At 41.5% G+C, this 72089-nt stretch overlaps 2 protein-coding genes across 2 annotated transcripts in view; both read right to left on the bottom strand.

Annotated features, from left to right (window-relative positions):
• KIAA0408 (KIAA0408 ortholog) overlaps positions 1-7288 on the bottom strand; it is an 8311-nt gene extending 1023 nt beyond the window's left edge. The window contains exons 1-4 of the mRNA XM_009956254.2: positions 7089-7288; positions 3994-4335; positions 3569-3648; positions 1054-2428 (exon numbers count right to left, since the gene is read on the bottom strand). Of these exons, the coding sequence (XP_009954556.2) occupies positions 1054-2428; positions 3569-3648; positions 3994-4335; positions 7089-7223 (1932 nt within the window). The 5' untranslated portion in view covers positions 7224-7288. The remainder of the gene's footprint in view (positions 1-1053; positions 2429-3568; positions 3649-3993; positions 4336-7088) is intronic.
• An 11599-nt stretch (positions 7289-18887) lies between these two features.
• Positions 18888-50023, bottom strand: MTCL3 (MTCL family member 3). Its single transcript, XM_086461239.1, has 6 exons — positions 49031-50023; positions 48458-48682; positions 44845-45003; positions 22096-22167; positions 20281-21456; positions 18888-18998 (listed from the first exon to the last, which is right to left on the bottom strand). The coding sequence occupies exons 1-6, from the start codon at positions 49961-49963 to the stop codon at positions 18888-18890; spliced, it is 2676 nt and encodes an 891-aa protein (XP_086317365.1). The 5' UTR covers positions 49964-50023.
• Positions 50024-72089: the final 22066 nt, after the last annotated feature.

Genomic DNA, 72089 nt, shown 5'->3' with positions numbered 1-72089 from the left:
TGGATGAAAAAGAAATCAGAATTTTCATGGTTTTTTCTTTCTGTGCTATAGTAAAGATGTGTCTGCTAAGCAAGATGATGCATCACTGCAAGGCTGTCAGAAAGACATGCAGAAGAAAATCTGCATGGTCAGATTCTCAGCTGTTTAAATCCACATAGCTCCACTGAATTTGTGACAGCTTAAAGCATACCAGTTGACAGTCTGAACCCATTTAAGTTTCTCAGCTCCAAACACATTCGCCTTCTGTTTTCTGAGACGCTAAGGGACATATCTCTTTCTGTTTGTCGGACAAGGAGCTCTTCAGGAAAAATTATTTTTCTTTCTTTGTGGCCTTTTAGAGAACCTGCAACTTGCAGTGTATTTTCAAAACCATCTGTTTCTCTTTTCATTAAGAAAGAAAGTTGGCAAAGGCAATATTTCTAAACCTATGCAAATAAAATTCAGCCAAATATAAATTAATTAGTCATGCCATACTCTTCTTTTTCTGTGAGCCTATACTTGAACATATAGGAGAAGCCTGGAACTGAGACATGGGTAAGAGGAGGTCACTTTGTTACTGGAAACTTTATGGAGCTACAATACCCTCTTTTCATGGGCAGTTCCAAGGAAATTCTGAACCAAGCAGCACCCTGGATGTTGAAGAATGCTATCTAAGCCCTCTAGGATTTTGACATGGCCAAGTGTGCTTAAGCCTTTTGGGAAGGCTTAAGAAATAACTCGTCAGCTAAAGGAAGGAGGGAGGGAGTTAAAACCCAATTGCAGTTCTTGCTAGCTCAACCCTTGAATAACTGCACTGCAGTTAAAATCTAGCTTTACACAACAGCAGCAGAGTTCAGAATCTGGCACATGTCTTCACTGGCCATTCTTACATGCTTCTGCCTCCCACAACTCTATTATCTTCAGAGGAAATACTGCTGATTCATCCAGATCCTGGCCTATAGTGCCTATTTTAATATGATTATTTATAATATCGCATTAGCTTGCCTCATTTTAGAATCTGAAGCTTTGTATGAAACCGAATTACTTTGTTCTTGCCATTCTTATGAACCTTACCTCTGGTAACTTCTGTCTCTCTTTTCCTTGCTTGAATTGCTGCCCAATATGCCTGGCTGAATTCCTCGGAAATTCTTGCTTTCCTTGCTCAATCTGGAGCATTTCTAAATACTGACTCAATGTCTCACAACCCCCATCGGTGAATTCAGAATTTGCCCGTGTCCACTTATCTTTGCAGCACTTTGCATTACCCGGAGAACTCACTGTTGATTTTTCATAGTTTTTCAAAAGCTTTTCAACAACACCATAGTTCGACCTTGAGTCAGCTGAGCGCGGGCGACCGGATAAATTACTTGGTCTCCAGTCATGCTCGTGAAGCATGTGCCTATAACCACCAGTATTTGGAAGCCCATTTATTTGCTTTTGTTGCCCTGCCGTTCTGACAGCTTTGCCGGGGTTGCTAGTTTCTTGCTCCTTTGCTGCAGAGAATTTGGGATTTGAAACACAAGACGTATTTGCAGTTTCTGTCCTGCTAATAGCAGACTCACACAGCGGGCTGCAGGGCTTGTGATCTTCTGATGATGTTCGAGGCACCTGGTTTTCTTGAAAAGCATTGTTACGTTTATCTGTGTGAAATACAGTCCGGTTAAACTCATCGATCTTTGCTGCTAAAGTTTCATTTCTTTGGGTCTTTCCCGAAGTATACCTAGAGTCTTCGAAAAGATCATTGTGCAGCGTAGCAGGGGCATAAAAGTCATTACTGTAATAAGGGCTGCTGTGAGACTTGGAATTTTGTTTCTGGTGCATGTTGTTGCTTTGGGCCATATTTCCATCTGAGCAACTCTTTTGGGCTGACAGTGGGGAAGGTTCACTTTTATTGTCTCTTCCAAGTTTGCCCACATCATATGCCCATGTGTTGTGGCAGAAACTTGTTGGTACATTGCACTCATTTTTGGTTACAGGTGTTGCAGCAGTTACCATCACAGGACCTCTCGCAGCCTGCCCTTCATTTGCACAGCCTGCTGCAGTTTCGTTCTGGTTTATAGGTGAAGGATTCATCGGTTTCCTTCCACTCCTGCAGTCCTGAGCCTTGCAATTGCTTTTGATGCCTGGATCTCTTATTGGTGCTTCAGAAAGCTGTACAACTGCAGAAAGTGAGTTTGTTAGGTGCCGAGAAGTGCTCCGTGGAGGAACTGGTGGAGCTTCTTTCTTTTGCCAAGGTCTGAAGTCTGTCCCTCTGTCACCAGTAAGACCACCGTAAGACGTGTCCTTCACAGCCATGGTGGAGCTCACCAGATTCTTCCTATTATTATGTTCCTCTGTTTCAAAAGTAACTGAAGTCTGTGATTCATTGCTGGACACATGGTTCATCTCCGGCAGAATAACTGTGTTTTGGGTTTCCTCAAATTCCCCCAGGAAAGGAAGTGACTTCATTCTGGAAATAAAAGGAGAGGTGTTTTAAGGATGAGCAATAAGAGTATTCGCCCAGGGGACCTCAGCATGGATTCATTCTTCTTATAAGCAGGTGTTTTGACACTGGCTGCTCAAAAAGATTTGGGAGCAGTTTTGCTGCAGCTGATACACCCAGCACATTTGAAACATACATGAAGAATTAGAAGAAAGCTCAACAAAGGCAATCTTGTATTCCTTTCCCTTGCCACTAAAATTATTTTTCTGAGTTTTTGTAGATGATTGCCTGTTTTCTTACCTATCCTACAGTAAGCTATGATACTATTTGCGTTAAAGATACAAACACCCAGCTACAATATTAAATCAGCAACAGACAACCAACTTATTGCATGGGGGAGTGTAAGAAGTCACTCTGCTCTTTGGGAGCATCTGAGAAGAGCTTGACGTGATGCAGAGTTCCATGTGGTCTCAACATCGCTGAGACATACCCTTTCTCAACCTCTTTCATGGTGTGCACCCCATCACACCACGGCTTCAGTCTTACCTTTTGAGAATTTCTGCACAGCTCAAGAGGAAGACTGGTGTTTATCTTGCTAAAGGAGACCATGAACATTGAGTTTTTAACAGATGGTGGAATATTCATTTGCCATACTTTCCAGAGTCTAGCTTACTGTCTTTCCTTTAGTACAAAAGTATGTTGTTCTTCCTTCTCTTGCCTTCCTTGCAGTCTTGGATTGCCAGTCCCTGACACATCCCCCACACTTAAGGCTAGATCTGAGCTTAATGTATGAAACTCCCAGCCTAACAAACCCATACAGTGTTCTATAGAACTGCGTGGAAATGGGACCAGGGCACACAGAAGTATCTGCTAGCTTTCCCAATTGTCTATATAGCCATTAGAAACAAGTACAATTAAATCTCGTATAAATACTAATTTCATTTTGTAGGTTCTATAGATAAGCTCCTTTTTGCTAGTAAAATGTGCCCTTGTATCATGTTTCAGTATATGTCATTTGAATGTTTTATGTTGAACACTGAAACACTAGGAGAGGAACTGCCCAACTCCTAACAAATTCAACAGCAAACCCCCCTTCAAAGTGAACAGGAGCACAGTCTCATTATCCATTTTCTTCCTCTAATATAAAGAGTCCAAATATGTTTTTACCTTCTGTGGTTGGACTTCTTTCGAATTTCCTCTTGATAGCTGCATAATTCTTCACTGACTCTGGCAAGTTCTTTAAGAGCCTTTATAAATATAAAACCAGTCCTTTAATATAAGCCTTTTAAATGGTACCTCCACAATTATTTGGAAACTTGTGGTAAATTGCATTTAAGACTCACAGCAGAGGAAAGTAGCACAAGGAAAGATAAAAAAATGCCCTAGGTTATGAACAGAGATAAAAAGCATGCTGTTAACACATTTAAAGAGTGAAAAGAAACTCATCAATAGCAAATCAAGAAGCAAGTAGAGACAGTACCTTGCTGGAAAGCTAAAATCAGGGAGATCAGGTCTTTAGGTTAACCTGGCAGGCCAAAGCCCTCAGTATTTTGCTCAACCTTGTAACTGAAACATGCTCATACTTTACTTACTACATTGAGATCGCCAATATAATTCTTGGCATTTTTCTTGGAAGTTTTGATGCTGAGGCTGTCTTCATGTTCCTCACGGTTCTCAAAGGCCAGATTGTCCATTAACAGAGTATTGTTTCTGCTCTTGGCTCTGGTTTCTTTACATTCATGTCCTGTTTTACTGAGCAAACTTCCTTTTTCCATCCTGTCATTTGCCACATTTTGTTGATAGTTCAGCTCCACTGTGTCACTCTCTTCTGAAGTAGGGGAATGCACGGACAGCTGCAGCATCTTGCTCTGAATGGCCTTATTATCATGGACATTCATATTGCTCTCCCTTCTAAGTTTTACCTCCTGGTAAAGCTGAAAAAACAACAGAACCTTCTAACAAATCATGGTATTGTGATGAACTTAATGGTAAAAGAACATATTCATCTTCTGTTTTGAATGATGCTTCATTCAGTAGCGCCAAGTAAAAAGATTTCATCACATGTTAGTAGAAAAATGTTGGGTCACACAGTGTGATAGTTCACAGACCATTATTGTCACAGGATGAGGAAAGTGCTGTGGCCATTCACAAACTCTTTGCCATGGTTTTAATGTATGGCTTCCACCCATAGGGTGGGATTTGAAGAGATGTCACAAGGTCAATGGCCCTGCCTTGAACAGAAGCTGTATGGTTCCAGGTAATATCAGCGCACTATGTGGTAGACACAGCCCTGATCTGATGGATGGGGAATGTGAGGGAGGGAGAGGGCTCTGGCTATGTTACAGGCTGTTAAAGTATATTAGTTTAAGGAATGGAAGTGAATTCTCATCACATACAGCGCCATCTGCTCTGGAGCAGACTCTTCTGGTTCTCAGGCAAAGGGAATTCTTCCCTATGACTGGAGTGATAAATCAGTATTGCAGAATGGTATTATTTGGCAATGTGCTGTCACCCTCTTCTTTCATGCTATCTGCTGAGATCCAGTGGCTTCATTAGTAAATGTTAATCCCGATCACCCAGCACATTCAAACTAGGGAACTGTGATAAATTATAAATTAGAAAAAATCGCAACATCATAAAAACCTCTTCTGCTTACAGTATCATTTCCCGTGCCAAGAATCCCACAGCTCTATAAACATTCATTCTTAACTTGCCCTTATGAAGAAAGTGCAGAGCAGGCACCCCTGAACAGCCATCTGCCTGCTCTCTCACAGTGCACAAGGCCATTACAACAGCTTTTGGAAGGACAGTGAAAAAGAATAACAACATGAAGAACATATGGCCGTTTCATGGGTAGTGCTGTGGATTAGAAGTATTCTCATGTTCAGAGACTTGACACTTGACCTCATCCTAGGCTTTCAGAATTCACTCCCAAAGCCCAACTGCTCATGGAACCTGAGGGCTGAACTTTGTCATTTCCAGGAAATGAGTGCCTTACATAGACTGAGCATAGCAGTAAGAAGGAAGACTACCACCTTGTAGCTCAGCAATATCTTCTCCTAAACCACATAAGTCTTCCTGGCGTAATCCAGGAATTAAGTTAGGTTTTGGTGGGCTGGAGAAAAATGCCAAATAAAAATACAAGCTGCTAAGTAGAACAAGTTTTATTGAGGAAATCCCTCTACAGATGACAGTATTTCTCCCCTTTTTTCCAGCCATGTGACTTTTGACAAAGAAAGGTCAGGCAACTGAAATCAAAGGCAGCTTTAGACAAAGCTTAAGAGGAGACCTTAGGATATCAATAACCTTGGGGTATCATCTGCAGTTTTGTCTGGTCCTGCAGTACCCAGTGATTTGCTTCATTTTCTTCCCCTCAGGCCCATTCCATACCTTATCATTCCATTCTTTATCTCTTTTTCTGTCTCTGTCACGCTTTCCTAATGCTAATAAAGAACATGGAAAAAACATGGTCTTGACTGCCGTTGTTAGGATTACTAATAGCCAGAATACCTTTTCGCAACACATTACTATCATTCCAAAATAGCTCATATACCTAATAAACTGAAATTCAACTACACACAGAGATTACATTACTGATTTTTGAAGCACTCTCACCTTGGCAGTGAAATTAGGTGAGACTGCACAGAAATGTCCTAACAAAAAAGACAAAATGTGGCAAAGACTATCATATCAAAATCTGCAAGAATTGCAGGTAAAACGTAAGAGAGCTGACATTATGGAGTTGTGCTGCAGGCTGGTTTAAAGGGCAGTGTATAGCTGCAATTCATTTAGCTCTGATAATTTTCCTTCTCATACTTTCATGTGAGCAATCTCTGCCATACATTCCTGTGCTGCTCAGCCACAGGACGGTGTTGGCAGAGAGCAAGCAAACTGCATGTGTATATTAGAATGAAAAATGTGGAAAGCTCAGTGGTGAAAAAACTTGCTTCTATATGTTGCCAAGGCAGATTCAATTTATGCATTGCAGAGTGCCAGAGGGTTCTGCTGCAGGGACAATTTTGAAATAGAATAATAATAAATAATTACCTTAACTATTTCTGGAAGGAGATGCATTAGAAGTGTCAGGGAGTGAGTGTTTGTTAGTATGTGTAAACACAAGAGGTGTCAGGACATACATGCTATTTACTGTACCTGTTTTCTCTACTAAATGCCATCCCTAAATCGAGAGGTTCTAGATAGAACAATTCTGTATCACGCAGTGTCTCATGTATGACATTCTTTTTAATATTTGCCCCAGAAGACCTGTACCATCTAATTCCTTTTTGCCAGAGAATTATGATACCTAGGTTTTGTTACTAAATAGGTATTTTCCTAAACCCCATATATGCAGCCATTCAGCGTGTACTTGAAAAAGGATGTATGATATGAGCAGTGTGGCTCATGCCCAGCAGAACTGGCAGCAGTATATAACAGCCAACAATACCATAGCAAACTTCACACAAAGTGACATTTAACCTCCTGCTTCATATTCATGACTATTAAAAGAGCAATTGCAAATACTGCTTAACCCCAGGCTTTGCCTCCTACCATCAGCTATTAGAAACTTCCAGTGACACATAAGAAATATAACTCAGGATATAACTCAGAAAAAAAAAAAAACGAAGTGAGCCCTAGTCACTTCATTCCAAGTGGAAATGTTAGTGCTCAGGTTTTTGTTTAAAAGTACCTCTTCTATTTTCTTCTGCATGACCTTCCATTGACATTCCCATTCTTTCCTTTCATTGTCAAATCTCTCCAGCAATTCCATCTTCTCTTTATTCCAGTTCCTTTCAGTATTCTCCAGTTGTTTACTCAGGTCCATGGTTACAGTCTGTGTAACAGCAAGAAGATAGCTCTGCTTTTTTTCTTTCTTCCCTGAATGTTTCCTGGAAGTTTATCAGAATAAGTCTCACTTGCGTTTGATTCTAGCTTTCAGGGGAAAAAACAACCAAGCAAAAACCCAAAATAATTAACTGAAGCGTGCTTGCAGGAGACAGCATCACACAATTGCATGATATATAACTGGAGTGTGACTAAATATGCAGAAACCAAGTCTTACAGGACACAAACCCAAGGGCAAAGAGGCCTGATCTGGAAAGGGGAGGAGAGACACGCATCCATCCAGCACCACAGAATTCAGGAACGTCTGTCACAGCAGGCTCTGTACCATGGCCACTTTGCATCTTTCCTATTACTCTTCACTATAAACCTGTTTTCAATGAAATTCCAGTCTGCATGATATTGAATGGCACTTCAGGACCCTGGGATCCTGCAACGCCTGCCCTTGAGGGTGAAAGCTATTTTTACGTTTGTTCAAAAGACAACTGCAAGTGTAAAGGTATCATGTTTTTCCTGCACTCCTTTCTCACATGCATGTAGCACGACAAAGACCGTGACATTCTTTTGGCAACTGAAGACTGTAAACTTGATACATGCAGAAAATTCTCATGGCTATATGAAAGCTTTAGAATACATGAAGGAAAAGGGGACAGGAAAGCTAATAACAGGTAACAAACATACATGTACAGTAGAAAGCATCATTCTGCTATATAAAGCACTATAGGTCACTATGAAGAGTTAACGTGTTTTGTATTTACAAATCTAAACCTATAAATGTTAGTTCCAGGATCGGCATAAGGAAAGCGAGAAAATATAGCACTAACTCAAATCTAGTTCAAAACCTTGCTCAGAATATTTAACTAATTTGTGCTTCAGTTTGTCCTTCTCCTTCTTAAGTCTTTAGTATCTTAGTATCTGTGAATGCAAAATTATTAATTGAGCCACGAAAAATGTATATTTTAAGGGAAATATTTTGGATCTGCTTGTCTGACTTTGGAGCAAAACACTTACAGATTTTATTGGCCTGGTGTTCCTCTTGCTTTCTTATGCTTTACAATAGAAACTCCACTACCATCAGCACATTTACTATGCCAGCAAGGCTGAAATAACACTTATTCGTTCAGTTATGATGGCTCCTGTGGTATAATGACTGTGACACACACATTGAAACTTGAGTTTGTTAACTTTGGCCCTCAAAGCCAGCTGTTGTGTTACTTAGGTGGACATGGAATCTAGTTCTAGTCACAAAATGCCTCTGCATATCTTTGGTCTCCTCCAGAAACCAAGCTTATGGACAGGCAAAAGAATTATTGGAGAATTAACTAGGGGTAAACCCAGTGTACCTTCCTGGAATTTGTTCATTTCCCTGACCAATGGTCAGTGATTATCAAGTCTAGGAACTGCCCGTTTTATCGCCCACATTTTCTTTGATACAGTGAAAATTCATTCTTGAGCTTCATGTGAAGTTCTTCCCCATCCTATATTTTATTGGACAAGTCTTGTTGATTCAGCTGTGACTACTGTGTAATCACTGCTTACCAGTGTCTGCATTATTTCAGCTGACTGGGAAGCTGATGCCAAACTTGGAGCCAGCTTCTTTCATGAACAAGTAAGCAGAAGAGCTTAGCTGAAGTCCAATGGGTTACTCAGGTCTTTGGGTCATAGGAAGTCCTGCTACAGGATCTCTCAACTGACAGGCATCATGGGCCCAATCCTAACTCAACGGGTTGCAAAACTGTTTACCCAAGGAAATTTTGGATGGAGGACTTGAAGAATAAGCTGACTATTCTTCAAACATCTCTGTCAGCTCATTTCACAACGGTGTAAGCATGTCACCACGTAACGTGGTATTGGAGCTTACTCTTTAAAACTCTGACTCACACCTGCTTTGGAGCTCTGAACTGGCAATCTGTCCCTCAACTATCTACAAGCAGATTTCAGACCCTTTTTCTCCCAGCTGCCTAAAAACATACTGCGCGGCTTTACAAAAACATAAAACTCCTTGAAAATAAGAGCTGCTGAAAGACAGCACAGCATTCTCATCACAAAAGAAGTCAAGCACTGGTTTGCTCATGGCTTCTTAGGGAAGGCAGCCAGGCTGTAGAGACTGCACCTCTCCAGGCCAACGTTTCAGCTTTGTGCCAGACTTGAGTAGGTGTTGACCAAAACCAACTTATAAAAAAATTCCACTGCTCTTAAGACCTGTTGCAATCTAAACATCTACTGATAATGAACTTTACAACTACTTCAATACTTTCTCACTTTGCTAACTCAGAGGTTGAAAATTTTAGTACAGTCATTTGCTTTTTTATTTTATTTTTTTTTCTTGGCTACTTTTATATCTTTATAATCTTTCAAGATATCTCTGAGAAATAAACAAAAGTCAATTCTCTGCTCCACTAGAATTGTTTGAATATGTCAGAAAGAAGTAGAAAAAGCATAAACGCTGTAAAGTCATGGACGAGACAGGCCAGCCTAATCTGTCTACAACTTGCAGAAATGGTGATTTTGCTAGTGCACTATTAGTAATAATGACCATGCTTCAATCAGCAGCACATTACTAGAAAGAAAGTCAATTCTATATAGCATATTTTTTTTTCACACATATAAGAGTAGATATATAATATGTACTCCTTTCAAGCATGCATATAGCATTGAAAAGGCCCCTGGTGGTTTCTTAATGCTGGGAACTACTATTGCCATGTTTGCATTCATCTTAACAATTTCCAGGTTGTTTCATGTTGGACTCTGATTATAAAAAGAGATTGGATACAATCAAAATGAAATCAAGTCTTGGAAAAGGTTAGTTACAGAAGTTACAGATAGTCACTTGTAGCTCTAAGATCTGCAAAAAGCTTGCATTGCTTCTTATGCTTCTCTGATTTCCTCTTGACATAAATTCGGAGAAGAAAACTCATGTTTATTGATGTTAGCAGCTGGATGACTATACAGTTTTGCTGCTATTGTACAGTGGATAAATTCCTCAGAGAGTTTTAACTCCTATTTCTGTGACTCTTTCCCCCTTTTTTTTTATTGCTGTCTGGGTTTTTTTTTCTTGTTGGGGGTGGTTTTGCTTTTTTTTTTTCCCCTACTAGCAATAAAATCCAATTTGTAGTCCTGGTGGTATACCCTCTGTCTGTATAGCACACTGAGATGTCCCCACGGGTATTTCACAGGGCTTAAGCAACCCAAAAGGATGTAAAATGCCACGTTATAATTTGCTGTGTGGATCAGAACAGTATCTGTGCTCTTGCAGTATTGGCACTTTCTGCATGTCCTAGACAAGGTCAGAAGCTCATTACAGCAATCAAATTCAAGCAAATAATCAATTTGTCTACATCAGCTGCATTTTCCCTTAACTTTTCCTTTAGCCCTCCCTCCTCTCAAGCAAAAAATGTTTTAAGCAACTATTTGATGTTAATATTATTCCTCCATGTCTTACCCATGCCTTTTCTATCGACGTATTAAAAATGCAAAATAGTTTGCAACCAACCTCTATCAACTTCTGAAAGTAATCTACAGTGACATTAGCTGAGATGTTATTTTTCAACAGAGATTAATTAGACTGGATGTACACAACCATTCAGATACACAAATCTTCCCTTGATTTTACAGGAAAAAAGCTGTTAAATTATACTTCCGACAAAGTATTGTATTTTGGATGACTAAGGAAATAGTAAATTTATTTATTTGTTCAGTTATAAAAGTGTGGCACAATACTGTGCACTTTATACATACAAAGAAACTACAGTTGAGTGAGTGAGTGAAAGAGAGAGAAGGGAAAGAAAAAAGGAGTGAAAGAAAGAATGAAAGAAGGGAGGGAAGAAAGAAAGAAAGAAGAGAAAGAAAGAAGGAAAGAAAGAAAGAAGGAAAGAAAGAAAGAAGCAAAGGAAGAAAGAAGCAAAGGAAGAAAGGAAGAAAGTAAGAAAGGAAGGAAGAAAGGAAGAAAGGAAGAAAGAAAGAAAGAAAGGAAGAAAGAAAGGAAGAAAGAAAGGAAGAAAGAAAGAGAAAGAAAAGAAAGAGAAAGAGGAGAGAGAAGAGATGGGAGAGAGAGAGAAAGCAGGAGACTCTAGGGCTCACAATGCTACCTGTCATCCCTGTTCTGTTGATATATCTGTGCCTGCACTAAAGAAACTGGCTGAACTAATGAAGAGTCTTTCTCTAAGAATAAAGACCATATATAACATACATGAACACCACATGCCATTTAAATAACATTAGAGAAATGTTTAAATAACTATTTTCTGCGTTAGTAAGTTGCTTTAATCTTAACTGTTCAAAACCACTGATTTAAAATAAACCATAACCGTACCTTTCATGGAATGAGAAATCCTTTAGAAGTTTTTCAGTCCATTTCTAAACAGCAGTGAAAGCAATGAAATGCACAGCTAGCTGGGATCCAGTTCTGCGAATCTTGATCTTTAAAAGAAATAGGAAAGCTAAGCAAGTCACAACCTTTCAACTGGGGCAGCATTTGCAACTCTCTTTGAATAACTCTGCAACTTTTGCAAACTGAAAAACAGTTCCGTTCAGCATCATCCCAGCAGCTGGCTTCCACGTGACGTCAGTGCACGGAGGATGGTTTTAAAGCCATCTCTTCCAACCCCCAGCTCTGTAACTTTATATCTCCTCATATTTTGTGTAAACAACTCCAAGTCCAGGACATTTTTAGGTTTTATAGTGCAGTCCAGTCTTTAAAGCTTGCCAAAGCAGCCAGTTGTCAATGTTAAAGCTATGACAATAGGCAATTTTAGGTTTCTTTTATTAGCGTCCATGTTGTAAAGGAAGATTCTTTGCTGCCTTCCAGACCCAGTTTTCAGGGTTATATTTTTTAGTATGATCATTTTGAGCTTTGCAACTTGATCCTCATAAACTGCTTTGTAAAAAGGGAGTCTGTTTAAAGCTGCAGTTGTGTTGGTTGACAGTTACCTTAAAGAGCTAAAAGCAAACCACTCCTCCCTAAAATATTTTTCTGTATTGTAAATATGCCTTCACTTATGAAGTGCAGAATTATTGGGGACTGTGCAATCTTACCGTCTTGCATTCTGGGAATAGTGATAATCGCTTCTTTGGGATATACCCAAATATTCCTGCTACTTTATAAGGTTTCTGGATCAGATTCTCCAGTCTGTTAAGATACTTTGTGTCTCAGCAAAGCAAAGCACTTGAAACTGGATGGAGAATCTTCCTTGTGCAGGGAAACTCATCCCTGGCATAAGACTAGCAAGGAAGGTCCAAAACAACCTCAGCCTGGATTTAAAGCACTGGGAGTGCCCATAGCAAGTGTCGGCATGGAGTGAGGGAAGGGAGCATTTGTGACAAAAATGATCCAGTAACTGAAAGTCCACGGGAGAGCCTGAAGCCAGTGTAGCGAAATTTAGCTGCTCCCTCTGCTGAGCTGCAGGCACAAGGAGCTCAGCTTGCTCCTCGCATCTCTGTCCACCGCAGTAACTCTCCTGTTGCACTCTGTGTTAAATTGCTTTCATTTGGCATACTGACTCCCAGGCAGAAGCTTCATGCACATACCACTGTCCTGTTGGGTACTTGTGCTTCAATGTGTCTGTGGATGGTGATTGAGACCACCCATAGTCAGAAAATTCACATTTCAAGGAACATTTGTCCTTACGTGTACCTGGAGAATGGCCACAAAATACTTGATTCATGCAGCATAAAACTCTGGACAAATTTGGCTATCAGATCGGTGTCTTCAAACACACTAAGCAGGAGTAATTTTTGTGGGCAGAGCAGCTGATGACAAGAGGATCAGTGAGACGAAGGACATGATAGGAGGATTCACATATCCATTGCTTAGTCAGCATTCTCCTCTTTAGACCAGTGAGATTTTATCCACGATAAAATCCATGCACAACATAAAGATTTTAGCTCTGGGTGCATTTTATAGTAAATACCAAAGCAGGTTTCAGGAAAAACACATTTTTTGTCCTTATATGGTCTAGCTGTAAGTCTTAGTGAATACATTATTGAGGTGCTTATTCTGCTCCCGTGTAACAAAGAATGGGACTTGAGCTATTTGTGAAAATTTCAAAGATGATCTAAAAATTGAACAAAGATACCCAAGTACACCACTGAATGTTCCTGAAGAAAATCCCCAGCCTCTAAAGTCTGAGGATTTAAAAATTCCCTGTTCATAAAGCAACAGTGTGACTTTCTTTTGGGAGGTTATGTCCCAACACACCAGCTGACACGACTGGGAGCGAAGCCCAAGTGCCTGGGAGCAGAACTGAGCCCACAGCTGGAGGCTGAGTACCACAAGTGCTGCCTCCTCCCTGAAGCCAGCACAGCTGCACCACTGCAAATGAAGATAGACCCTGAAGACATGATTTTTCACTCTTATCCACCAGCATAGGCTATTTGTCTTGTGTCTTTAATATTGGTAACTCAATGCCCCTTGTCTTGTTACACAAACTCTTTAAAGTAAAACACTGTAAAATTAAAGAAAACAACAGACTAAATCCCAGGCTTGAGTTTTCACTCAGGCAAAATCCTACATTTCTGTTAGTGTGAGGAATTAGAAATGTGTGAGACTGAGTGACTCATTAGGAGACAAGAGCTGGACCCCACTTGTAGGTCAAAGGGCCATGTTAAACTCATCCTAATATGGGAAAGGAAGAGAAAAGTTGGGACAAAGAAAACATGAAGCGAGCTCTAAAAACCCGGGCTCATTATTCTGGACCCCCTTAAATGTAGCAGTAGTGACTTTTGCTTTTGAGGAAAAAAAGTTACCCAACAGAGACTGCCCCTCCTCCAACAGCACCAGACAAAGCAGCAAATGTGGCTTTCCGGCCTCTGGCAAAGGCAAAATAAGCAAGAAGGCAATTGTAGGTTTATTACATCTGACACACTACTTCCACAGGCAAAGTACACTTTGTCCATACCTGCTATCCACTCTGCTCGTGGTAAAAGTCAGCACCTCAATAAAAAAGGTGCAAAGGCATTTTAAACAAGCCCTCTGCTAAATTTCTCTTCATCATGCAAGACTGAAGAAGCATGAGTTTCAGCATGGGCTATAATCTGATTATATACTCAGGGTATTTGTATTCCTGTTAACAGTCTGCGCTCCAGATCATTTTAGAGCATCTGCAGTTCTGCTGTAGTAGCTTGGTTATGGCACACCCATTTTGCTATGTACACATAAATTTGATAACAAGAAGGAACAACAGCACTGCTGCCACTGTAATCAACTCAACCACAACATCAGATTCCTGAATGATGTACACCTTGATAATCGTGGCAAATATATCTCAGGAGCGGATACATAAATTGGGAAATGGGCAGAAGGGAATACAAATTCTGTCTCCTCTTACTATTGTGCACTTCTGCAATAGTATATAAATTTAGTTGAGAAATAGAGTCAACAAACTGTTATGTCACGTCACTTCTACAAGGTTACATTGGAAATCAGTGGCAGATACTTTAGATGTTTACTTTAAATAGAGCCACTGTAATTTTCCCCATAGGCAACTGCATGTGTAATGGCAAAAGTTGGGTTTGAATATCACTTCCCCTGGCATTAAATCAGAGACAGAAATGTAAGCCAATGGGAATCACATCCCTGATACTGATGCCTTTAGAAGTCTCCTACTCACCTATCAAATTCTGGGGTGATTAAGGGGAAGGGCATCTAATACCCTAAAGCTCTGCTTGTTTTTGTAAACAACTCCCAAAGTTCATGTGCAGTTCATCTCTTTTTATAACACATTTAGACAGCCATGGTTTTGGCAATTTTCTATTTTCCAACTGCCAGGCATATTTCTGCACTATAGCACCTGCTCTCTTCTAGTTTTGATTCTGAAGCCCTGGTGACATGTGTCAGCAGACACTTATTCTATCTCTAACTGGAGCTTCAGGCATGGGTATTTTTGGTTGAAAGAAATATCTCTGATCCTGGAGAAGATGATCATTCCAGTATTATGGGAATTTTTCAGTAACAGTAAAGAAAATACTTGTAGAGGTATTCTGTCAGGGCATTCAGAGCCAACTCTAAATAGGAAAGAAATTTACTTTAATTTATCTGGTTGCACTAAAGGAACAAATGCACCTATTTTCTAAAATGACACAAAAATTCGTTGGGAGTTACTGTCCATTTACACAAATGTAAAAATGTCAGAATTAGATCTATAGATACAAGATTTCTTCTTTCTGAAAGAACATGGAATGAATTCCCTGGGAACACAGGAAACGGAAGTTTAATCTTTCACAGAAATGTAAAATTAAGGCAATCCCAGGGTTCAAATTCAATTACATTTTTGCCAGAATATTAATATTTTGCCAGAATATTCCAAAATGGGAACTGTGAATCTGCTACTCGTTTAAGTGAGATTTGAACTGATCGGTAACCTGGCATATCCAGCTTGTTTCCACATGAAAGCAAAATCTTGTATTATTCTTCTTACCGCTCTTCAGAATTAGATGTTATGCAGCACACGGAGTCTGTGAATCAGGAGTGTTCTGGCTGGCTCTGCCCTGCCTGACTCCCACACACTCCTGCCAGAGGATGGGGATGCGTTCAGCTGCACTTACTCACCTGTGAGGTGGACTTTGCCCACCAGGCCAGCAACTGTATGGGGAGAATCTGCTTCCTTTCTTGGCAAGCATAATTATTGAATGTCTTTGTGAGACCAAGTTATTTCAATTTAGCGAGACACAGAACACTTATTTCTTTGGCTAGATGTTATCTTCTGGCTATGGATAGATGTCCATGCTGATTTTATTAGCTTTCTCAGCAGCTTTTAAAATAGTGAAAAATGGAGGGCTGTGAACTTCTCTGCAATATCTGGTGTGAAACAGATAAGCAACTCCAATTATTCCCTTCAAGCTGAATGCAGAAGACATGAAAAACACATCTCATTTCTCATTGAGATTTCCCTGTACTGAGATTTGCAGTGGTCCTCACTGTTCTCCTTGTTCAGTACAGATTCGAAGGCTGTGGGGAGCTTCTACAATGATTTTGTATGCTTCGGTATGCTTTAATTTCAGATTGTAGCCTGTGCGATAGCTCCCTAAATGTCCCCAAAGGTCTCAGAGCTTTGATTTGTTTTGTTGATGCATGACAGAGTTAGGATGAGGAAAGCACCAGCTATATGCAAGGAAAAACACTGTGAGAAATCAATGGGGTTATAATTGCCAGTCCTGTGTAGATGTTATCTCAACACTTTGTCTCAAGAGGTTCATCCTTACCTTTTCTGATTTCTGAGAAAGAAGCAAATCTTTCCCAAGTACTTCCAAGATGTATTCAATGTATGAATTCAGTGTATTAAACGTTCCTACTACTTTACAGTAGTACTATTACTGATACACTCAGTGCAAATCAAACCCTCTCTACTCATCTTTATTACATTCAAGGCTGAGAAAGGTATAAACAAGTGTGGGTTAAAATCTGAAAGCCCAGAACCTCGGATTAGATTTAAGTATGATTTTTTCTCTTTTATGGCATTAAGCCAGTAACATTTAAGAAAACCCAAATGATCTTCTATTCCCCCAAGGGAGACACTAAAACAGAAACTCAAAAAGTCAGTCTTGTGCTAAGATTTGATATGACAAGTTTAAGCCTCAAATTATTGTACTTTTAATGTCCAAATTGCAAGTCCTTGGGGAAAAAAAAAAGTAGTTTCTCAAGCAGTTGCTGAAAAATTTCTTACAGCAGTCACTGAGAGAAAAACAGCAAAAGGGCCTTTTCCCAGTGATTTGAGAACTATCTTTACAGTTACAGAAATTCACTGTGAAGGGGTGATATGCTTGACCATATCTTGCCATAATAGTTTCTAATATGTGGAACTTAACTTTTAGGCAACTGAGCATAAATTAGAGCAGCTTAGAAACTCCTCAAAATTACTTTGGGCCTAACTTTCTCTTTAATCAGGACACCAGGCAAAGCTATTAATCTCACATATCTTGAGTATAATTTCCTTTAGACGTATCCTGCTAAGTACAAAATAAATAATGATCACAACGTCCCTTGGTAGGAATAAATATTTGGATTAAATCAAGGTTAAGTGATTTAACTGATCAAGGTTACTACACCTGCAGAGTATGCTGAGGGAAAGCTAGACAAACAAGGAGAAAAACACAAGCTTCATTAAACACTGGATATTGAGAGTTTACTATTTTTTTTTCGTTCTCATAAAATAAATTTTATTGCCCAACCTCTGCTTCCTTCTGAGGGGTTTCCCTCAAACCTGTCTTTCTACTATTTCAGGCAGCAGAGCACATCCCAGGCACAGAGATGAACTGTTCTCACTAGGGAATGGGTTAAGTGAACAGAGTGCTAGCACGATAAATCAAAGGGAATCCATATTGCCAGCTAGAAAAACAGCTGCTTTATTTATTACCACTATTTATTACTAGATTTTTTATCATGGCCTCTACACAAAAAATGTGATTAATACACTTACTTGTAAATAATCACCTTTGGAGAATTCACATTTGTGGGATTCACTGGTTTCAACACAGGTTGAATAAAACAGAAAAGAAAACTGAGCTCCACTGGGCATTTCAGATGAGGTTTTCATAGTGGGAGATCTATTGTTTGTAGGAATTGCCTATGTTCAGTGCGATAGAAAGATCATGACTTGCCTGCACTCTCAGTGCAGACTCTCATAGGCAAGACAGGAATATTCAGTGACTACTGACGCACACCTACGTACACAAGCTTCCCTCACCTATGGTTGCTCGCTACCAATGGCGTGGTTAGGCAGGGGTCACTCAGCACACCAAGAGTTATTCCATGTTCATTTAAAACTCGTTCTGAAACCTGGACAGAGAATCCAGAGCCCTGGCACCTACAGGCTGGAAAATGTTATACCCGATAAACTAGATTGTTTAATTTATTGTTTAATTAATCAAAAAGATATTTGACATCAGACAAGGTGACTAGCATCACTCCATTCAGTTCAAATCAGACTGTAGCATGGCCATTTTTCTAAAGCACAGAGAGAATGCAGCCAGCTCACATCTCCCAGAAGTCTCCTCACCTACTGTGATACCTCCTCCTCACGCATCTCATTCTCAGGGGCTCCAGCTCCTTGACACATTTCCAGATAATAGTGTTCTGTATACCAACTATCCTGATTCTGTCCCCTCCATGGTGTCTAATCCACATAATACAGTGCTGAAAATCATTATCATCACAACGAAGCAAAATATACACAAGCTGTGACATACAATAGCAGGATACACATTGAATGTGATTTTACTATTCATATGTGGCTAGAATACAAATTCTTTTTATGGGAGTGGGAAGAGGAAAGGAACAGACTCCTCACACCCACTCTGCATATTTCTGCTTTGCTTCTGATTTGGTGTAAATTAATGAATATTAAATTGGTTCCTGTCACTCACGAAAATTTTATTCAATAATGATAAAACCAGATGAAGTGAAAACTATTGTTTTCTGTTTGCTTACCTGGAACACTGTGGTGAGCAGATTCCTATTCAACTGGGTGACTTTTTGGTATGTTTTTATGCAGTTTTTTTGGTTTCGTTTTGTTTTTGGCAAACAAGTAGTCTTCAGTGTTTTTACAGCAGTGGCTATTACAGAAACTATGTCTCTTGCACTTCTTATCTTGGAGGGTGGACAAAATAAACAAACTGAAAATAATACTACAATGAACAGTAAATGATGAATGGTTTACAGTACAAAAAACAATGTAAAAAGGAAGACAAGTTTAAATATTGTTGTGTATGAAAGGGATGAAAATAATACAAGGATGAGAATAAGCAAAATGATAGGCTGGAACATCTGGGAAAGTAAATACAAAGACAAAGAGAAAGTCAATTAATGGAATAGCAAGTCCAAAGTTTCCACAAAACAGTGAATCAGACCACGCTTGTGGAGGGACCAAGTGCCCATTTCCCATTGACTTCAGTAGGAGTTCTGCATGGTCAAGCCCTGAAATGTCCAATTTAACTATTGCTGGTATTTGTTTAGAGAAAATGCTAATTAATTTGCTTTAAATTTGTATAAGCCCATGCAGTGCTCTGCCTTTAAGCTAATGGGAGCTCTACAAGCTCAGAGCTATTGCTACATCAGAAAGTGAGCATGCTAAATGCCGTTTCAGTTTGATTTCATGCAATACATGTATAGTAATTGATTAGCTTTAAACTCACTGCGTCTGTGACTTTCTGATACAAGGAAACAAAAGACTAATTAGTCAGCATAGGAATAAGAAATAATAGTTTTCAGCTTCACCTGGCAACTACTTTGACTGTAAACTAGCAGGACATCACAAAGTAAATTAACACAGCAAGAGACTTACTAAAACATTGGGTAATACCATGAGCAATAACAAGATTTGCTAACTATAGGATTGCATGGTAAGATAAGGGTAGGTAATTTTCATTTTGCATCCCAAAAGATCTTGAGTCAGCAAGGAATTTGCTCCTCAAAACCTCCCTTGAACAATTCTGCATAAAAATGAACTACAGAAAAGATGCTAGTGGCTGCTGCATGCAAGCAGTGACTCATAGGTCTTCAACAAGATACAATCGGTTATATCAGTTCCAATATTCACACTAGTGTGTGCCTCTGTGACTCTGTAAAGTAGATTTGCATGGTTGATTTTTCTCAGTGGTTTGTCATATTCTGTATAATTTTGGAAATTTAATGCTTCCTTCTGTTTAAAATTAATAAGATTTTCTTTTTATTCATTTAACAGGAACCCAATCACTAAGAAAACAATCATATTAATTTATGTGCCAAAAATGCTGTCTGCACTGCCTTTACTGGTGATGAAGGCACAACTTTGGCAAATGCAGTTGCAAAGCCAGAAAGGAGTAAAATCTTCCACCTCCTAGAGCATAATCCTTTTAACTTCCAGGAGACCAGACTTATTTGCTATTCACAAACAGCCTCATTGGTAGAACAAAGTTTCATATGGCCAAATGAGGATTTAAATTTCAGAAATAGCAATTTTTGTCCACTGTCTAGAATAAAGAATTTTCATGTGCCATACATTGAATTTGAGGCTTAATTCACTTGGCAGAGCCTTTTTACCTGTAGGCCGTAATAAGTAAAAGTCTACCTGACTCACTGACAAAGGTTCATCTGCACTTCGATCATCCGAAGATTTTGGAACTTCGAGTCTGTCGATAAAAGCCTGGAGCTCTTTCCTGAAGGCCTTCATCTGTGCGTTGATTCGGTAAAGAAGCTCATGCTCGCGTATTCTGCTGCCATCGTCTTCCTCGTCCATCAGCCCAAAGAGGTCCCCATTAGCTACATAAATTCTCGCCTCTGTTATGATGGTGCTTGTGTCAGAAATTAAGCGATCTATTGTCTTGCCTAGCCGCTCAGCTTCAGAGCGAATGTCCTTCATCTGCTGCCTGTCAGTGAAGCTTTTCTGCCATCCAGATGGCGTTGGATAAAAAGACCTCGTGGGTGTCAGGCACCGAATGTTGCGTACCTCTTCAGAGTCGCTTTCCCCACCGATGGGGCCTTCCCTTTTGCGGTGAGGGGGGCGGGAATCATCATCGCTCTCTTTTTTTCCTGCATCACTTTCTGCATCACTGTCTCTGGGACTGCCACGGATCCCAAGATGAGAGGCCAAGTCATAGCGTTGCATGTTGGACATTAAGACTCTGTTCTCATACTGGAGTTGCATGACCTTGCCACTCAGCTCATTGATCTGCATTCGCGCAGCTTTTAGCTCCTCCTGTAACGCTTCTGTCTTGGCATTGTCATGGTGCCTAGAGCTCTCATGGGCCCCAGACTTGTACTTGTATTTGTTCAGCTCAGCTGTTACACGCTTGTTTTGTTCTTCCAAATCAGCTAAATTTCTTCTTAGCAATTCTGTTTCATCTTCTACTAGCTGCAAATGCTGTCGTAATTCTGACAGGGATTCACTCTGCTCTCCCAGGAGCGGGTTAGCGGTCCCTGAGAAATCATCTCCTCTTAAATCATCAAGCTCTGCTTTCAGTCCTCTATTTTCTACTTCCAGTTCCACTATTTTTCGCCCAAGAATGTTGGCTTCCTCCTCCACAAGTCTCAATCGAAGTTTGAGTTCAGCTTCTCTTGTGGTAGGTGGCCCACCTGCTTCACCTTTTGGCAAGGGACTGTCCAAATCCCCATAAAATGATCTATATTTTTGCAGCTCATGTTCAAATCTGTCTTTCTCTTTATCAATCTTAGCCATTTTCTTCCTCATCAAAGCTGCTTCTTCTTTGACAAACTGTAGCTGGCACTTCAAGTCTTCATTGTCCTCCTTAGAAAAAAGAAGAAGTAGTATTTGAAGAAACTTGATGTAAAGCAGGAGACCTCCAGTGGATGATTTTAAATTACAAGATTAACAATCACAGGTACATAGCTTCAGATACTAAGACATTTTTCCTGCAATCATTTTTTCACTGATAATAAATTCAAGAAAAGGAAATAAATACTCAAATTTGAAAGTGGGGAAAAGACTATTGTACTTGTGACTAAAGTTTGCACAGTCCCCAGAAAATACATTGGGGGGGTGGGGGGCTTGTAAAAAATCCTCGTATTTTCTATGCTTGCAACACTGTAATCGACTTTACAGTGTTCAAAAAACCTGAAGTCAGCACACAAAGGGCCTGTAATTTTGTTTCACTGGTGCTCCCATTTACTTATTTTGCCTAAAATACAGAGTACATGAAAGGTTGTGGGTTCTACTGCAGCACCAGAGGTTTGTTTAGGTGGTCCTTGACACAGTGTTTTCTGACCGCAGATCTGGGGTAAGAACTCTCCATTTCACAGCGTACAGGAAAACAAAGAGCAAAGCAAACAAGCAAGCAAAGTGCAAATCTACAAATCAGGTACATCATTTCCACAGTGTCCCTGAAGCCTCCACATGAGAATCCAGGCTACTGTTACCATAACATACCTCTGTTGGTGTCTGCTGTGACTTTTTTTCTGATTTTGGTAGGTCTTTGCTCCCTCTTCTTTTCAGTGATTGCTGCAACAACAACAAAATGAGGTGCACTGAATATTTCACTGAAGAGGTGTATCATTTAGTCACTCTTTTAGAACATAGCAAGTCAAATGCAACTATAAAGGAATTAATTTCTTGTGATCCTTGACTACACACAGAGGGGAGACAAAGCTTCCCAAAAATGACACAGCAACGTTATACAAGTAAAGTACTGGGTTAAGCAGTCTGTTACCTTTTTTTTTTTATTCAACACATTTTAAGAAGAGTGCATAACGAATGTTTAACACCTGACAGGAGAGGTAAGAAAGCAGGTATCCCAAGTGGTAACTTACAGATGGGAAAGCTGAGGCAAGCAGTGAAACCCAGCTTGCCCATTTGATATTAAGCCTAATGGGGCCAAGGCACTTAAAGATGCATCTAGCCAGACATGTAGCCTTAGCACTCTGGTAGGCAAGCTACATGAAACAGTGTCACTGAGGTCCTGCCAGCTGACTTGAGTGTACATCTACAAGCACACCTTTCTCTGTGTCCCACCCACAGGCTTCAAGCTTGCAGTGTATTGCGGTCACACGTCTGTAGGTGTATGCTGTAGACAAACTCTGTGCAAACTCACACATAGATCTGGTTGCTAGGTTTTCAGAACACATTCAAATAAATACAATTTAAAACTGCTTTGACTACAAAGTCCTAAAGAGAAACAAAGCATATTAGCTTAACAACAGCACCACACAAACACATGCATGCACCACCATATGAGTAAGCTTCTCTGATGTCTTCTCATCTGCTATGTAGCCAAAGTGTGTAGAAAAAACTCTGCTTTTAGAGCAGGATGCACTGGGATTGAAGCCTACTAGTGTATCCAGCAAAAATCTCGTAATTGCTGACAGTAGAAAGTTCAATAGTGGGCAAGCGGTAGCAGTGGAAAAAAACTGCAACCATCCCTCTGTCAACACTCAACACAGACCATCAGGAAAACGGCAGGAAAGCGAGTGAGAGAATACGTTAATATATAACATCCCACTTGCAGCTGTTCCGAGTTTTTATGTTCCCCAGGTAAAATGTAGGCCCTGAGGCAGGGCAGTGACACAACCAACACCATCTCCCTCTGAGACGGTTCTCTGATACAAGGATCCTTTGTGCTGTTGAGAAACACGCATTTCCCTGCACTAGCCATCCAATTCCATACAGTGGGAATTAAAATACGTTCATAATCCTCAAGGAACAGAGTACAGTGGACGAGTACGCTGTACATAACAGTCCTGTGTACTATTTTCCTGCTGGTACCAATGGTTCTGTTTCTTCTGCAGAACATCCACATAACAAATGCTAAGCTTGTGGACTGCTCACTCCAAAGGAAAAGTCAACACCATAGATATAACTCACATATAAATCTGAGCAACCACAAGAGATGATTTCTCATTAGATGATTGCTCAAATTCACTACAGATTTATGCAAGAATTGAGAAAAACGGCCTCAGATTCAGAATCAGAACTAAAATTCACAGATGGGTCCACCAAGAACAGGAATTAAAATGTTTCTGTCTCTTGCAGAAGCATTGAATGCTCTCAGTAGACAAAACAATAAAACTAATCAAAGATCATTAGCTGTGTTAGCTAGAGAGCTGGATAGCTGTGAATCACAAGTTTCTAAAGCAATCCAGAAAAGACACACAAAATAGTTAAATTAACTCACTTTTTCCCTTTAAATATAAAGCAAACAACTTTGAGATGCAGTCTACAAACAAAATGATTCTTCTCCAGGGTCACCCATCAGATATCCTATTGCAGAAACGATATACGCATGTGGAGGGGTTTTTTTGTTGTTTTTCTTTTTGAATTGGCAAATTTAAACTTTCAGAGGAGCACCTTCCTCCTCTGTATTCCTATTAATTCAACCACTATGTATTATCACTTTGAAAAAACCCTCTCCAAATCAGTTAGCTCTGCAAACTTCTCCTTGCTCCGGATTCTTGCCAATACCACCCACTAAAAAAATAATTAAGGGATAGTTAAACTATATTTCTGCTTGACTACCTAAATGCCTTCTATTCACCCCACCAAGCTCAGCATCTCTCCAGATATGAGTTTCTGAAATGCTGAGCTGTAACTTCTTGTGTGCCCTACAACTCTGCAGAAGATAAGAGATATATGAAAAATTTTCCCATGACAAAAAAAAAAAAAGAGAAAGTACACAGAGCAAAAAGTGTTTTTCTAGGTTTGACATAAAATGAAAAATCTGGTTTTCTCCTTTCTCTCTATATCTTTAGTGTTCCTTTTAGTAGTCAAGATAGCAACATTTTAATTACAACAGTTGTGGTGTGTAATGACTAGGCACTACTTTCTATTCTGCTCTACTTGAATTACAACAAACCATCCACTGAGCTTGTATTACCAATGAAATGATGGTGTTTAGCAACAAAATTTTATAGCAGAAAGCAATGAGGAACATGCACAATGCAATTAGCAGAACAATTTGGGTAAGCGGATTAGGCCCAGCTGGAACTGGTATGATCTCTTTTCTTGTGAAAAACACCATGAGATAATTTCTGATCAGTAGAGGTTAAGGTCTCACTTGGACATCTCAGCTGACAGATGACATCTGCAAAACCACAGTGCCCCATAACATCGTGTTAGGGCACTGAGGCAATACTCATACTGAACAAAGAATGCCACATATCAAGCAGTATATCCTCCTATAAATAATAAAATTTTGAGAGTTTTTTCAGAGGTACATTTCACAATTTATAGTGGCTACTCTTTCTATCATTTCTCTCAAGCCTTGTACAAGTCCACAATTTATTGCTGCTAATGAAAATAAATTCATCAAAGCAAAGTGGAAAAAGGAAAAAAATGTTCAAATAAGCATACGGCAAAAACAAAAATAGCAACCCAGACTCCTGCAAGTGAATCTTCTTATTATCCCTGCGACTGGACACTATTAAAACTGTCTGCATGTTGCTTGTTTTGACACACTAGCAAATGTTAGACAGGGTGACTGAGTGATTCAGCCACCTTCATGTACAAAATCTGTTTGTTCAAAAATTTTTGTGTTAGATCATGTTTTAATGTAATTCACCACTTGTTGATCCTTTTCCCATGTCACAGTGTACCACAAAGCATACTGTAGTGCCACTAAAAGCCACCTTTGCCGTCTTCTCAACTGTAGCAAAAAAATCTGCCCCTCATATCTTAGAACGGTTTTTGAGAGTTTGTTGTGAAGGATAATTTCATAAAATCATAGAATGTATTGGGGTTGGAAGGGACCTCTAAAGGCCATATAGTCCAACCCTCCTACAATAAGCAGGGACATCTCTAACTAGGTCAGGTTGCTCAGAGCCCCATCAAGCCTGACCCTGAATGTCTCCAGGGATGGGGCTTCCACTACCCCTCTGGGCAACCTGTTCTAGTGATCCATCACTCTCATATTAAAGAACTTTTTCCTAACATCCAACCTAAATCTACCCTTTTCTAGCTTAAAACCATTACCCCTCGTCCAGTCGCTACAACCCCTTGTGAACAGTTCTTCCCCTGCCTTCTTATAGGCCCCTTTCAGGTACTGAAAGGTCACTATAAGGTCCCCCCCCAGAGCCTTCTCTTCTCCAGGCTGAACAACCCCAACTCTCTCAGTGTGCCTTCACAGGAGAGGTGCTCCAGTCCCCAATCATTTTCGTGGCCCTCCTCTGGACATGCTCCAACAGGTCCACATCCTTCTTGTGCTGGGGGCTCCAGAGCTGGATGCAGCACTGCAGGTGAGGTCTCACCAGGGCAGAGTAGAGGGTAAGAATCACCTCTCTCGACCTGCTGGCCACACTGCTTTTGATGCAGCCCAGGATGCGATTGGCCTTCTGGGCTGCAATTGTGCATTGGTGGGTCATGTTCAGCTTTTCATCCACCAGTACCCCCAAGTCCTTCTCCACAAGGCTGCCCTCTAGGATGTCTTCTCCCAGCCTGTATTGATACTGGCAGTTGCCCCAGCCCAGGTGCAGGACCTTGCACTTGGCCTTGTTGAACCTCATGAGGTTCACCTGGGCCCACCTCTCCAGCCTGTCCAGGTCCCTCTGGATGGCATCCTTTCCCTCTGGCATACCAACTGCACCACCCAGCTTGAGTCATCAGCAAACTTGCTGAGGGTGCACTCAATGCCACTGTCAATATCATTAACGAAGATGTTAAACAACACTGGTCCCAGTACAGACCCCTGAGGGACACCACTTGTCACTGATCTCCATCTGGACATCGAGCCATTGATCACTACTTGGTGGATGCGACCATCCAGCCAATTCCTTATCCACTGAACAGTCCACCCATCAAACCCGTATCTCTGCAACTTAGAGAGAAGGTTGTTGTGGCGGACCATATCAAAGGCCTTGCAGAAGTCCAGATAGATGACATCCATAGCTCTCCCCTTATCCATTGATGCAGTCAGGCATTGTAGAAAGCCACTAGGATGGTCAGGCAGGACTTGCCCCTAGTAAAGCCATGCTGACTGTCTTGAATCACCTCCCTGTCCTCCATGTGCCTTAGCATAGCTTCTAGGAGGATCTGTTCCATGATCTTCCCAGGCACAGAGGTGAGACTGACAGATTGGTCATTCCCAGGGTCCTCCTTTCTACCCTTTTTAAAAACGAGCGTAATGTTTCCTTTCTTCCAGTCACCAGGGACTTCACCTGACTGCCATGACCTTCCAAATACCATGGAGAGTGGCTTGGCAACATGGATCAGCCAGTTGCCTCAGGACTCTATTTGGTGGCTCAGATAATTTTTCTTGCACATAATTTAAAAAATCATACTCAGTTCATTGAATGATTGTGAGTTAAAAAAAGACAAAGGTAAAGCAAGAAACTAAGACTGCTTTTGCACTGTCTGATCAGTAATGCTTACCAGACAGCATTACAGTTTTAATAATCTTGAACAAAGTTACCCATCTGCAGGAGAAAAGAATAAGCGAAAAATACATATAATACTGTTTCTACAATAGGGATTTTGCTGAACTGCTCAATTACTAATGAAATATTTCAACAGCACTGAGGACAGTAAGACCAGCAACTGGGGCATGTATCAGTATATTGTATAATCTCTGCTTACCTCTGAAAGACTAGGAGGTAAAACTGGGTTTGACCTGACCATTCTAGCATTTGCTGTAGCCAGTACACGTGGGGCTGCATGTGTGTTCTGGCAATGCTGAGAAGTTTCCACAGTCTAGATAAGACCACAAATAATGTTTGTATTATATGCACACCAGATCACATGCAACAGGCAATTCTGTTGCAATGTTCAGCAGCATCAATTCTCCAGTGACCTTCACTGGAGTTTATCCAATGTCTTGCTGGAGATGCTAAGCACTTCTCAAGACCAGATGGTATAATCCTTCTCTTGCCAGCCCTAAACTGCAAGCCAAACGTGCGGTCCTAACATCACTTGTCATGCTCAGTGCTCAGGTATAAAAAGACATGAAATCTACTCTGAGAGTAACACAATGCGGAAATAATAGCATCATACTCGACTGAGTAGGAAATCTGTAAAATGAACTCAAATTCTGGATACCGGATTCTACCCTACAATAAATCTCTTAGCAATTAATAAAGAAGCCCTAAGAAAAACATATCAAGATTTTTCAAGACACTTATGTTTAATTGTTTCAAGCCTGGTCTGGGGGTATATGATCTAAAAATCAATGTAGGCAACCACAGGATGAATTCCTAACACATAAAGGGATTTATGAGTGCACAGAGCCCCCATAACAGCCCTTATCCTTCCTCACAGAGCAGGCTAAGGCAAAGGCTGTGCAGCTTCTCGAATCTCCACAGTTACCACCGAACCTTCTCATCTGCACACGACTGTACTGTAAGCTGTTATAGTTAGCTGCCTCCCAACTGCTGTGACAGGTTCTGCAGAGCTTTCAAAAATCAGAGCAAACCTAACACCATTTTTACAGTCTTGAAAAGTCACTGAATATTGAACAACTTTTGGGCTGCACAAACTTGCCTGTGTCTGGCACAGAGCGGCTATGATCAGGGAAATGGAAATTGGCCCTAAGACCCTCTCTGCATTTTCCCTTCAGTCAATGAGGTCAGGTAGTTCATAGAGCTGGATCAAAACAGATGCAAGACAGATTTTTTTGGTTTACTGCCACTGACTCTAATTCAATGTATTAGAATATGCACTAAAACTAAATGGACGCTATCCACGTTGGCAAATTGAAAATGCATATTCTCCTCAAAAAAATTCTTGGTTTTTAACATTTCTCACTTATTCTGCAACTCTATCTGTGCAATTTGCCAGCAACAAACTGAATACACTGCCTTTGTCATTGGCTCAAGTACACAAAATGATACAATCCTTTATTCCTTCCACCTCGCTTCAAGGGCAGGAGAAGTCCTTTGTATTTCAGTATTCCACTTGCTTGCAAAATTAAGGCAGGAAAGAAAAAGCAGGGATAAGTGAAACACAAAGAAGCTCAGCACTCCTGTCCATGAAGCAAACACTAAGCATATCCCTACTAGATCCAGCAATGCTCTCTTCATATTAAAACTTGCGTATTTGAAAACACTGCTGGGGAATGATACAAAATGAAAGCAATCTTTACTACTTCACCATGGAGAGGAAAATAGTACTTACGTAGTCTTTTGAATGTCTTCATACTGCAGAAGAGAAAAGAGGAGCTGCCTTCCAATATTTGTATTATTTCATTTGCATTTATTTAGGAGTTATTTCAGTTATCATTTTCAGATCCTTTGCCATTATACATTTCCCAATTAAATGGGAAAAAAAAAAATAAAAGGAGAGAAAAGATACACAACATCTGCACTTTACCTAGAAAAACCCTTTGCATTTTGAACCAAAACCACATTGCTAGAGTAAATAATGATAACTCTGTGGTACAACCAGGTAAACCCATTCTTTGCAACGCATACAATGAAGCAGCACATTTATGTTTCCATTAAATTTGCTTCCTTCCTTTTCTTATTAGAAAAAAATCCTGAGCAGTAGAAGATGAAAGCTGCCTTTTCAAAGCTCTCCATATGACCTGGTCAAATAGCCAGCCAAACTCTGATACTGTGCTTTCTGTGATTGCACACTCCCTCATCCACCAGGATATCATAAAACAGTGGAAGCAACTTCTTTGAAGAAGAAGAGGTCTCCTGCCATTTGAACCTTTCAAAAGATGGAAGAGCTAGACATGCTTAGTTCCTCAGTGCTATCCAACTAGGCCTCATTACAGATGCAGAGATCACAGTCAGCTTACAGTCAGCTCCCTAATCCTGAAATGCAAAAGGAAATCTCAGAACACTATGCATTCTTTGGAGGGAAAGTGCTGGAATAAGGTATTTTGTTACAAAGTGATGGTAGTTAAACCTATTTCCTAGGGCTTCCTAAGCTGCCATTTATTTGTCAGCTCAGCTATTTGACTTTTCTGGGAGAAGAGAGGTTTTTTGTCACAACGCCTTGTTTTGTGGGGTTTTTTTTGTCACAATACCTAGTACAATGCACTGTCCCAGTCTTTATCCAGGACTGTGAGTATGACAGACAGTATGTCAACATAGTTCAAAACACCACCACTTAACAATAACAATAATCACAGTCACAGACATGGATGTGGCAATTATAAATTAAATACATATGAGACTTTGCCAAATCTAAAGAGTTTTCTTTCTTACACCTATTACCACATAGGGAGTTTTTCAGTTGTCTTAGAAGAGTATCTCAGAAGAGATTCCAAAGAAATTTTCATGAGAATGGGAAAGTGCAAGCAACCAGATTAGGTTCACTGTCTTGGCTACCAAAACATATATACATAAACCAAATAACAGTGATTCTGCATACAATGTGCACCTCTACGCTGCTTGCTGGAAATGTATACAGAAGCCAGTTCTGAAAAGTTGTGGGCTGATCACACATGTACGTTTGTGTTCAAGCTCATTTCATACTGAAGATTTGTATTAAATGCACGGACAGCTCTTACAGTCCCTCACCTGGATTCGCGGGGTAGGATGGCATCAAGAACATGCACATCTGTAAAAATGAGATTTTAGAGTTCATTTGAGAGGATGCAAAAATTTAAGATGAATTCAGGTAGGAAAAATTCTGAAATTTGCACTTGGTCTAGAAGCCTCAGCAGTGAGCAGAAGATTTTCTCCACCTTTCACATGTCAGCAATAACCACTCTGTTCTCTGGCTACAAGGAGGGATCTTCTGTTGCTCTTTGTCTCTTCTTTTGCCTGTGTTTACTTGGGAAAGTTCTATTGTAAAGCTAGACATTTGTAAATTGGCTGAAAAATATTTTCTGTGATACAACATACGGAGAACTTTCAAAGGTGTTTGGGAACTTAGGTTATTGAAAACAGAGAATCAGACTGCAGTGCTCTGAAGTTACGCCAGCGTGATCCTGCCGCAAATGAAATCTAAGTTTTAATCTAAGTTTTGTTGAACAGCTCACGTAAACAAGGTGCTCTAGAAAAATAAACTACGGAGGCTAGAAGCTAAAATGGAAGGAAGACGTTTTAGCAGTTTGGACATCCCCACACCCACCTTTCTCACTTTGGTACCAGTCTGCCCTCCCATAAGCCTGCTCCCAGTGTTTTTGCTGGTATTTTGACCATGCAAAGATGGAGAGGAGAGGAAGGACAATATTGCAGTGCTGGCTGGAGCAGAGTGTCCAGTGGCTTCGCTGACTACAAAAGGCTCGTAAGACCTGTGACTGATCCCTATGCCTCATCCTCCTAATTGATGACTCTTCCCCCTAAATGAAACTTGCTCAGATTCTTAAGTAAAATGCTTACTCCGAGCAAGGGAAGGGGCTGTGGCTTCTAGGCTGACTTAAAGCCTCCATGTAGATGTTGACTTAAGACTGTTATTTAAAGGTTCCCTTTGCTAGAAATGTAAAAATCTCATTGTGAAATTAAGTTTGACAGTCTTCAGCTCATTATAAATATTTAATCACTGGGATGCATTTTTAACTAGCTATCATAAACAAACATCCGACTCTTCATCATTTATCATAAATGTCACTGAACCATCAAGTCACCTGCAAATTAATGCCACAGCAGTCCTAATGGGGTTACACAAGAATCAATTCTTGGTCCTACACTAATTAACATTTTTTGCCACTGCCTGGAAAAAACATAAAATAAAATAATATTGGATAAAGAATGCAGATAGAGTAAAGGTTGAAGACATGTTAAATACTGAAAAGGATAGTCACTGATATAAACCCTGGTGCAAACAAATATCTGTTTTAATATGACTAAATATGAAGATAACACATGTAAGAACAAGGAGTGAAAGCTATGCTAAGACAAAGGAAAACAACCTAGAGAACAGAGAAGATCTCTTGAAAAGCCATATATCTGAAAAAGAGTACAGGGTCATAGAGGATAATCAGCTGAAATAATGTCCAACTGTAATTTTGTGACCAAAAGTCTTAATTTAGTCCTAGGATAGAGATGTAAAAACTGAGGTTCACTGTGCAATAACTAGAAAGGGATGTGCCTTTCCACAGGTCAAACCACCCTCAGACAAGCAGAATGAATCACTTCCAGGTAGTGCCCATCTTTCTTCTTTGAGGCCAAATTCCTAACTTAGGTTAAATGCTTAATTTTTAGATGGCTAAATGATACCAACCCTAAGCAAGTAGATTCAAAAAAAAAAAAAAACCACCACCAAAGAATTGATGCTGGACTCTTGAATTTAGTGTGGTAGTAAGTACATACGTTTCCTGGCTGGTAACTTGGCTTCAACAAATTCAGATGAAAATGGAGATGAAATTTGTAACTGTTCCTGGGACAGTTCAGGAAGAGTTGTGGTAGACTGCTCCCAGCTGTCAATTTTTAGCACAGACCAGCACCCTTTTCTGAAAAGTAGGCATCAGTTTAAATAAAATACCTGGGGGTATGTTATGAACCATGTGATTCAGGAGGCCAGGCTGGTTGATCATATTATACAGTTCTGGCCTCATAATTTCTGAATGCATGAAACCTGACCAAAGTTTGGGAACTAAGCAACAATACTCTTTGAAGCACACCACAAGGAAAATAAACCTTTGAGTGTATCTATGTGTAGCATCAAGGCAATGTTCCAGTTCAAAGCTCTTTCTGGGCCAGTGTCACAATTAATCATTTAATCAAAGATCTAAACTGCTAGCACCTGTAAAAATTAAAATAATTCATCCAAGCCTGTAATATAAAACATTCTTGGTAATTAGGCCAGTTGGATGCCATCATCAGTCATGCTTTACAGGGATGTGGAAACCTCTCATTACACACAAATGATGGGAACAAATGCATGGCAAATACCTTCTAAGTGCAAGTACTCATCTGTGACCTAAGCAAAGAGCCTGATTATTATCCTAACCTGGATTCATTGCTGAGGTAGCCAAAGGCAATTAACATAATCATACAACTAGGATAAAGCAAAATAGAATTGATACCCAAAGGTCTCATTCTACACATCTCAATACATGTTATCATTAATACTAGCAACGGGGGGAAAAAAATCACATGTCAAAATATCTCAGCAGAAGCAAACACCTCAGAAAAGCACACCTACACATCTAAAAGATTAATCCACTGCCCTTTACTTTGAAATAAGAAACCCAGTGCTTGGAACTCTTAACTATGCAGCATTATCCAAACCTGAATCTCCTAAAATGCCAGAGGGTTGCATTTCTTGATATTATGAGCACTGTGGTAAGTGAAAAATAAACCTTCAGGTTGTATGGAACAAACATCAAAAGCCTGGTGTTCTTGTTCGTGGCTAGTATTGATTCCACACAATTCAGAAGAGCACCTGGGCTGATCCCAGAGCCCTATAGCTGGGTCTTCTCCCTGTCAAGTGACTCATCTCTATTTAATACGCAGTGACATACACCATAGAATATGGCTATAAATGTGTGCAAATGAGAGGGTCTAAAAGAAGAAGGTTACTCAAAACATGTCATTCTACTCTCTGGAGTGTAGTACTTACAGGGTAGTTCAGAGGTAGAGCACAGCTAGCACACTCATAGTGAATGAAGAATCACCTTGCTGCCTTGCACAGTCACACACAGTCTCTACTCCTGTCCAGCCTGGCCACAGACTATCCCGGGCCTGTTCTGGTCACTTCATTGAGGTACGGGTCCCCCGCTTGACAGGGCCCCAGCCCTACAGGCTGTGTTACTGTGTATGGCTCCTGGCTTCCAGTCCCTCTAAGCAGCTGGCCTTTGCTGTTCCATGACAGACACGCCACTTGTCACCAGCCTCCATATGGACTTTGTGCTGCTGACCAGAACTGTAAAAGCCTGGTAGTTCATCAGCCAGTTTTCAGTCAACCTCACTGTCCGGTTATCTAGCCCATACTTCATCAGCTTGTCTAGGAGAATGTTACGAAAAATTGTGTCAAAAGCCTTACTAAAGTGAAGATAAACAACACCCAATGCTCGCTCCTCATCCACCAAGCTAGTCATCTCTTCTTAGAAGTCTATCAGTTTGGTCAAGCATGATTTCCTCTTTGTAAATCCATGCTGACTGCTCCTTCTTGTCTTTGGTATATTTGGGAATAGTTTCCAGAATTATTTCTCCGTCACCTTCCCAGGGATTGAAGTAAGGTTGACCAGCCTGTAGTTCCCCACACCCTCCCTTCTTCCCCTTCCAGAAGACAGAAGTGACATCCGCTTTCTTCCAGTCCTCAGAAATCTCCCCCGATCACCATGATCTTTCAAAGATAATCAAGAGTGGCCTTGCAATGACAACCACCAGCTCCCTCAGCACTCATGGGTGCATCCCATCAGACCCCATGGACTTGTGCACAGCTAGTTTATTTAAATGTTCCCTACCTTTGTCATCATCCATCAGGTATAAGTCTTTCTTGCTCCAGACTTCCCTATTGATGTCAGAGGCCTTGGATTCCTGAAGGCTGAAGGTCTTACCAGTAAAGATCAATGCAAAGAAAAATCCCTGCACCGTTCACACATTTTCCTTGTCTTCATTTTGCTGCTGATACACCTGTAGAAGCCCTTCTTGTAGACCTTCAACATCTCTCATCAGAATTCATCTCCAGGTGGGTTTTGGCTTTTCTAACCCCATCTCTGTATGTTTGGACAGTGACTCTACTTTTCTCTAGGATAGCCTTTACTTGATTTCCTACATACTGGCTTGGACCACCCAAAAATTCACAACCAGCAACCAATAGCCTCACCATACTGCATATTTTTTTTTATTTTTAAGTGCACTGCAGACAAACATGAGACATTATCAAGCATTTGCAACAAAACTTTTAAATTGGATTGCCTCTTCTTTTGGGGCAAGAAAAGACGGCTTAGGCAACAACTTTGAAAGAAAAGGACCAAGACTTACAGTCCAATCAAAAGCCCAGAGCATCATACCAAATCTTTTGCATCCTACTGTGTGCCATTAGCACACTAGGTATTAAACAGTTTTCTCTGTCTGTCAGGAACTACTTATTAATCATATATAGCAGCATATGAAGAGGCTATACTTGCTTCAGTTTTCTTTTCTGATTCTGCAAGAATTATGCAAGTCGCCCAAGTTCTCAGAACCATCATTCTGAAGAAATAATGAGTAAGGTATTGAATAGTAAATATTGCAATTTCTGTGGAAGTTTTTTTTGCACATGGCTCTGTTGTCTCTGTTCCCATTTGAGGTCTTGCCAATCTCTTTCACCTGTTTTTACACTAGAAACTGCACTGAGGTTACTCCCTGAGAGCCCATGGAATGCTCCAGAACAGCCATCTGTACTATGACAGAAGAAGGTTCTCTTTCCTCACTGGCAGCTGAGTTCAGCCAAAACACAGGACAGAGCTTGCCTCCATGGTGCTACTTTCTGCTTACTCTCCTAAAACCAGAACAAACAACCCAGGGCTGTGAGCCATCAGGAACGCAGGGACGTGAAAGATGCACCAAGAAGGGAAATTCTATATGCAGAATAACTAATGAATCTACTAGGCTGCACAGTGGCCAGATTTTTTAACTGTAGACTTGCTAGCAGCACCAGAGAATGTAAATACATAAAATTGTTTCGTGTGGGGTTGCTGAAGAGTTCAATTTAAGACTATGAGAAAGACAGACCTGAAGCCAGCAGTGAGCACATGCACTAAACAAAAATAAAGCTGTGGTAATTTTCCTGTCAATCTGAAACAATCTTTGACCTGTATCAGCACACTGCAAGTGCTGTTTTTCCAGGTGTTTCTTGAAGGAATTGGTGTGGTTAAACAGTGGACTGAACGCAGTAGTATAACAGGCAGAAATCATGTATTACTATTATTCATCAAAGCCTTGGTGAGACTTCCAGTAAGATTATGACATTTGTGTATATTGATTCTGTGCAAAAACATGTATCTGGACTTCTGGTTCAGCACTTCGAAAATCACAGAATCACATCATCACAGAATGTTAGCGGTTGGAATGTCTCTATTCTGCCTCCATAAAGCCTTCCAGCTGATAGAAAGCAATTTTGCAAAGTCATCTGTATTTCCTCTAAATCTAGAGAAACCTGGCCTACCTCTATATGCCCCTTCATGCTCTTCTAGGAGTACAAAGGAGTTGAATTTGGCCCCTTTATCTTGCAATTTTTCTTTAACAAACTAAGCAAATCGTACACAGTGTCTTACAAAAACTTCCAGAGACCTGCCAAAAATTACAAAATGATCATAAATAAAATTATAGTTGAAATTGAAAGAGCATAATATGTTCTTTAAAAAGTCATAAACAAAAGAACAACAAAAGGACCAATGTGGATTATGTAATCTATGGATACAACTGTGAAAGGCAGCATGACATCTATGAAAAAGCCAGCTAAACCAGGGAGCTCATTTTTGCACTTAAGACTTTTAAGTTACCTAGCAACTTTTTCTCCCATTTGAGCAACCTCATTGGTACCTCCATGTTTAAATTACATATTTGGACACTTGAATGTCCATTTGAGTAAATAAACACTGAAATTGGGAAATGCAAAGACAAGAACTTACATTCTGTGATTGAGGACCATTACAGAGTCCTATAAAACTTTCTGTCTTTTCCTAGAAAATCTGTAAACTTCTCAGGCTTACAAACAGCTCAGTGCTAAAAAAAAGATTAGAAGATCACTAAATATAAACCAAGCAATACTGGATTTCCCAAACTTTCCTCTGTTTATTAATGTAGTATGGTAATTTGAGGACCTTATTGAAGTCGTTAGCAACATCGCCTACTTAGGCAATGAGATAAAAAAGGCCTTCTTTCTCCTTTAGATCTCAAAGAATTCACACCCTAAAGTCTGTAGCAACAAAGATACATCTTTTCCAGCCTGCCCAACTGTGAGTTGATGCTCACAAACCAATTTCTCTGGTAACCAGTTACCATCCACCAGCTGAGTCACTGTTACCACACTGTCCACTACTCCCACAGACAACTGGGCATGCCAGTTGTGTTGGTTTGTCACTGCTTCCAATTGCCCCTTGACGGTAATTATCAACAGCAGGAATTTACATGGCAGCAATGGACTAGACTTGCTTTTCTGTGCCTCATTTGCCATCGCATCTATCTCCACACCAAGCCAGAGACCCTTTGCCTAGTTTTTACACTAGTAAATGAAATCGTCAAGGACTGTTCTCAGGACATGATGCCAAGTGGCTCTCCGCTACTCAGCCTCCTTTCAGCTAAAGTGACAATACAGCTAAACTTCCCTACAGCTTCCTCCCAAACAAGCACGAGTGTATCCAAACTGTCAAGCAGGAATGAGCTCTGCCGCAGGCTAGACCCCAAATCATGCCCAAGCACTGTAGCAGTGGTAGCCGACCCAGGCCAAAACCATCCGAGCAATGTGCTAGCATCACTTGTCAGTGTGTGGGCCCTTTCTTAGCCTGATATACTTTATGAACCTAGTTGTGGACTAATGGAAGCAAATCTGTAGCAAAGAACAACTTTGACAAGCATGATCCAAGCAAAAAAATGGTCTCAGGTGCTGACTTGACACCAGAACGTAGGGACTCATGTCCTTTCACTAACACAGCGTTTCTATGGGTTTGGAAGCTCAGCTCTTATTCTGTGCCTCGGTTATGGTTAGTTTTTTTTCAAGACTGTCATTACTATTTTATTTTTTTTGCATAGAGATTACTGCAAAGAGACTCTAATTTCACCTGGAGACTGTATGTAGTATCAATAATAACAACTTTGACAAGAGAACTCGCATATCTAAGACTGATTATATCCATCACAGGAAGGAAGGAAAACAAGGTAACACTCTACCACAAAGAAGGGACTCCCATGCCCCCATCAAATGAGAGAAGCAGCACCATGTTTATAGAATCAGAAGAATTGATCAAACGTAACTTTATTTTGTGATGGCTACATACTTTTCTGTTTAAACATATTCCCGATATATTCTTTTTTACTACAGTTTCCACTCTTTTGTTATTACTTCCTCATTAGCAAGCAATCCTGCCACTCGTTTTACACATCCTTGCAAATTTTAAGACAATTCAAAAGGAATCCATAAAGCAGCACACCAGCTTCAATGACTGTCTGAACAAAATCCGCTCTAAGCATCTTTATTCACAAAACCTCTTCACAATAAGCTATTTATGAGGCTTTATTATTTTTATTCATTTATTAATTTTATTCTTATTTTATTCATTCACTATTTATTATGTATGTTTTGGAGCTATATTATTATTAACAATCAGGCTGTTTATGTTCAGTTTTGATAAACTCTCTTGAAGCAAATACCTCACGAATTGCTGATGGTTGATGCATAATTAATACGAAATTTTAAGTGTAAACCACTTCTCAAACACAAGTAATTTTTTTCCTGTTTATGTCAGGACATTTTTAGAGAATTATTACAACAGATTTTGTAACAAATTAAATTATTTCTGCATTATAATTCTTTTCTCATATTCAAAGAACTAAACTGAAGTAAACTCTGCTTATCCAGCTCACTGTGAAATCTGTGGAACTGATCACAATGTGCTCTGAGCTAAGATGTCACAATCACACCCTCACAGATGATGAATAGCATCCCTGCTGAGTACTGTTTTTAAGGGGAAAAAATATTTGGGCAGGATACCAAAGGTAAGAGAATTTCACACAAGCAAGTCTGACAGAATCACAGAAGTAACTGGGGGTTCTGCCTCTGCAGGGATGTAGCACTTAGAGAATCACTGAGACGCACTTGGAGACAGGGGACTTCTCCTGTATAAACTCAGGCAGAGACTTGTTTCTCATCTCTTTTTAAAAAAGCCTCCTCATTATCCTGTTGTTCTTTTCACCAAAGTGTATTGAATTTTCATGAGGCAACAAACTCAGATTCCAGATCATGAAAACCCTCTGCTTAAAGGTACTTTTAGTAGAAGTGTTGCTGATAGACTTGGTATTTGGGTCCTCCAAAAGACCCAGGAAGGAACCCGGCTTGCGAGAGACCTATTAAATCCTCCCCTGCTGCCATCTGGTGCCAGGAGCAAGGAAATTACAGTAACTCTTCAAAGAGTACCGCTTACTGCACGGATCCTGTGAAGCTGATCAGCTACATCAGCAGGCATATTAGCGTCTCATCTCTCTCTACCTTGTCCCTACTCCCTCCATTACCAGCTGTTTGAAATGAGGCTCAGACCCTGAAAAGAAATGAAAACATGAAGTGCAATTAGAAAGTGCTTGGGGGACAGTATGGTGGAGGAGACTCAAACTTTCCCTTTCAAAGCAGCATGACCAAGTATCCATCTCCAGGGACTTGTATGCATGCAGGATGTAAAAGCAGCTGGAAATCCCTGAACATTTACAGAGCTATGACCTCACTGGGATCAGAGAGACATGACGGGATAGCTCACGTGCCTGGAGTGCAGCCATGGATTGATAAAAACTCTAAAAGTGAGGAAGAAGCATTGTGATCTACACAAAAGAGCAGTTCAACTGTATGTAGCATTGCCTTGTAACAGGTGATGGGCCAGCTGTAAGCTATGGGAAAGAATTAGAGGACAGAGAAGCACGGGTGGCATCATTTGGGGTATCTTCTCCAGACCATCTGATGAATAAGATGAAATAGATGAAACATTTTTCAGACAACTAGAAGTCACAAGATTTCTGCAATGGACTGAAGATAATTTTTGCCACAGGTGATAAACAAGTCAGCTGTGGGAAACACTTGGGTGGATCTTTTGCAAATAAGGAAACATTGGTCATGGGTTTGATGGCCAGTGGTATCACTGGCAGCCCCAACTGTGAGATGGTGAAGTTTAAGGTCCTGAGAGAAAGGACCAAGACAAATAGCGGAAGAGAAAGTTTCAATTTTGAAGGCATCCAAAAATGTAATGCTGCTGTTGGATATGGTTGCCTTGCCTACTGGAAATGCTGCAAACCACCACCCATTCTGAAACTTGTTTCCAGTTTCTTACAACTTCACCACATTTTAGATACGGCAGATTTTCCATGCCAAGCATCTCTCTCAGGATAAGTTATCACCATTGTCAATATTTTGGAAAATTTCTGCAAAATTATTCAGCTCTTTCCAGGAAGAGAATATCCTTGTTTACTCACATTAAATTATTCTAGCAATTGTTCTTTTGAGAAGTCCCAGTATGCCTGTGCTCTGGAACATTATTGTTTCTGTATACAATACATACCTCGTCCTTTTCTAATTCATCCAAGTCATGACTGGCCAAATCATAACCTTTGAGTTTACCAGTTTAAATTGCTGAAAATTCTATGTTTACAAACTGCCACATCCTCTCCCACCCCAGCTATCAGTCTGCACATTTTCTCCAGCTGACAGATTACATTCCAACTCCAGGCCAGAAGGCAATGCCTAACTAGTCCTGTAATTGTTGCAACATGAGGGTCTAGATAAAACTGAGACTAGGCATGAGAATCAGAAACCTTTTCTCCAGTGCTCACAGTGATATAGTTGCTGTTTCCTAGCACAGTAAGTGATCCTCCACTGCTCTCAATACAGATGCAAAATTGAAGAGCTAAGGCTTGGAAACAAGGAAAGGAACAGCCAAACCAAGGAAGCTGATAGATTTGTATGAGGGAGTGGAAGAATCAGGGGAAAAGGACAATTTTCACAGGAGAAGCTGTAACTAAGAAATGGGGATAATACACTTGGAGCAGAATAAAAGGAAAATTAACTGGAAAAGACTTCAAATCCAGAAAGGAGATTGGACACTCGTGAACAGTTGGAAGGACGTAGTGAATGGGAGGGAGGAGGACAAGACCGGGACTTAGGAACCAGAAGACAGCAAAACAGCCACTACTACAAGAAAACCAAAAGAAAAAAAAAAAAAAACAAAAAACACAACACCAGACACAGGATCAAGACTGAGAGAGAACACAGAAAATCTGAGACTTTGTGAGCTATAGGAGAAAGACTGGAAACAAGTGGTTGTGGTTAAATGGCAGGAGAAGGGGCTTAGAGAGAGAAGGGGCTGTGAGAAAGGAGAGACACTGGATTTTTATCCAAGAGACACAGTGGGCAAGCTGATATTCATGATCAAGGGGACTGGGATCATCCCTTACCAGTTTCTTTCAAAGCTCTTCAGTTTTTGGTTTTGGAAGGGGGGGTGTTTGGGTTTGTTGGGGGTTTTTTTACAGCAGCTTTTGTTGTGAAATTCCCAGCTACCCTCCTGGGTTCTGTGCAGCCTGAGCACTCAGAGATGTATGGAGAGCTAATCTGTGCATAAACAAGGCAGGCAAAGGTTGCAAGAGTAGGCAGAAAAGTGTAATTACTTTCCTGTGGTCCCACAGCAGGTTAGTATCAAAATCAGGAACAGAATTCAGATTCCTCCTCCCAGCTCCAATGCCCAGTTCCCCAGACCCTGCTGTCTTCTTCCATTTCCATGCAGCGTACAAAACTGACTGACTGACAAGACAGGCACCACTCCAGCAAAACACAGACCCACGTAGGGAGGCATAAACTCCTCTGCCTGCAGTCTGAACTGAAGGGACAAAAGAGATCTCTGGTTCACGTGCTGTGTAGCCATGGTTATCGCAAGCTCTGCATCTGAGCTAATAACCTATGCTCAGAAAAAGAAAATGGTAGCTTGACAACATCACCCTAATGTGGCTGAAAGAACAGAGCTGTCTTGCATCTGCCCAGCTTGGAGCACTAGCAAAGCAATCTACTTCTATCCAGAAAGACATATGTCTCTGAAAAACACTGTGCCTCTTGCAATTACATATCTGCATTGCAATGAGGATTTGTAAAGCCCAGGGTCTAGCACATCTGTCATGTTTTGCCCCTACTTCATTTGTCTCACAACAAGCCATCTAAAGCATGGCTAACTGGGCATTTCCTACATAGCTATAGCAAATGAATGAATCCTTAGTTTGTACTATGATCATGAAAAGCTCTACAAGTGTTAGATAGGATTTAACCGATGTTTACCAACAAATTAGCGAATATTAATTAATTAATGAACAACTAATTCAATTTTTTTTTTTTTAATATCTGAAAAAAATTACATCTAGTTACAGTTGTTTTCTGTTTCTGCTAGGAAACAATTCCGCTACTTTGTTTTCAGCGTCCCAAAAAGCTTTACAATTAATAATAACCAAGAAATCAGCAGCAGTTGCTATGAACAAATTGCAAGAACTGACAGTGAAGATTAAAAATCTTGTGTGGACATACACAGGAATAACACTAAATGAAATAGCTGCAGGTTGGGGGACCGAAAGTAAAAGTAACTGATAGAAAATACATGCTTTGCTGGAACACCTTCCAAATCCTGGATGCTTGCAAGCTTCTGCTGCCATCAACAACAACTTCCATTTGTCATGGAACTTACCATAATTATTTTTTTCAAAAGCTCCAATCCAAGAAAGCAAACAGCAACTATCTCTCCATATTAATGGACGAAAACATTCACAAGTTTATATTCACCCAAGTGTTTACTGGAGAACTCTGGATTTGTCTCTACCCAAACACATCTGCTAGCATTTATCTTTTATACATGTTTCCAGTCAAGTCTACCACGTTTTTAAAAACAATATAGAAACTACACAGAGAGAACTTTGGCTTTGATCGTGCTTTAGAGACTACCTAACAAAAAAATTATGCTTCTGCCTCCAACATTTTCTATTAAGTCTTTTAACCATTCTCTGCTATCTCACACTGTTCATTATAAAAGGGGAACAAATTTCCCATGGCATTTATACATAAATAGATTTTAAGAAGAATGGAAAGGTTTGTGGGTTTGCAGTATATTTGATGACATAAAAGTACAGAAATCAGTCATTACATACTCTGAGCACTGTTATTATACTATAAAATAAAAATGCTTCATTGTCTTTGGAGATTAACTCTCCCATTAATTCTAAGCTCAAAGTGATGATCGCAATCCAGACAAAAGGTCTTGACTCTGCATTTCTATTTATGCTGAGTAGAACTTCCTTAAGCAGGAGGTTCCATTGTACTGAAATGAGAAAGGGTTGTAAACCCATGAAACCAGGGGAAATAACTCACAAGCAAACAGAAAATTAACTTTACGACTATCTAACAATGACTTTTAAGATGCATGAAACCTTTGACTGCCAGAGAAGAAGAAAAGGTATTTGTCACAGAAAAATTCTAATGCACTTCATACTGCTTTGGGCTGTTTTCGTGGTTGTTTCATGTTAACATTTTCATAGCTTCTTCACAGATTCTAAATTTCAAATCTGTAAGAATCAGTATTCTTCACCAGCATCTTTCCATTGGTCCCCCAAGTCATGGCATGCTTGCAAAGTGTGTAATAATTTGGCTTCACTTCAAACTTACTTTTCTCTGATTTGCACCTCCTCAACCATCCTCCAACTTCCCCCATGCTGTGCTGAAAGTCCTAGACTGAAAAGCAGCCTTCTCCTACTGAAAGGGACCCAGCAGCCTGTTTGAAATACATAAATGAAAACTCCTGCCTAATTATGACAACACATATAGTGACAGCATGGCAGCTCCCCTTTCCAGTTCAGGATAAGGATGTATTTCTGACTCTTTGTCCACTCCAACTCTATTCTGTTGTAAAGTCTTACTGAATTTTTCCATTCTGGCTCAGTGCCCCCATTCTGTGCCAGTGGGAACCATCCATCTGTTCCAAGCTTCATGAAAACAGTATTGTGTAGAACAGCCCCTAACTTAAACATTACACTCTCCTTTCTTCTGGAGTCTCCAGTATCCTTCCATTGATTCCAACAGCAAAGATAGAAAGGGACAAACACCTCAGCCAAAGAAAGAAGTGGAGAGCAGTATGACAGCAACAGAACCATAGTTCAGCATAGTGGGCCAGAGGGAAGAAACGGCATAAGGAGAACGCTACCACTGATGACAGAGACGAAGAAACCTACTTATTGGATTAATTTCCTGCAGGTACACAGCTCCCAAAGAACATAAGCTATTAAATTGCCACTACATTTCACTTAAGTGAAGATGCATAAGAAGAAGCAAGGCAAAAGAAGCTTACAGTGGTACAACCTATCAGAGGGCAGGAGGAAAGGATCCAGAAATGGGAATCTACAAGAAAGTAGAGTCTGAATGGATGAGAATAATGAAAAATTTTGAGTAAAGCCAAGCTTTTCAACAAGTTGTAAGGATAATTACAGAAAGATCATGTTCTTATAAAGAAGATGGTCCTGGAAACTGGGTTGTATTTGATGGCAGAAACCAGAGTGAAAACAGAAGAAGAAAGTCTCAAGCAGAGGAGAGGGAAGCTGAACAAGGCTCAGATTTCATGCCCTTTTCAAATCTGCAATTATCTAGAAAACCAGTAGAAGGTGGAACAAAACACCTCTTTATCCTCTACTGACATGTTAGAAATTCAGTTCCTGTAAAGAAAACATATGAATATTTTTAATACTACATCACTTAAAGTAAGCATTTGCAGTTCCTAAAACTACCGTAACTTATCATACAATACACAATTTCCTCCCTTTCTGAAACACATCTCTTCTCCTTCACTTAAGATCAAAGTAGACATTGGCATTCCTGCCAGGCCATATTGCTAAAAGTGATAATCATTGGCACCCACTGAGTTTTAAACACTGAATTGGAGAGCTGTTTCTAAAATCTGTTCTGAGAAGTCCTTCTTAGTCAACAGTTTCTCTTTTTACTGCATGCTTTGTTATCTTTGTCGGCCAGGCTATTACTACTGTAATACAATTTTCTGCTTACTTAATGGCACAGTATCTTGCCTCTATATAATGGTGAATGGAGTAATTTTGAAGATGTAATGTAAAATGATGCTTAGACCGAAAGGCCAGGTAGAGTCTCTCACTTCCCAATACTCCAACGAGCATGGCTGAACACGATGAGGAGGCAGCTAGATCCCCAGTCTCAGTGTGCCTGCTAGTGCCTAGTGGTAGTTACCAAGGGAAAAATAACCGGTCTTTGTAAAAACATGTGGGGAACATCATCTGCAAATTTAGGTGCCTCTGACTCCCTTCAGCACTCTTCCTGCGTGTACCATAACATAAGCACAATGTTTCAAAGCCTCTGAACTCTGTTACCACCAGTTCCACATTTCCCTCCTTGTACCAGAAAAACAAAGCCACAGTTTGGTTTTTATTTCGCCTAGGAAACACTGACTATTTCAGTTTGTTCTCGGCTTCCCAATCACCAAGCTGTACTTCAGCACTCTTTGCAACTTTCAACTTTTGCCTGCCATATCTTGTGCTCCCAAAACAAGTTACAGGAAGAAAACCAGTTAGTTCAGCAATAAGAATCTGAGACCTTTGAATACTTTGTGTAGAAGTAAAGAGCAACACTAACCTCTTTCATTTTTTCCAGTTCATTCTGTAGTGCTTGCTTGGCAATTTCAACTTCTATAAGCTGCTGTCTTAATTTTTCGTTCTCATCTTCTGTTATAGTACGTTTTTCTTCCACATTTTCTAATTCATGATGAAGTCTCACCGATACATCTTTTGCAACCTAAATGAAATGGTATTTCAAAAGAAAGATTAAAAAAAGGAATTACTGCTGCAGTGCTTAGTGCCTAAGCAAGCATTTAGAGATTTAATTCTGGGTGTTTTGATGGAAGCAGTACGTAGAGAAACACGTAGACAAGGACATCCACAGATAGAATTCTAAATTATTCCAAATTCAATCCAATTCCTTCCAAAAAATGGTACATTATTCCTATGCACTTCACTGGAAACCACATTAGACAATCAACCCCAACTCCTTAGGTTCTGTTACATCAATGCTAAAACAGGACCTTCTTTATTCCTGAAGACAGTACAGCATCTATTTTCTCTCAACCACTGCTAGCTTACATTTCAATTCAATACGCTATGGCATATGCCTTTCAACTACTTAACACGCAGAAGCATCTAAAAGCAGGGCCCACCTTATCCAGGCCTTCCCTACCTGTGCCTTGTATAGAACCACGAACGGACACATCTTTATTTCAACCCTGCTAGTTTCTCTCTCCTTCAAGGATAGATAATCTAAATACCTGGAATTTACTACTATTGGTTCATGTAAGGAGTAAAATATGAACAAATAACATTTTTACTGACCTTGTGTTCACCCAAGTGATGTCCAATATTTTAAATGAAAAGGAACACTTTTTGTTGGGTTTCTTTTTTTTTAATGCATTTTCACAGGAATAGAGTTAAACAGCACATGTCAAGATCTAATTCCTCTTCTTGATATAAAGTAATGAGAATTTTGCAATTCAAGCCACTTGCATTGTATTTTGTGAAACCACCAAAAACTATAATCATGCACCAAAAATATTTAAATATACACTAATCACTGTTATGATGGTGATTTAGACACATAATTTGAAAAGCCTAATTTCCTGCTTTTTTTAGAACACTGGAAAGTATAATTAATCCTTCTTAGCATTAGCTAGGGGAGCTCAGAGAGCTATCCTTTGTGGGTTTCACGAGAACCATCTTTATGTTTGTATGTCAAAGAACTCTCTTTGACATACTAAAACTCTAAAGAAAAAAACAGTAATTGTAAGCAAGCAGTCTAGAAGAATCCAATCTATCAGAAAACAGCAGCAGCTAGTGACTCAGCCTCCCCTGACAAGAAACCCAGTGTGTGTGAATTACAGATACAACACTGCAGTGTAGCACAAGATCGTTCAATAACCTCCCCCACTGCACACGCACTCAAGACACATAATGCCCAACAGAAAGAGGGAGTGGAGGGGAATTTCAATTATAACTCCAAAGAGACTGCAGGATGAGCTGAGAATCCCACCACAGGGCTAGAGCTTGATGTCTTTTCCTACACCTGGTATTAAACTGCTCGTCTGGTTACCCAACCAAAGTAAGCGGAAAATCATAGGGGACATTTTTGACAGCATCCTATCAGGATCCATCTTCAGTCCATAGATACAGTCTGGATCAGTAAATACAACCAAGTAACAAAATCATTACTGGTAGTGATTTTTTGACACAGAATTTGGTGGAACAGCAATTAATGCAGGGAAATCCTACAGAGCATTCTAGATCACATGGGAAATGGGACTCACTTATGCAAGATGTATTTTAATACAGCTATACGCAACACTGTATCTCTGAAGGATTTAGTTCCCTAATATATTACCCATGCAAAATGAACAATGTTATTTTAGATATAAATTCTTCAGCAGCAGGCTTGGGAACACTACAGAGAACTGCGCATGAGTTACAATTACAGTTAGCCAGCACCCAGAAAACAATTAGCCAGAAATTTGGCATTAGACATTCATCCCTACTCCAAAGCAGAACACATTCATGATGTGTGGGAACACTTTGCAAAAACACTATTCCTTTCCAAAGAGTCAGTTGTGTGGTTATTGGGAAAGACATGGGAGAAATCCTAATTAAAGTGAGCCCTTTGTCCAGCTCAACCTAAGGCCTTAGCTGCTGTCTCCTATGTTGCAGGCGAGCACCTCACCAGAGATGCCCTCACCATTTCCCTCCCAGGCCCTGTGCATGAAATGACTTGCTAATACACATTGAGCCAACAAAGAAATCAGCTCCGTAAGCTGGAATCACAATATTCACTTGGGAAATGAAAGCTCACGTTCAAATTCTGCCTGCAAAGGTCCATGTCTCAACTATGCCCCTAAGCATCATTCTGAGTGTAAAAATATCCCATGTTTTGACCAGAAATTCCCCTGACAAAGGGGTTGGTTTTCTTCTGACCAGGAAGATTCTATTTTGTCAAGAACCACATGGACAGCTGTACTTATAGAGCTGTCACCGCCACAACAGCGAACGTGGGGTTTGAATACGCACAGAAAAAGAATACCAAATAGAAATAGAGAGAGGGATATTAGCATTTTAGATGGCATTAGTGACAAAATTAGTGGAACGTGTCTTGGACTGGTTTCTACATTTTAATAAGAATGATGACAAGCTGAAAAATTTTCAGAAAAGATGATCCAAGTCTGTAAACCAGGCTTGGGAATAACAGACTCTCAATCCATTATACTTATCAGAAAGAAGTTTTAAAATGACCTTATTCCTGGTCATGTATTAAATCAGCATTTTCAACTGCAGTCCACAAAATCCAAGGAGTCACAGGTAACTAGATTCCTAGGTGGAAGTGGTCGATAAGCTCCCATTTGCTATACAGAGGTCTGTACTTCCAGGAGAAATGGCAGGAGACACGTTAACTGAAAAAAGTTTAGGAGTTCTGATTCAGTAACAGCCTTAACAAAGTCTAGTGGATGGAAGCAGAAATGAAGCAACTTCCAACTAGCACAAGAAGAAAGTCTTTTTTTTTTTTTTCTTCTGTAATTGGATCAATCTAGAATGGTGATGATGATTATTTTACCAACAGCAATCTTTAAACAAAGACTGAAACTTTTCCTCGACAATGTGCTGCGGTTCATTCAGAGATTACGGATGAAATACAGTTGATTACACATTGAAATTTCGTGATTGGTGTCTGTGGTTTCAGGTGGATGTGGAAAATCCTGACTTCACTGAAGGTAACAGTAGTTTTTCCACTGACACCAACAGAGTCAGGATTTCGTGTTGTGACTCTGCAAGTATTCAGTCTGCTGGTCCTCTGAAACCTTTACTAAAGAGTACCGTAATCCCCTAAAAGTCAATGGGACTATTCGGTGAGATTGGTTTCATTTTGCAGTGGTAGTGTATTACGTTTTGCATTCATCATAAAAGATTCAAACCCTCTATATCCTAATTTGTATTTGAGTCACTTCTTGCACATTAACTTCTCAAAAAATGACTGGACTAAAGCTGAAAATAGCCTACCTACGGGCTGAAGGACTTCTGTTACCAAGGTAAGCTTGGCCATTGCTATCCTATGAACCGTATTGGGTGCACAGTGTACGACAGAATGGATGGAAATGCCCGAGTCATGAGGACCGAGAGCACGGTCGTGTCTCCATCTTGACACCTGCTCATGTCCATACCTTGAGGTCCTGCTCCATGCTGCGCAAGAGCTCGCCGTCAATCTCGCCGGTCTGGGCGTAGCGAAGCCTCTTGCGCTCGGCCTTGCGCAGCCGGTACTGAAGGATCCGGCAGTTCTTGTTGGCTCGCTCCAGCTCGTGGCGCATTTCTTGAAGCTGACAAGCGTCCTCCTCGAAGAAACTGTCCCTCATCTCATCCATCTCTGTCCTCAGCTCATCTATCTCGTTCTGGCACCGGGGCGAGAAGGGAACAGGGACGCAACAAGTGGGTCAAAAGCACAAATGTCAGCACGTCCAGGGGAAGGCGGCCAAAATGGAGCTCCTCCCCACAGGGACATCAGCTAAATACATCCCAGCTCATTAAAAGCACCGCAGAGAAGCAGGGAAGTGCCACCACCCGCACGCACCACGACAGGGACATCTTAACTCTGCCCCCAGCGCTAGTGCCGGGGGAGAGGGAGGTCGGGAAACCCCTTCCCGGTGCGGGGGTGGGCAGGCCGCCAGCCCCCGGTTCCCCCCTCCGGCCTCCGCCCGGCCTTGGTTCCCCCCACCACCCTCTCCGCCCCGACCCCTCACCTTGAGGCTCTCGTTCTCCTCCCGGAGCTTCTCCATCTCTTCCTGCATCTCCTCCTGCAGCTGCGGACTCAGGGCGCCCTCGGGGGTGCCGTTCCTGCCGCCGTCGCCCTCCTCGCCTTGCCGCAGCCCCTCCGCCCCGGCCGCCGCCATGGCAGAGGGCGAGGAGGCGGAGGCGGCCGGGAGAGGCTCGGCCGGGGCGGCGGCCGCGGAGGAGGAGGAGGAGGAGGCGGAGGAAGCGCTGCCGCTGCTGCTGTGGTTGCTGCCCTTGGTTTGCATCTGGGCGGCCGCCGCCAGCCCCTTCCTGAGGTGGAACTGGATGAGCTCACTTTGCAGGCATCCCTCCTTCCAGTACCCGCCGCCGCCCGCCGCCCCGCGGCCCTTCCCCGCGCCCGAGGAAGATGGAGGCGCCGGGGCCGCCTCCCCCGCGCCTTTCAGCGGAGACCGCCCCGCTTTCCCCCGCCACTGCTTGGGCGGCGGCGGCGGCTGCGGCGCCACCGCCCCCTCCCGCTCCCCCCCGCCGCCGCCGCCTCCTGCAGGGGGCGCCTCCTCGGCGGTCCGCGGCTCGGCGGAGCGCGGCGGCGGCGGCTGCTCCTCGGCGGCGGCTTTCCCGCCGGCGGCGGCGGGCGGCGGTTCAGCACCGGCGCCGGGCTGGACAGCTCCCGGAGGGGCCGCGCTGCGCGGCGGCTTCTCGGCGGCGCGGCCGCGGGCGGCTCTGGGGGCCTGGCCCGGCGGCGGCCGCGCCGAGGCGGCCTTGGCGGCGGCGGCGGCCGGGACGCGGGAGGGGGCGGCAGCGGCGGCGGCGGCGGGCGGCGGTCGCGGGGGGTTGTCGCGGGCCCTGGCCGGGGAGGAGGCTCGCTGCTGCTTCCTGCCGCTGCTGCCCTCGGGATGGAGGCGAGGCTCGGCGGCGGCGCCCCCTGCAGGCGGCTGGCTCATGGCGGCGGCTATCTCGGGGAGACGTCCATCACCGGCGGCGTCCTCCGCCTCCTCCGCCGCCGCCGCCGCCCTGGGAGCTGGGGGAGGAGAAGCGGAGAAGACGGTCGGGGTGGGGACGGGGAGGATAGCCCGGGAGCGGCGGGGAGACGGGCTCCCTGGCAAGGCCGGCGGCCGGCGTGCCCGCTCCCTGCCGCCGCCGTGCCCCCTCTGCTCCCCAGCCCTGCCCCGAGTCCCGCGGGGACCGGCGGGCAGAGCGACGGCCGAGGCTGCAGCCCAGCGTCAGTCCGGAGCGGCTTTGGGGAGGGAATCCCCACCGCACGGCTGCGGCCGAGATCGGTTCCCACTCCGCTCGCACCGAGGGGCGTTTTCCCCTCCCCCGATGCCGAACCCTTCCCCCCTACGGGCAGCCCCAGCACAGTTAAATTTCCATCCGCACACAGCTTTCCCTCTCGCTCGTCCTCGCCACCAAGCCCTGCACCCCTCTGGGCTGTTACCGCACCCCTCTGCCTCCTCGAAGGCCTCTCCCGAGTGCCTGTCACAGCCGGGTGGGGAAGGGCTGCTTTACAAAGGGCTGCACACGTGGGAGCGACAACAGATTTCCCTTCAGCTTTGACAGGGGCTTTTCCAGGGCAAGGTTAGGCCTCCGAAACCCGGGAAGCGAAGGCCATAAAGGAGAGGGGCCCTTCAATCGGCTTCTAAACACAGATTTGTCCCGGTTGGTTTTCCGGAGGCATTGCCAGGATTTAAGACCGATTCAGGTTTGTTACTGGTTATGCTGACACAGGGCTGAGGCATAACCATTCCAGCAGATTTTCAAAACAGAGAGAGCAAGGAATACATACACCCTCACCCAGTACGAGATGTGATGTGGTATTTGCCGAAAGGTGCTCACATGGCTACTTTCCCCCATAGTGATGACAAAACTCGAGTTTTCATGGCCACAACAGATTATTAAAAAGGGCCATTAAAAGCCACATCATGGTGCGAATGTTCTGAAAAATAATGGCTATGGTCCACAAACTGTTTTCACACAGCCTTTATTCAACCATCCTTAAAGGGAAACGTGGGGAAGTAGAAACGACAGCATTCCTAACACGGCCTAACGATTCCCTCCTAGAACACGGCTTAACCATTCCTTACTAGAACAGGGAATAAAGAAAGAAACACGACTGGGCAAAGTCAGTGTAGACATTATACTGTACCCTGACATTTGGTTTACTCCGTGGAACACACCAAACAATGAGACTGTGTTTCCTCTGCTCTCACTGGCAGGAGCACAGAGTTTCCTCTCAAATGCACTGTCATTATCACCCTGATTTTAACGAATATACTGGAAATCAGTGCTTAAAGACACCATTTGGCAGAAACTTCCCAGGGATTAATTAGTAAAAAGGGAGCACGGGAGTGTAAAACTGTCAAAACTTACACGTGTATCACAATACTTCATAAAAGATTTGCTTTGCATCTCTATTAACCATCAGAAACAGAATTCCCACACTACTGTTGTTCAGAGCTACACAGGTACAAATTGTCACTCTTAATAATCCAAACCTAAAGAAACCGCAGAAAGCCAGGACTCAGCTTCGATCCTGTATCTTACTCGTTACTCTGTCTTTTGCCTAGTGTTCAAAATAAAATTAAAAATAATATTCGGGAACCCTACACTATACCTGGATCTTTTCGGGAAGTTCCACTGCAGCAAAGTCACCAGGCTCAGCCGCGATCTGCCGGGATCACAACCCGCACCCTGCGTGCCCCCCAGTTCCAGGACCGGCTACCGCCTACGGTTCAGCTGCCTGGTTTTATTTTTTTTTTTTTTTTTCTTTCCACTAGCACAACGAATGCCTCGGTTGAGCCCAAGTCCGAAATGTCCGTCCTCACACAACTCGGGCACACAACCTCCTCCCCCGGGGCAAACCCACGTGGCGCCGGGACGCGGCGTCTCCGCAGGTTTTCCTGCCGGGAACAGCTGCCCAGGCGGAAAAAGGCGAAAATAACCGGCAGCAACAAAAGGGAGAAGTCCAGCGGCTCCACCCGCCGGCGTGAGGATCTCCCCTGCCCGGGGCTTCAGGCAGGGCTTCCCCCCCCGGCACTGACCCCCCTTCCCCTCGCCGGGCTCCCGCCTCTCCCCCTTTGAGATCCCAATTTGCAAACGCGGCTTAAGGTTCGGGAGCGCTTCTGCCTTTTGTCCGGGTTTTAAAGGCGCGGGAGGATTTTCACAGTTCCCCCTTCATACCTGGCGGCTTTGTTGCATCTGCATCCCGAGTAACATCCCTTTTTTGGAGGAGAAAAAAAAATAATAAAAAAAAAAATTAAAGGCTTGGATCTAAAGCAGCCGCATTACTCACCACCACTTTGTCTGCTGCCGGGCTGGCGAAATGCATGCACAGGGAGACGGGCACCCGCACACGAGGTACCCGGCGCTGCCAGAGCCTCTCAGGAAAATGAGGCAATATTCATGAGCTGACCTCACTAGGCCTGGGAGACGGGGAGGGGGGGGAGGGAGGAAAGCAGCGAAGGGAAGAGAAAAGAAAAGATTAAGCGGCAAGAACCCCGCCCAGGCCTGAAGGCTGAGTTGCGTCCCCTTATCTGTCTGCACATGGTGGAACGGGATTACAGCGCAAAGCGGGGCAGGCGCAGGCTGCGCGCAAGGGATGCGCCCGGCTGCCCTTCCCAACGCACCCCGGCAATCGAGCCTGATCAATTATTTAGTGTCCCTGTCAGGGGAGCCCGCTCGCACCGGGCAGGGGTGCCGGGCGCCTTCTGCACCCGCAGCGGGACGGGGACAGGGTTTTCCTTTGTTCGGCGGGTCCCCGCTCCCCCCGACAGCAGCCGCCGCGGCCGGGAGGGGCAGCAACAAAGGCGACGCGCCCTGCTCTACCGGAGCTCGGCCCCGGGTGTCCCGTACTCGCGGGACTGCAGGGGCCGACGGGCCGTTGACCGTTTACTGCTATGGCGGGCGAACCCCAGGGGCGCTCATCTGTTTCACCTGTTTGTTTTATCATCAAGTGAATCTACCTTTGCTCCCAAGCGCCTTAAAGGGCTCGTAATGCTTCGCGCTTGGAGTCTCTCCCAATTAGAGACAAAGAAATGTGGAGAAAAGGCTTTCCCTTCTCCTGCCCTCTCAGGAGGGAGTATTTCTACCTCACGGTTTTCCCTTCTGCTGCACTCGGAGGAGGGAGTATTTCTATGGTTGTGCGTGTGGGTGGCCTGGACCCACCTGTGTCTGTGGGTCTGCCTGAACACCCGGCACCACCAGGATCGGGGGAAGCATTGCTCAGGCTGGGACCTTCCCAATCCTCCCGCAGGAGCTGGCAAGGCCGGGTGGGGTCCTGGGCTCTGCCTCAGCCCCCGAAAGTGCTTCCTCGGCGGGAGGGTGGGGGGCCCGGCACCACGCTTCGCTCCAGCCAGGGGGAAGGCCGGGTTTCCTGGCTGGAAATTCCTCCCAAGGGATAACTAACTGAGGATTTCATGCACATAGGTATCTCAGCACATACATGCATGCATACCTTTATACATAACATCTATATACAAAATATATATATACAAACACACCATATATACATATATACACAAATGCATGTGCATACGAACACATATATAAAATATACATATTTATGCATAGTTTTATATATTGTATGAACATATATATACATATCTGTGAGTTCCTTGTGCAGGCCTTGGGGGAGGGCAGCTGCCCCCGTTCCTGCTGCCCCTGCCTCACAGTCCTCTCCACCTCTTCTGATACGACAAGCAGGACCTAACACATCTGAAACCGCATATCCTGGGATGCAGAAAGGTACTCCCCCCTGTGCAGAGATATGTCCTCCAGCCTTGAGCCCAGGGACCACATGAACTGGATATATATAGATGTGATGAGTTGAGGACAATCAGAAAATAGGAAATGGAACTTTTATGCTGGAGAAAAAAAAACACTGGGATGATGGAAAACTATTTTAAAATTCATAATATTTAATCATTTGTTAGGCTTTTGAAGCTCATAGGTACTGATTGCAGTCATACCAGCTAAACAGAATAATTGCATGAAAACATGAGGAATGAAAATACAAAATAGTTCTGGAGCTGGAGCAGAGAAATTTTGCTATGAAAGTGGTGGATAGATTCTGTTAGAAGACCACTGAGGCTCCTTGTCACAGTGATTATACAGAATAGCAGTGACGAGGTCATCACAATAACATAACATTTCATCTACACAACATCCTCCAGAAGGACAAGGACTGCACTCCCTACCTTTAAGCACTGGACAGCAATTAACATTCTTTCTGCTCCCTTGGGTGGATGAGATCCCTGGATGGACTTTCCACAGTAAAACAAAAATAGGATGTGATGACATCTCACACCACCTTACAACAAGTTTTATTGTGCTTTTGGAAAGATACAGATCTTGATTTTCTCATAGTAGAGTCCAAATGAAAATCAGGTCATCAGATTATCTTCAGCCATGTTGTCAGACCATATGTCTGATAGTAGAGACCAATCTTATGGTAGAAAAATTTACCAATCTCTCAATGTCATTTGCGATTGTTGAATTTATTCTCAGTTTTTTCTATTCTGGCTAAAACTTCAGTGCTGACAGAGTTATAAAAATGGACATGGGCACAAAAATCCTTCTAGTCATATCATTTACTTGTCAGGGTGGAATGAGTGCCATCTACACAAGATAAAGCACTCTTCTGCTATAAAAGCGGTGTTTCCACTAGAAAATTTGCTGCTAGATCTCTGTAGGCATTTTACCTCTCCAGCAAGTCACGATATAATAGATAGAATAATTATACCTACCCTAGAATAAGTCCAGTATGAAGAGACCTATACAGAAAAGTTAGTGCAGTACATTTATGATCAGATTTTGTTGTAGAGTCTTTAAAAAATCTGTGTATGGAAATAATACACAGAAAGAGAGATCTTAACTCTACCTAGAAAACAAGAGGCTCTCAGCTGACTATTACCATTCAGGAATGAGGCACTGACATGATGCTGAACAGTCGTGTAAATACATTGTCTCACATGTCAGTGGAAAATCAAATATTAGAAATTATTTGAGGAGAAGTAGAGAACAAACCAGAAAACATCATTATTGCTCCAGTATAATTCCATGGTAGAGTCAGATTTTCATTACCAAGAGCAGTTCTGGTCCCCCATTCAAACCAGGCATGGTGGAAGGGGGTGAGGTACAGAGAGGGCTGACCAGGGTCTGAAGTGGCTCTGCTCAAAGAGCAACTAGGCATGGTAGGACTCTTCAGGTTGGAAGCGGAGTGACTGGGGAGAAATATGATGCAGGTCCCTACAACCTTTACTAAGGAAGGTAAATGAGGGTAAAAGGTCCACTGTTACTCACAGTCTCTTCCCATAGAAGTAGTGCAAAGACGCAAATGTGAATGAAAGAAACAAGCAGGTGATGGATTAAAAAAAAAACCCAAAACTGAAAACAGTCCTTGTGGTTAAGCAATTCAACTCCCTGCCACAGGGTGTTGTGAATATAAGGGTCTATGTGGGTTTAAAAAGTGATTGAATGAAGTCATGAAAGAAAAATCAGTTGGGGACAACCAAGGCAAAATGCGTAGCTCAAAAAGCCTCTCCACTGACAATTTTTTTGATCTGCGAATTTGTCTGCGAGAGATATCAATATGTGTTTTTGTATTCTCTTCTAGCATCTGCTGTTGAACACAGTCAGATACCTATCAGTAACCTAAAAGACCTTTGATCTGGCTCCGTATGAAAATTCTTATCCTGTCAGTATCATCCTCTAGCTTTGCCTCTCTCTCCTTCCCACCTTCTTCTGTTTTCTTGATTTCTTTTTCATTGTTCCTCCTTAGATATCTTATCATGCAGAACATTGGTAGCCTGCTGCACACTGGTATAGCATATCTGTGACTTTTTCAGTACTTTTTTTGCCTTCAATATCTAAAAGTATTTTGAGTGAAATTAGAGCTGTCAATACCTTGTTTTCTAGTCCCCATTATTGCTTGCTCATGTAGAGACGCATTTTTTTATTCAGCCTACGATTGCATTTAGTTGTATGTAGTTGCACAAGAGATGAAAGGACACCAGACTGAAAGAGGAGGAGAGGAAGAGAAAGGAGAGGAAGAATTTCTCCTCCAAGCAGAGTTTCAGTTTAAGTTATATAAGTTTCTTTTCCTAAGTTGAGAATCCCTTTACATAACAGCCTAAAAGTATGACCCAAGCATGACCTCCTAGCTTTCACTAGAGAATAACAACAGATTTCAGAAGTGGGTTGGAGAGGACGCTTTTCCAGGAGGATGCCTGGGTGGCACGCACTTGCTGTACTTCGGCCACATTGCTTACTGTGGCCTCCTCTGCCCTTTTGGGAATACGCTGGGTTGTGCTGGGGCAGAACAAGGAGCTGCTGGAGCGTGTTGTGCTAGTCATGGTACTGGCACTGCCCCAGCTGGCACAGGCTGCAGCTTATCTTGCTGTCCAAGGAGTTGTGCTGGACACAACTAATTATACACCAGACCAAAGCCCTTTTTCTCTATCCGTGGAAGACTGAAAGTTTGAGACTTTAACTCACCAATTTCTAATATATTGACTAAATGGCCGTCCTGTCTACTGTACCAAACAGTAATTTGAGAATAAACAAATTCTGTTCTTTTTTCTTATTTACTTGGAAATAGAAAAGCTTTCCGGATGTACTGCATAGCAGAATCGCACAGAACCAAATCATATTTCAAAAAGTTCAAAGCTTTATGTTAAAGAGGAGTAACACTTGGGTGAAAAAGCAAAGCTAAGAAACAAATAACATTTTAAGTTCATACAATTCATCAAATAAAAACATGCTAACAGCACCAAATAGAACAGGCATATTGTGGTATACATGTTTGACCAGATAATTATATAAAATCATGGTTGTCCTGCTTGTCATGTCTCCCTCCTTTTTCCTCCTCCTCCTCTTTAACATCTGCTCCTCAGCCAGAGACAGCTACAGCATGGCACATTGAGGCTGCACCTTCTGTTCATCCACGTCTTCATACCCACAGACCCCACCAAGGGGACGGGATGCCCCACCGAAGGGACAGCAATACCATCTGCACCCTCCATGACAATTCATCCCAACGGGAGAAGTAGGTCATGCTGCTTTTCACTGCCATGCAAAGGAAACAGCTTCAGCCTTCATACCTGTAAGTGATCTCCTATACCCCAGTTCAGGAAATCTGTATGTCATGCACTGTGTCATACCTGTCTTGGTTTAACCCTTGTGTTCCAACCCCTGTGAGGCTGAGAAGGCACCAAAAATTGAAATTGTAGTGAAAATTAGAGGAATCTTTGGCTATGTCAAGGGAGAATAAAAGTAGGTGAAATTGGGTCTGTTGCTTATTAGAACTCAATTCTTATAAAATAAGGGCTTGGTCCTATTATTTCTTTCAGCCTTTCTGAAGGCTTCAGGAAGTTTTCTACCCCTGCTTTTTATTCCTACAGCGCACAATTGTACCTATTGTTGAGAGATAATGAGAGAACTGAGCATACCCTGAAACAGGCCAGTGCTGCTCAACCATTTCTAATGAAAAAATGACCTCTACCAGTCTCTCTGTGTCTGTCCTGGACTTGCTATACCTTATGTTACTAGAATGATTATTAAAAAAAGGAATTTGGAACTTAAGAACTTATTTACATTGAAAAAAAGTCTCTCTGTATCACTGTGTTTGCTGCCACTCTACTTTTTCATATTCAAAGGGCAGGATTATACCAAACTTGCATAAATCCTATCATGCATGCATATATCTGCATAGTCTATATATTGCATTAGTATCTAAAGCTCATTGAGTACTTAATGGGGCTAATAGAGGAACAGTACAGAAAATTTTATAGTTAAGACTGCAGGAATGAAAGGCAAAATACAGAATTTCTCTAGATTAATCAGTTTTGTACCCTGTCTCATTGCGTTTTATATAACATGCTCACTGGCTGCTGAAGAAAAACAATATTCCTGTTTGGGCACTAAGACAGTACCAATAGGTTCAAACAGCTATTTCCAGGGGAAGAGTTCAAATATAAATGACGATGATTGCAGGTAACCTCAGAGCTCTTCTCCAGCATTCAACGGATGGTCTTAGAGGTTAGTCATGAATAGGCTGTACTCTGGGGTCTGTCTGATTCCTCCTGCAAGGGAGGCTGTGCCTTGAACTGAGCGGTGGCCCACGTTCAATATGAAGGTTTTGTTTCTCATCTTAAACTTTAAAGTCCTCGTCATGACTTGCTCAAGCAGGTTGCAGAGCTTCTTACCCCATTGTTCTCTACCCCAGCTTAAAGTAAGTGATAACAGCTGTTCTAGCATCCTAAGAGGGTTACAGACTCCTTCCTCTGTGCCTAAAGAGAGTTTGGGAGAATCAGGGCCATCTCAGTCTCATACATCTGGTGACTAACAAGGCAAAGTCCTTTCTAGAGGTCTTCACAGTAGGTGATTTTTCTTCATTATTCTGTTACAGCCCAGCAGTTGGCCATTGCATCAGTCAGGCAAGTATAAAATGAAGGTGCACACCTTTAAAGGCACTGAAGTACCCAATTCCCTTTGACTGCTAGGGGACGTAGGCCCTTACCTTGGAAAGACAGGGGCTGAAGTGAGGAAATAAGTGATGAAACAGTCTGCCTTTTGTTAGTTGAGAGGCTTGAGAGTGGTTTATTTATTTATTTATTTATTTATTTATTGTTCATTTAACATTAATTTAATTTTTATTTCTTCCTTCTTAATTTAGGATGCTTGTTTTGATAGCTTGTGGATGTGTATAATTGTTTAGGCTGGAACTGCTACTCTGACTTCCAGGTGGCATCACATTACCACACACATAAGCTTCCAGATGTAAAATTCAACACAGATTTTCCAAGATCTGGTGTTAGGAAATTGGTTGCCTTTCCACTTATGGTGCCTTCTGTATTATTATTATATAGACATATATAGACATATACATTATTATTATATAGATATATAGAGACAGATATATATTATTGCCTCTGCCTTATTGTCATATCTTGACCAATAATCTGTATTTTTATTTTGTCTTCAGTCTCTCTGGTAATTATTCACTATAACTTGTATTTCAGGATCAGTGGATATTTGTACAGACCTAAGTCATTTTTGAGCTTAATGCCACTTTCAGAGATAACTCTCAGACTAAGAACTTTTGAAAACGTTGGCAAATTTATCTCTGTTCTTTATTCTCTGAAACACCTGTGAGAGCTCAACATAAGTAATTTTGAACATAAGTTTTTTCATTCCTATGTTTTAATGGATTTTGAATATGACGAGTTGACTTTTTTTTTTTTTTGTTAATTTACACTTGCAGGGAAAAATCACTGTACTTAGGCAAGCTGAAAATTAATAAATCAATAGTGAATCAGATCCTTTGTTCACCAATTTGTTGGGCTTTCAGTCACGCCTGTTATGCTGTTATCTACATCCTGGATCATATCCAAGTTTCTTACATAATGCCCTAGTGCTTTTGGAGAAATTAGAGGACTTCTGGCACACATCGAAACAGTAAAATCAGGATACCAGGTTTTCCGCCTGGTAAACGTGTGTGGAAAAAACTCTGTAGGTGTATTGAGAAGTACATATAACAGGTTCATTGCATGGCTTTTGATTCAAGAACTGCATATTTGAAGAGCCATTGAGGAAATTATTTGCCCCAAATAATCTTCCTTGTATACGCTGATAATGTTTTACACGGTTTTGAAGGACAGGCAGTGTCGATCGGCTGTGACTGTACCTACGACAGCTTCTGTGCTCTCTCCAGGCTGCAGGAGAGCAGCTCGGTGTGCGAATGAGGCCAGAGTCCCCGTTTCTATGGTGACTTCACCCACACGTCACCCCATCAAACAGCCCCTCTTCAACGCCATCGAGCTGGGGGGGGGGGGGGGGGGGGGGGTAGGGAGGGAGAGGAGGTGGAGGGCAAAAAGGAGCGTTTCCAAGGAGGAGGAGGAGCCTGGGAAATCAGATTTGTGTGTTACATTTGCAGCCTTTACGGCAGTCTTGGAGGATGGGAGAATGGAAACAGGAGAGATCTCCTTCCTGCAGGGTAAGCTGCGGGGGGGATGCTGGGCTCCTCTGCTCTAACTCCCTCCTGCGCCCTTTGCATCTCACAGAAGCGCAGCAGAGACAAGGTGCTGATAACCTGATCTTCTCTGGAGTCCCAGTGGAGTAAGTTATTCAGCACAGCACATCTGCTCTGGTGTAATTCTATTACAAGCAAAACAACAACCAGGCTTTGTGGAGTAAGGGCAGGGCAGGTGACATTGGAGTCCGGCGACAAGGCTCTGGGCCACATTGGCATAGCAAAACCTCAACCCTGGACAGCTGATGCTGCAGCCCATGGAGAATCAGAACGTTGCAGGACAGATCTGAGATAATCCTTCATTGATCTGAGGTGCTAGAGACCATGATTAAAGAGTACCCTTAGGCTTAAGGTAATGCCTTTGGGTTGGAAAGGTGCTGCTGAGTGAATCTTTCTCCCTCTCCTCTGACTCTGACTGTGGAGTTAACTTGGTATCTATCCCAGCAAAATCATCAATAAATCAAGTGTTTCTATTTGGCCTAACTAATCAGTTATTAATGAAATATATATACAGGAGAGGATGCCCCACAGGTTTCATTCATTACTGAGGCAGAAAGTCCTAGGAAGGCTTACCCTGCTGTAAACCCATACTTGCTCAAAAGAGCTGTGATCTGCTTTTTTCTAAGCTCACCCTCTTTTCCTGTGCTCCAGATTGTCTTGTAATCGTGGAAGAGGCATGTGTAGGAAGCAATAAAACCTCATATTACAGGAATATCCCTTTAAATCTTCTGGGACTAAATTTTGTCTCTACTGAGGTCAATAGCAAATCTTAGACTGTCATTAAAGGCCAGCCCCAAACATTAGGATTCCTTGGCCATTTTACTCAATGTCTTCTCTAAGCTGACACAGGATTGTTCACAGTGGTTTGAGTACTGACAGATTTAATTTAGAAGCTTTACTAAACAAACTGTTATAAAGCAAATACATCTTTTCCAACCACTGATTATTTCTGCCATGGTTAGGAAAAAAAAAATGTTCTGCCCACTTGAAATGCTTCATATAAACTGAGAAATCCTGTGAATTGTAATAATGAATTGTAGTACCAATTCCCAAAGAGACTTTAGGAATCGACTTTCAAAAAACTGTTGCCTTTGCTGTCCTTGCATGTAACAGATTTTTGTATTACAGAAAAAAGCTGCAAAATAAAACCCACTTAATGCTGTAAAGTAGATGTTCCCAATTTTAAAATGAAGCTTTTATTTCAAGAGGAAGTACTGTAGTTACTGGAAACGAAGGGTCTCTCTGCTTACCTGGGGCTGCTGAGGCTCAGGCACAGAGCAGAGCGGTGCACTCCGATCTCCTGTCTGATGCTGGCCATGTACTACATGACTTTCAGTGTCACAGTCTCCTGAAGTCATGATAGTATTTGCTGCCATCTCTTCCCCTCCTACCATTCAGATCCAATCCTGGAATGAGCTATGAAAAACAGATTATCTCAGGGAAGTTAAGTCCCTTCCCTCAGCGAGGGTTGAGTTCTGGATTTTTGAAAAGAAAGGCCGGAGGGGGGGGGGGGGGAGGGGGGGGAGAGAAGCATTTTTATATACTTTCCATTAATCCATAATAAATAAAAAGCCTAACTGAGTCAAAGCACAATTTCTTTCCATCTACCATACTTTTAATAGCTTGAAATGCTGAAAACTCCAGTGCTGAAAACCTCAAGAAGACACATGTGAAACCTTTCTTTGAGCCCAGAATCTTCCTCCTTTAGCAGGAGTAAGTGGCTTCTTCAGAGACTGCTATGGTGGTGTTCTCTCTCATTCCAGAATGTTTTGTGAGTCATCGGGAGTTTAAGCGCTGAAGTATGAAACTGATTTGATTATGTTTATTTTTATAGCCTTTCAGCCCCATTTTCTAGGCTCTATGTGAGAATTTCGTAACTATAATAAAGCAGTTAGATTGGATTGCACATTGGGTACTGTCTGTATAATGCAACAGACTTGTATCCCAAACAAATGTTGTGCTCTTGAAAAGATGAGAAATCGAGGAGCTGTGAAGCAGTCTCATTTTATGACTTCCCAGAGTAAGGAATGTTCCTGCTAACATCCTTCACAGCATACCAGAAAAATCTAATAGTTTCCCCACATGCACAAAGAAAGATGTTGATTTCTCCATAAATCAATTGGAGACATATAGAGGAAACTGTAAGATAGGTGTTTGCTGCATACTGCTGTTGAAGTAATACTGATGAAACAGAAAACGATGGGTCTGAGTGCAGGGAAACCTTATTTCCTATCACCGGAAGCTGAAGGTGTATATGGGGAGCAAGTACAAAAGTTCAGCAGTATATTAAAATAATCTTGACGAGGGCATGAGCTTAATAGACAACAGGCAGAAAAGTCTTGCTAAGAATGAAAGTGTCATTAAGTCAGAACTTCTCTAGTTTGTATGAAAGAGGTAGCAGCTTCTGTACCCTGCTTACACTCTTATCATACTTATAATCATACTCACCTGGTAGGGACCAGAGTTGCTCTCAGGCTCTAAAAGAACATTGTAAAACCCTGTGCTCTAGGATCTGATAATGCTAAAATTCAAGTATGCTAAACTCTTACCACTACAGACCTTTCTTCTTTTCTACAGCAGCAACAGCCTTCACAGATGCTCTGCTGTGTCTCATCTGAGAATGTAGATCTTTGCTACAGTGATGGTTGCCTTGGGCAGGATTTCTCAATGATGCTTTGCTGGGTCCACTCAATGATTTCCCTGAAACCTACTCATTTTTGCAGAAGCCTGCTGGGTAATTTTAACTTCCTTTTTCTGTGCTCTACTGACTAATCTTGGCACACTCTGCTCTGTGCCTCTTGGGACACTGAGGAGCCACACACCTTTGCAGGCAGGAGCACAACACTTCTAAGGCCCTGCAGGGAAGGGACTTGCAAATAATCCCTCTACAGGAATCAGAATCGGATTCTGACAAGAGTCCAAGAGTGGAGGATTACTAAACCAAACCCTATCTTATGTGTTTCATATGCATTCTCATTTCTTTTCTTCTCCAACGTAGACAGTAAATGAAACGAAGTTGCAAGAACGGGGTATAAAATATGGTCAAAAATGACATCTTAGAAGAGACGTGTAAGTTGCACACAAGTGGAATTGCTTGTGTACCTTTTTGTCCCCTGTATTCACTCCAGGGTGTGTTCAATAATATATATGTTTTCTCAGACAACGCAAATACTTCCTGCATTTTGTCTTTCTTGACTTTGGATCAGAATTAAGTGAACACTATGATTACTAGGTCACAAATTAGTGAAACGCCGTAAGACTTCTATAATTTGTGAAAGACAGGCACAACTATATATATATACCACATATAAAGCAACAGAAAAATGCAGATAGATATTTAGATGTCTTAATGACTAGGCAGTGGAAACACCTTCTGTCATTTCACTGTAAAATATCAGTGGTGTTAATGAATGGTTTTATTAACATTATGCTGTAATTAGTAGTATTAATACATTGGGTAGGGTTTTTTTTTGATACAGCAACAGAAGACTCAAGACATCTGTCAGATGACATCATTATCTAGGAATGGAGGACATGTGGCTGTTATTTAGCACCATCACTCTTTTCTTTGCCAAGTCAAGAACTGAGCATAGTCACCCAATTCCCTCACGTGTCTTGGTGGGCAAACCTTACAAAGCAAGACGATAGCAGTGATGGTGAGCCAGAGCCTGTCACAGCCAGGGGATGAAATGCAAGCCTTGCAGGGGCGAGGTAAAGCCAAGCACAGATCTTCACTGCTCTATGCATCTCCTCCTCAGTTCTTGGGGGAATTTAGGACCTGAATTCTTCTTGAGCCTCCCTCTGTTCCAGGCTGGGGTAGAAACACTATGGGAAGCAGGAGATAGTAGAGCTGTTGTCTCTCGCCTCTGTCATGTAGGGGCAACACTGAACAGGAGCAGTGGGGAATGTCAGAAGCAGACCCCTCCCTGGATCTCCTTTGAGGAAGGGGAGCAGGAGGAGGGGGATGGAGAAGGCAATTCTAGCAATGGCAGGGTGTAGGGATGCTGCTAACCTTGACGTGTTATCTGGTGTCACGAGAGCATGCAATGGCTAAATTGCACCAAGCAAAATAAACATAATCCAAGGGCATTAGTATTTTTCAACATTAAGCAAATGAGCAGATTGACTAAATATATTTATGTACGAAGGAACTGGTAATTTTATCCATTAAGACCTCTAATACTTAATCAGTGGTTTATACAACTCGGCTTAGTCGTATCCCTGACCAGGGAATTCTGGAAACCACATAGATCAATACCTCCCTGCGTCAAAAGCAGCTGCTAAGTCCACTTCCCGGGCAGCAAATTTTGAGATTCTCCCCTTCAGTATTTCTGAAAATGATGAAAAACTCATGAATATGTGGACAGAGGCTTGTCTGTATCTGTAAGTATATCCATCCTGAGACTCAGATTCACTGGTTGGTCGGTGTTTGAACAGTGACAGAGATGTAAAATGTATAAAAGACACCATACATACAAGGGTCATGGAGATCAGAGGAGCTATTTCTTATACGAAAATTAAGAGAAGTCAGAATGACTCCAAAGCTTTTTTCTGAGACACATCTTTTTTCTGTGCACTATCACATTATCTGGCAGCACAAGTTTTATCTGGATCAAAATCAAGCTGACTTAGACTAGTATGGCATGTGATGTTTATGCTGTTTTAAGGCATTATCCTAACTGCAGGAAAAGAGCTGATACCTGAACCAGTATAAAAACTGCTGGGCAGAGTTATTTTTTTGCCAGTTTTTGAAAGCACCTTTACAGTTAAAGTTTTTTTTTTAAAAATCGTTCTGTAGGACATTGCCACAATATTTTTGGATTGGCACAAGGAGCCCTAAAATCAGATGTACCATCTCATTGCATTCGTCTGTCAATGGTTGCTGACTGGAAGAGGAATGTAGATTTTTTACTTAAATGCTAAGATTTGGCTTATGTGCATATTTGCCAGTGTATTAAAACCAAGTTGTATTCCAGCCTTCTGATTTTTTTTTTTTAAATTTTATTTTTCAGTTATGTGTGAAGTTAATAGAGATTGAAAAGTTATATAGCAACATCTAGTGGCCATATAGAAATTTACAGGAGAGTGTAGTTTCACCACTCTTATTCAGATTACCTGGCACCAGCGCTGACTCCAAAGGAAAATGTCAGGCGAATTCCTTATCTCCAGCTGTCAGCCTGTGGACTCTAAGAAGAAAAAAAATAGAGCATTGGGTTAGAAGTTGTGTTATGCCCACGCTGTTAGCATTCACAGTTGTGGAACAAGAATTTTAAATTTCTTATTGCAAGTTTTTTTGCAGACGAGGTTAAGCCAAAGAATTTTGGTGTGAAATTTTAGTATAAGGATGGTAAAAGCCCAGGATCAGAGCCTGATGTATTCACTCAAATTTGACAAAATAAACTATGATACTTCACTTTTTAATTACTTGTTCAAAGGCAGAAAATCAGAACAGGAATGCAAATCTTCTGGCTCCAAGGCTGAGCTTTTTAAATTAGACTTAATTAGAAGAAAATGCAACAGAAAGCCAGGAGGAAGTCACAGACCTCATAAACCCGCCTTCTGTAAAGCCTGGCTGTTTATGTTCACTGTTCTGGAAGGGTTTTGTCTGCTGCCTCCTTCTTAAAAGTGTAAGAGTTCAAGATTTTAAGATTGGTTGTGCTTAACTGTGTACTATGTCAGTGTGTGTAAATGAGCATGTAGTGAGGTCTATGCTAAGGCGAAAAAAATTACCCCTGGTCTTTCACTTAAATCTAGGTTATAGTGTAAGGCTTTCTTATCCCTGTGTCAATGACACTCCTAGTCATCTCTAACAGGTCTCATCACTCTATGGGAAAGGCAACCTTTATTCCTAGGGAGCACAGCAGCTTCCTTCACCACCCAAAACAGCAGAAAAACATCAGGTGATCGCTCACCAGCCTCTTCTGCTGGATGGTGTCCCATGGTCTGCCATCCACTGTGAGTAAGCTCTGTGTTGTGGCTCCTCGCAGAGACCACAGAGTATGACCCAAGCAATGGCGCAGGCAGGGAGAAGATGAAGGCAGGTTACATTGGAAACCAAGGTGGCAACAGGACAGAGAGCTGGATGGGAGGCCGAGGGAGACATACTTTTTTTCAACAAAGACTATTCTCCTCTTCCTGATGAGAATAAAATATGACAATTACATATGATTCCAGCTGAGTAAGGTCATGTGCCACATTCATTTGAGGAAACGGCTCTTTGGAGTAGGCCAGGAATATTTAGGGAGCTGGACACTTTTTTCATGTGAAATCAGTGACTCCTCAGAGGTTCTCATTTGATTTGACTAAAATGAATTCCTTTTAAACCCATTTTAAAAAAAAAAAATGTGTTACTCTTGTATCCCTTTGATAATTCAAGGCCTAAATTCTTGGTGACAGATGGCAATGCACTAGAAAGCCCTGTCCCACAACAGCTGCCCAGTTGTGTGCTGCAGGGTTTTCATTATGGTCCCACACATGGGGGCTTTTGTGGCACTTAGTCATGTTTATGTTCGCTGTGTAATATCAGCAGATAGCTGTCAGCTACAGGAAATATATTTCACATTAATCTTTATGCATTGGATACTTGTATTATGGAATTGATACTGGCATGTATGAAACCATGTCATGTGAGAAATCTCAGAAGCAGAGTCCTTGGGAGCATCCAGGTATTGGAGTTTAGTGTGTGATCTAAAGAGAAATAAAAGTGAAGTGAAATAACAGCACAAAAAAAAGGGGCAATAGAAATATTTATCATGTTTTCCAGAAAAGTATTCTGCTTTAAAAAATGTGTTTTCTGTCATCTCTCAACTTGGTGATGTGATATCTCTCCATATACTATCATTTTGTCTCTTTTGAAAATAATGCTAGCTTTGTTGTGCAAGTATCTGTCAATACCTAGCCATTTCTCTCTTTCAATATCTGTCCATGCATATATTTGCTCCTCACATACCCTTCCTAGGTCTATAGTGCCATGATTATGTTTCAGAAATGACTGATTTGGTGTAGAAAGTATATGTTAAATATAGATCTTAATTTAATCAAATAGATTTGGAATTTGTGTCTAGTGAGTTATTCACACTTCTCTAAACAAAACTGAAATCTGCTTTTTCTTGAAAATTGCCCTTATTTCCTCTGTTATTGTGAATGAAACAGCAGAACCAAATTACTGTGTTGTATACCAACACAGAATATCAATTAGAAACAACAAGAGTGTTATTCTTTCCCATGACAGAAGCAAAATTAGGCAATAAAAGTAAGGATGATTTATACCTCCTGTCTTTTATTTTACTACATTTCTTTCCAGTTGTCTGGTACAAAAATTTTTCCTGCTTACACAATAGAAACGAATTTATTTCTTCAAGAAATATTTTTGCTAGCTCTCTTTTCCTTTCTTGCAAGGAAGCTTCTCCCCTCCCCCTCCCCTTTATTTTTTCAGTCTAAGCAAAATGGCTGCAGCTGGAAGAAGAGGGTTCACAGTCTCTGAAAATTTTCTCTGCAGTCTCTAAGTTTCAAGAGGTGAAAATATCTCCTGATTTAAATTTCTGAATTAAAAGTTTACTCTTTCAAAATGGCAAAAAAGCTGTTTTGGTCCAAGTTTCTAATTGATACTGTCATTTTACATACTTCACATCAGTTAATCTGTGTGCTAGCATCTAGCTACAGATTTACTGCTTTGGCTGTTTGTGCCTTTCTTTTGATGAATCTTTGCCATTATGCTGTTTTTCTCTGATTAGTTATTCCCACTTATTCTTATTTTCATCTAATTAAAATGCCATGTTAAAAATGTAAGTGAAGATTCAGTTAATTTGTCTTATAAATGGATGCATAATTAACGAAAGATTGAAAAAAAGCCAACTCAGAATGTGATTCTGGTACTTTTTTCTGCAGTTTGCTCTTTCCCTAGTGATATGCAAACAAACAGCCAAAAGAATTCCTAGAATTTATAAGCAGATTCAGGGCTGTATTTGGATCACTATGTCTGAGAAAAAATAGACATATTATATTAAAAAAATCACTATCAACTTCCTGCATTAGACAATTGTTTACAACCCTGATGGTTTCAGGAATATATCTATCCATTTTGGTTTCACCAGTTTTTAAAAACCTGTTTCAGTGAGCGGGGGTTTTGCGTGGTCTGCCTCAAAGGAATTAATTCCATCACGTTATGAAAATAAGGCTGGTATCTTTTATGAAAAGTTGAGGTAATGATGAAGATCACTTAGGTGCTAAGTACTACAGATATCTAACTTCATGGTCAGTTTAACTTTCACCTTCTAAGCTGAAGACAACAAAAAACCGGGAAGGTTATGGTATCATCTGAACTAACCTATAATATCATTATGAAAATGAAAAATATAGGTTAATTCAAGTTTTCCTGTTTCAGGTCTGATGGAGGGGGTTTTGTTTGTTTGGGTTTTTGATATATACCCTAACACTGGTCTGCAAGCAAGCCTGCTCAGGAAATATGAGTATTACCTGTACTCCTCCGGAGCACTCTGATCTGAAACAGTACATCTGGGACAACATCAGGTACCCATTGCACATCTTGTGTGTAGTCTTGCTCCTAATCATTACTTTTACCTTGGTGGTAGTTCATCTTCTTTTAATATGAGGAATTGGAACTCTGGAACACACTTGTCTTTGTAGCCGGTTATCCAGCCAGTTGTTTACCCAGCCAGCCTCACGGAAAAATGACTGCTTCATCTGGGAAAGAAAAACTGCATATAGTAAATATATACCTACCTAACTACAGTTATGAACCCAGTATTTCCTAAAATAGGAGTGATTTGGTTTGATTTGGTACATTATTCATTATCACCTTATTTAAATTTAATTTTAAATTGGGGGTGGTGGGGGGGTGGTGGGGGGGTGATGGTTGTGCTACTGTATACGCCCGATTCAGTAGATTGCTTCTTTTAAAAAAAACCAACCCAACACAAAGTGAATATTTTATTATGACCATCCTTCATCAACAGGATTTATCAGCATAATTTGAATTGTCAGGCTTTGCAGCACGTGTCACTCTTTCTAATGAGGCAAGATCAGCAGATAACATGGGAAGCCTTTTGTAGAGGGGAGAACACGAGATGATAACACGACAGTGAAGTTTTCCAAAGAAGGAGGAATTTTAGGTCCAAAGATGTCTGGAGGAGCCAGGATATGAGGATGCAGCACCTCCTGCTAGGTCCACCACACACACAGTGTAACTTCGCCTTGGATGCCCGAGGCTTTAACCACAATGTGTGTTGCTGCATTAGTGGTTGGGTACACCCATGTGGCCATGGGCTTTGGCTGATGACCTTTACTCAAATCACACCTAAAGGAAGTGAAGTAGCCATTTAAAATTCCTTTTATAGCCCTGTCATGGGGTTTTGCTGGAGGAACTGGAGCCAGAGAGATCCCTCCTGCCAAACATCAAAGGCCTGTGAGAAAAAGAAATAGAAAGCCTGTTCAAAGCAATACCTGTCAACAATAGCAACAGAGATTGGTAAGCAACCTAAATATATTCACTGCTACAAGTTTATCCAGTGAAATACATGAAAAATATCTTTAGTCACAGCGTGTTCTTGTTTGTGCCAAAATGGCTTGGAGTCAAGCAGCACTCACAATCATGGGTGGAAGTGTCAGGGTGTGAAAAAAAGTGTGACAGGGAGGCTCATCCAGACAAATATCCCGTCTGAATTAAAACTTGTTCTTCTTCCCCTTAGGACATTTGCCCTAACAGAAAGAGAGCGAACCCCTCCTTTCAGTGTTGTTTTACATGAGTGAAGAATAGTGACATCCCCAGGTTACCTGAAGGTTTTCTTACCTGCAAAGCTCTGTGTCAGTTCTGAGCTCATTCCAGTGAGGGTACTGGAATGGAGGTGCCAGTTTTTTCCTCAGTGCCTCCCATCAGAACCAAGGAACTTTATGTTTTTATAGTTTTGGGACTTAAACATGGGCTGCCATTTCTTCTTATAGTCACCTCCACTAATCTAATTGATGCTTATTAGCTTCTCTGCAGTTATCTTGAATCAAAGTCTGCAGCCCAGCTGAAAATTACAGTGTTCTCTCTTGAAATTTGACAACAGTTATGTATCAGAATTTACCATCGGTCACTATCCACAATCTTTTCCAGGACTTGCTTCTGTTACAACATCTGTAAGAGCACAGAGGTACTGAGTAACTGGTAGAGAGACTAGTTTCTAAGAGAGTGGTAAACAGAATAGTGGTGCTGACATTACTATCAGTCTTCCTTAATCTTCCTTATTTAAAATGCTGACAGCCCTGAAGGGATGCTATTACTCAATGCCACTCAAGTCCAACTGTTGTCACATGAATCCTCCCCTCAACCTGCTCAGGGCAGCAAACCAACAGGACTGGATTCCAAGCTAGAACTGCCATCACAGAGATTTCCCAAAGGAAAGCTGTTGTCCTTAAAGTCTTGCAAAAACTTCAGCAACTTATTTGCCCACAGAGATAAGTGGGAAATTGGTGTAAGAACTATAAAGTGAATGATAATATTTTGCAGGGAGTATATTTTTATTATATTAATTTTAAAAATTATTCTTGACTTCCTTTGTTTCTGTAATAAGGCAAAAGTCTCAAACTTCAAAAAGCAAAGGAATTTAGCAGAGTCTGTATAGTAGGCGTATTCTTGTTTTATGTTATTTACCATTTAGTGTATAGCACAAAGTTTTCTTTAATCAAATAGCTCAAAAATTATGTAAAGCAAGCTTTATGTCATTAATTTTCCTTCATTCTTTATTATAAGTCTTTTGAGAAAGTATGTTTTTGCATCCTGTCTTGTAATTGATATTTATATGTCTGCCCAGACTGATGTTAATAGAGTCTGCCTTTCTAGATGGCAGAGCAGAAGGACAGTTTTTCATGCATGATAAAGTTCCACACAAACATGGAACCAGTCAATTTACTACATGTAATTTGCCATGAGGATGTAAACACAGGGTATCTCTGTGAAAAATTGAGATGTTTATTCACATCTCTTTACCTTAGGCACCTGAAGTGAAATCACTCATGTATTATGAATGACTCCTTCCGCTAAGAGAATTTGAACTCTCCTCCTTGACTATAAAAAGGCAGAGAGAGTTTAGACTCCCAAATTGGACACTTTTAGTGATGGTAAAAATAACCCCCACATTACTCAGTCCTTCATGTTTCCAACCAAAATTTTGGCCTTAGTGCAATTATGACCTTTGTGCCTTTTATTTCATAGAATCACAGGTTTCCTCCACGTATCTTGTGCCCTAGCTAGTGCCTTTCAGCATCCTTGCTTTTCAGGTAAGCCTTGCTGTCCATTACCTCAATTAAAGCCTAATATATATATATATAAACATCACAGTTCTTGGCATTTATCATCACAGTTACTTTACAGAATGTCTTCTTTCAAGAAAAAACAAGTACCTTTGAAAACATTTCTGAAATTAATATGTAAATGTAGATAGAAGTATATCTATGTCTATGTCTAAAGCTAAACTTGTAATTTCAACTCCCTCTACAGTCAGCCAAGAGCAATACATCTCTCAGTGGTGTATTTTAAACAAGTTAAATTCTGGACCTGTCTGATTCTCTGCTTTGACTACATAGCTAGGTTAATGTTTAAACGTCCACAGGTTAGATAAATCTCATCCATAGAAAGGACTTGAAAGAATAATTTCATTATTTGAAACCTCTGTGAGGCGGCATGATTAGGAAAAGTATTCTCAGATCTGTGCTAATCTGTTAAACACATTGTTTTACAAAAGTGTTTGGGTTTCTTCCTCAGTAGTGGAGCCAAAAATAAAAAGTGACCATTGAAAAATTATGCTATTTACTAGAAAGTCTCCTTAATAAATAGAGAGGATGCAAAAAAATTGAATTGAATGGATACATTTCTTTTAAATTCATTGTCAACAGTTTGCAGCCAATTTTGACTTGCTGTCATCCAGGGTTTGAAGGTACTTTAAGCACACAAAGCCCAAACAAAACTCACAGAATTACTTCAAAGAAAATGAGCATTTGCAATTTTTCTCATGCAAAAGAAAGACTACAGAGATAACCAA

The sequence above is a fragment of the Leptosomus discolor genome, chromosome 2 (assembly GCF_034619465.1).
Source record: "Leptosomus discolor isolate bLepDis1 chromosome 2, bLepDis1.hap2, whole genome shotgun sequence".
NCBI lineage: Eukaryota > Metazoa > Chordata > Aves > Leptosomiformes > Leptosomidae > Leptosomus > Leptosomus discolor.
This window is presented reverse-complemented; position numbering and strand designations above follow the sequence as displayed.

Excerpts from the sequence above, each read along its gene's own strand:
- MTCL3 (XM_086461239.1), bottom strand. The coding sequence starts at position 49,963 with ATGAGCCAGCCGCCTGCAGGGGGCGCCGCCGCCGAGCCTCGCCTCCAT. Across the intron at positions 22,168-44,844 it reads AACTGGAAAAAATGAAAGAG|CAATCACTGAAAAGAAGAGG; the intron begins GTTAGTGTTGCT and ends TTGTTGTTGCAG. Across the intron at positions 18,999-20,280 it reads AACCTTTGTCAGTGAGTCAG|ATGTTCCAGCCTATCATTTT; the intron begins GTAGACTTTTAC and ends TTACTTTCCCAG.